Source organism: Macrotis lagotis, chromosome X (genome assembly GCF_037893015.1).
Source record: "Macrotis lagotis isolate mMagLag1 chromosome X, bilby.v1.9.chrom.fasta, whole genome shotgun sequence".
Classification (NCBI taxonomy): Eukaryota; Metazoa; Chordata; class Mammalia; order Peramelemorphia; family Peramelidae; genus Macrotis; species Macrotis lagotis.
This window is the reverse complement of record NC_133666.1, coordinates 530899393-530971481: the sequence shown is the minus strand read 5'-3', so window position 1 is coordinate 530971481 and position 72089 is coordinate 530899393. Positions and strand designations below refer to the sequence as shown.

The 72089-nt window shown below is 35.8% G+C and overlaps 1 long non-coding RNA gene across 1 annotated transcript; it reads left to right on the top strand.

Moving 5' to 3' along the window:
- The first annotated feature begins 12035 nt into the window (after nt 1-12035).
- Nucleotides 12036-67406, top strand: LOC141497453 (uncharacterized). The gene is made up of 3 exons (XR_012471339.1): nt 12036-12318; nt 20874-20930; nt 67179-67406. It is a non-coding gene; the product is annotated as an uncharacterized LOC141497453 (long non-coding RNA).
- The last annotated feature ends 4683 nt before the right edge of the window (nt 67407-72089 follow it).

The following is a 72089-nucleotide window of genomic DNA, read 5'->3' as shown; positions in this document are numbered from 1 at the left end:
ATCTTTATTTGCAGGTGCAGGGCAGCTAGGTGGCACAATGGAAAGGACACTGGTTTTGGAGTCAGGCCCACAGGAATTTAAAACTGGCCTCAGGCACTTGACTCTTACTAGCTATGTGACCTTGGGCAAGTCACTTAACCCTGATTGACTCACATGCAGAACCATCTCCTAACACATATCTGGCCACTATACATAGCTGGCTCTGGAGGAGAAAGTGAGGCTGGTAACTTAGCATAGCCGCCCCCCCCCCCAACTCAAATTCAGTTCTCTTGTTTGTCATGGCATCACCTCCCTAATGTCATGGTCTTCTTTGAGAATGAGGACAAACATCATCGATTGCAGGTGCTCTGCCCAAAGTATTGTAAATTTTGATCAATGAAAACTGGCAAGGTATCAAGCCCAAATCCCTCTGGCTCTCCTTGATTAGTCAACAATAAGTCTCAGAGGGACTGCTAGGTGGTGCAGCAGATAGAACACCAACCTTGGAGTCAGGAGTACCTGAGTTCAAATCCAGCCTCAGACACTTAATAATTACTTGACTGTGTGGCCTTGGGCAAGCCACTTAACTCCATTGCCTTGCAAAAACCTTAAAAAAAAAATAGTCCTGATCTGTATCTGGCCACTGGATTCATATGACTCAGAGGAGAAAGTGTGGCTATTGACTTTGCACAGCACTCATCTAAATCTAAGTCCTTTGCATGTCATGGCATCACCTCTATGATGTCATGGTCCTCTTCAAGAAGGAAGGACGTATTTCACAGAATTGTAAAGGGAAAAAAACTCTTAAAGTGTTGAAGAAATGTGAGTTATAACAATTCATTGATAATGATCAAATGAGTAGTGCAGGAATGAGTTATTTACTAGGTGGCAGAATGGTCTGGAGATATTTTCTGGAAGAGAAGAAATAGATCTGGAGCTTGAGAGATGGGTAGGATTTGTGTAGAAGAAAAAAGAGAGAGGAGGTTATACAGGAGGGCTCTGGATGAAATGCTAGAAAACCTCAAGCCTCAATGTAGACCATTACTCTCAGACAAGGATTTGGTCAAGAAATACAGCTGGCTTAGGAAGGGAGGAAGAGACAGGTTTTTAAGTATCTCATTTCTTCCATTGTATTTTCAGTCCGAAATTGAAATATTGGTTTTTTTCCTTTTTTTTTAGTAATTTACTTATATAGATAGCTTTGAATTCAAAAGGTAATTATTAGGGACTCAAAAAAGGTATATGTGTGTGTGTATGTGTGTATGTGTATAAATATATATAATACATATATTATATATAATACATATACATATATAATATATGCATTACATATTACCTACAGAATCCCCTCAGGGATAAATCTCCAAAAGAGTGGGAGTCTACACTCCTAAAATTATGGCTTAATAACCTCTACTGATTAGTTAACTTTCAATGGTTAGATTGTTGGTTTAGTTAACTCAAAGCAAAGACCTTGACTGAAATGGCATAGCATGACTATAGAAACAAAATATTCAGCCTTAAACCTGAGGCAGAATCTCCCACAAATACACCCAAGTGAGAATGCATGTAGAAATACACATATAGGGAATAAACATGATCAATTTAACTCAAAATTCTAGTACTTCAGTGTCTGATATCTTTTCTTGTAGTCTCCTTTTTTTTTTTCCTGTTCCACCTAAGACATAGTAGAATCATTCCTGGACAGGTCATTCATCTGGACTCTCTGAGTCTGTTCCTTTCCACAACTCAATTCAAACTCCACATCAAGTCATCCCTGTATTCTCCAGACCTGCTCTTGCCCCTTCCCCAACTCTTTGCAAGAAGCATAATATGTGAAATTATTTTTTCTCTACTAAACCCTTGGAAATGACCATTTAGGCTAACCGTTCCTACAAAACTGGAGAGTTTGCTATTTAAAGATTACCAGTACAACCTCAATGAAATTAAAAGACAGAAGGAAAAAACCTATATTTAGGTCCTAAATATTTATAGTAGTATTTTCTGAATATGACAAAGAACAAAAAATAAAATAGGTACCATCAATAGAGAATGACTGAATAAAGTACGATAAATGACAGTAAAGAAATATTATCTTCCCATAAGAAATGATGAAAGGGTCAAAAAAATGTGGAAAACTTAAGAAATTATACCAAATGAAGTGAGAGCAGGAAAAGAATTTATATAAGAACTATAATATTATAATGGAAAACAGCTTTGAAAGGTTTAAGAACCCAATTCATAAATCCAGAAAACTGATAATGAATTATGTTTTTACCTCTTGACAGAAAGGTGCATGATGAGATTTACATTTTCTTATATAATCAAAGTATGAATTTGTTTTGCTTCTTGCAAGAGTTACTTATTTGCTGATGGAAAGAGCTATGTGGAAAAGGAAAAGAGTTAAAGAAGAAATGAGTGTCAATAAAATATTTTAAATTATACAGAAGAGAACAGAAGAAAGTTTAGGAGAACACATAAACTCATAGCGAAGGAATGATTCTGTTACGCAAAAGTAAATATAGGGGCAGCTAAGTGGCACAGCAGATAGAGCACAGGCCCTGGAGTAAGGAGGACCTGAGTTCAAATCCAGCCTCAGGCAATAATTACCTGACTGTTTGACTTTGAGCAAGTCACTTATCTCCCCATTATCTTGCCAAAAAAGTTAATATAAACTTCAAAAAAAAAAAAGCTATACAATGCCATAGAGCTCAGAGGGAAAGGAAAATGATTCATATGTACAAAAATATTTAGATAGAGGATCTCCTTTTTAGTGGCATAGAACTAGAATCAAAAATATCCCCTTCAATTGGAGAATGGTTGAATATAAATCACATTACATGAATGTGGTGGAATATTATGTATCATAAGAAACTTTGAAAAGAATAGTCTCAAAGAAGTCTGGAAAGACTTGTATGAAATGATGTAGATCAAAATGAGCAGAAGTGGAACAATTTATATAATAACACAAAGTTTAACAACTTCAAAAGTTTTAAAACAGTATCAAGGGGGTGGCTAGGCGGCTAGGTGGCACAGTGGATAGAACACTGGCCCTGGAGTCGGGAGTAACTGAGTTCAAATATGACCTCAGACACTTAATAATTACCTAGCTGTGAGGCCTTGGGCAAGCCACTTAACCCCATTTGCCTTGCAGAAACCTAAAACAAACAAAAAAACAAAACAATATTAAGACTTTTTTAAATAAAACAAACAAACAAACAAAACAATATTAAGACTTTTTTTAAAGGTATTTTGCAAGGCAATGAGGTTAAGTGGCTTGCCCAAGGCCTCACAGCTAGGTAATTATTAAGTGTCTGAGGTCATATTTGAAGTCAGGTACTCCCGACTCCAGGGCCAGTGTTCTATCCACTCACTGCACCATCTAACTGCCCCAATATTAAGACTTCTGATCAATGTAATGACTAACCATAATTCTAGAGAACTGATGATGAAACATGCTATCCATTTCCAGAGAAGTGAGAAGCACTCCCTAGAGAACATTTTTATTCATAATCAATTATGTTGAAACAAAGTTACCAAATTTGGGGAGTTGGAGGGTGGGGTGGGGAAGGAACCCAAGGTTAAGAACTTAGATCAATATACACCATGGAAACAATGTAAAGACTAACAGACTGCCTTCTGTGGGGGGTGGGGGAGGGAAGCAAGATTAGGGGGGAAATTGTAAAATTCAAAATAAATAAAAATATTTCTTTTATTAAAAAAACAAAGAACATGTGCTAGATGTAGCCTGACCAAAGCAGAACTTAACAAGTCTCTTATATATCCCATGTTCTGGATGCTGTGACCAATACAGTCTAAGATAGAATTAGCTTTGTCTGCTGTGTACCATTTTATATTCTTTTTGAGTTTGCAGTCTATTAAACTCCAAGATTTTTTTTTACTTGAATGACTATCTCTTTTCCATCTTGTCTCATGATATTACTTTTCAAATCTTTATCTTTTGTTTTTATCACACTGTCTTCAAAATATATTCCTCTTTATACCCTATTCTGAGTCATTCTTTATGACAAATAATAATAATAAAAAGAGGGTAAAAAAATCACTTCAGCAAAACCAACCAAACATTAACAAAATTTGGTAGCATTTACAAAATCCCATACCCATAAGTCCTCTAACTCTGAAAACAAGGGGAGGGAAGCATACATTTTATCAACCCATGAAGTAGACTTTTTGAACCCAGGTGGGATTTTACATCTCTCTCTATATCAAATTAATTTCAGCCCATTATTCTAGCCTGTCAATATCTTTTTTTGGACTCTGATTCTGTTATCTAATATTTTGAATCTATCTCTTCTAGTTTTGTGTCAGTTAGAAATTTGATAAGTATACTATTTCTGCCATTAATTAAAAATGTTAAGCATGGAATACTACCATGCTATAGAAGTAAAGATGAGCTGGTTGATTTTAGAAAAATGTGGAAATACTGGAATGAAATAATGAAGAGTGAAATGAGCATAACCATGAATGTTGAATATAGTCACAGCTATATTGTTTATAGTGCAACATAGTACAATTATGAATGACTAAGTTATTCTGAGTATTAGAAATACTATGCACCTCCAGAAAAAGAACTGATAAATACAAGTATGGTTTTATGTGTGTATGTGTAATTAATATATATATTAATTACACATACACACACATATTAATTACACATACACACACATAAATACAAGTATGGTTTTATGTGTGTGTATGTGTAATTAATATATATATATATATATATATACATATATATATATGTCAAATGGTGATTTTTCTCTAGTGTGGGATAAGGGATAGAGGAAAGAAGACAATTCAGAACTTAAAATGTAATAAAAAAAATTGAAAAGCACAAGCTTAAAGCAAACATTCCTGAAGTACAACATTAGGGACCTCCCTTCAATCTGATATCAACTCATTAAGGAGTATTCCTCCAGTCCTTTTATTCAATCTGTACTCACCCAAGGTCTTCTTGGCTCCAAGGACAGACCTCTCTACTATACCATGGGGCTCCTTTTGTTTTTACAAAGAGTAGTGTTTAAAAGGATAAACAGAAGCTTGGATCCCACTTTTCAAATCTCCATTCTGGGATTGTTATTTCTATGTAACTAAAAACAAATTTGTTAATTGTTAATTCTGCAGTGTTACTGTTGAAAATATGATACCTTCTTCCCAGGGTTGTTGTGAGAACAGGGCTTTGAAAATCTTATGGTGCCATATAAGGGTTAGATATTATTATTAATATTAGGAATATCTCCTTTCTGAATTCATGTGGTGGGTAACTGCTGTCAAATATATATTTACCACATTGTAGAAATTATGGCAGGTTTTACTATTATTATGCACAGGAAAAGGTTCAGACCTCAGAGGAAACCTGAACAACAATAAGTATTCTGACAAGGTTCCTTATAGGTAAAATTATGTCAGAGTAACTGAGAAATAATTCATTTACATACTGCAATCTTGTACATTCCTCTTAGGCCACAAATATTTAAAAAGAAAAAAAAGAAATAGATCAATCCCAAACTTTCTTCAATGTCATAAAATTTGATCAAACTTAATTAAACAGAGTCATAAGCTCAAAATATCCCCTAAAGAAACTAGTCATCAACAAACTATATGAGTAAACTAAGTCAGGTTACAGATTAAATTATATTTAGAGTATTTACATATAACATGAGGAGGAGAAGGATTTATGTCACCCAGTAGAAATGATTATGATTCTTCCTCAGACTTCTTATCTGAGGGTTGCTCATTAAGCCTCAAGTAAAATTTTGCATCTCATAGGAAAGTTTTTGGTGAAGTGAGGTAAACATTAACCAAAGGTTTAAGAGGAAGAAAGGGAAATTTAAATTTCCTATAAAAAATTCAAGAGGAAGGGAGTAAGTTTTTAACACAGTTGATTTCACTTGATTTCCTAAGTTCACTGCTAAATCTTAGCTTGTTTCTTCCATTAAGTCTTGGGATAATGTATTTTAATGTGATGGTTTCCATTATTGGTGTTTTTAACCATTGAAATGGTGGTTGGTTGTTGTCCTTCATTGTCAAAGAAGACCAAAATGATATCACTGTGTTTCAGACAAAGTACAGTATGTCTGACTGTGGCTGATCAGACCAATATGAGCTTGGAATGCTCTACCACAAGTTGGGCACAAATAGTCCATGTGAACACCTCAGGTGGGTAATCTAAAATTATGAATGTCACATTTCTTTTGAGCTGTTTCAATTCTACCTTCCTCCTAGAGTACAGCACCCTCACTGATGAGAGCACACCATGCTGGGAGGTCCTGTGGTCCCATGCTGTACAATCAATTCTAAAGTTTTTCAATGAGACCTTCAGGGTGTCTCAGTATCACTTCTTCTGACTTCCTTGTGAGGATTTGCCAATTGTGTGAGTTCTCCATGAAATAGTTTTTTTGACGAGCATCTGGCATTCTAACAATATGTCCTGCTCATCATAGTTGTAGTAATGTTGGAATGCTAGGCAGTTTAACTCAAGAAAGGACCTCAGGGTCTCCTGCCTGGTGATCTTTAGAATCTTCCTAAGACAATTTAAATGGAAGTGATTCATTTTCCTGACATGGCACTGGTAAACTGTCCAGGTATCACAGGCATATAGCAATGAGGTCAGCACAACAGCTCTCTAGACCTTCAGTTTGGGAGTCAGGCTAATACATCTTTTCTCCCACACTTTTTTTTCAGAGCCTCCCAAATACTGAGCTAGTTCTGGCAATGCAAGTGTCAACCTCATTGTCAATGTGTACCTCCCTGAAAAGATAAGTGAACTTGCCAAGATAAGTGAACTTGTCCACAGTGCTCAAAACTTCTCCATTTACTATAATCGATGGTTTCACATATGGATAGTGTGGTGCTGGCTAATGGAGCACCAATGTTTTCTTGGTGTTAGTTGTTAGACCAAAATAAGTACAAGTAGCAGAGAATCAATCCATACTTTGTTGCATCTCAGCTTCAGAGGCTGCATTGAGTGCAGTCATCTGCAAACAAAAGATCATGCACTAACATTGCTTCCACTTTGGTCTCAGCTTGTAGCCTTTTCAAGTTGAAGAATCTGTCATCAGTGTGGTAGCTGACCTTGAGGCCATGCTCATCCTCAGTGAAGGTGTTTGATAATTTGACTGAAAACATCAAGCTAAAAAGTATGGAAGCAAGGATACATCTTTGTTTCACTCCACTGGCAACTGAGAAATTTCAAGAGCATCGCCCACTATCCAGAACTTGGGCATGCACACCATCATGGAACCGATGTACAATACTGATGGACTTCTCTGGGCAACCAAATTTTGACATAATTTTCCAAAAATCCTCATGACTGATGGTTAAAAATGCTTTCTGTTCCTGGCATTTTTCCTGAAGTCATCAGGCAGCAAACACCATATCAACTGTTACTCAACCCTTTCTGAAACCTCACTGGCTCTCCAGGAGGTGACCATCTTCTAGGTGAAGGATTAGTCTACTGAGAAAGACTGGCAAAAATCTTACCAGCAATGACTAAAAGAGAAAAAATACCTGTGATTGTCACAGGACAATCTATTCTCTTTACCTTTGTAGAGATGGAGGATGGAGGCATCCTTTAATTCTTGAGGAATAAACTCATACCATATAACCTGGAAATTTTGCAACAATCGGGAACAATTTTGGGCTGTCTGCAAAGGAGAGCGCCATCTGCATCCAGATAAAAAACCGTGAAGTTTAAACAAAGTTCAAGGACTGTTTCCTTTAATTTAGGGGGAAAAAAACAGATATCTTATTGTCTGATCTTGTTACCTCTTAGACTTCTTGTCTCTTCCTTAAGGATATGATTTCTCTCTCATCACACTCAATTTGGATCAATGTACAACATGGAAACAAAGTAAAGACTGACAGATTGCTTTCCGTCGGTGGGGAGCAAAGTAAGATTGGGGGGAAAATTGAAAAACTCAAATAATATCTCTAATAAAAAAAAAGAAATGTATGAACTGCTGATAAATCCTGTGGAGTTCTTGTTTTTCATTTAGCAGCTTCTGGCCCAGATAAGCAAATGAAGTACTGTCCACCAGATCTCTGAAAGCTGTCTGCTTTTGCTAACTGTGTTGGCTCAGTTTTCCCTCCAAGTTAGCAACAAACTATAATCTCTAACCATTGATTCTTCTAGTATCCATTTTGCCTTGGGGCCACTGCTTTGGTTGAATGCATTTAGCTTAGAGAGGATGAGTCTCTGATCATTCCAGCACTCTGCACCATACATTGCCTTTGTCACTCTCACATCCTGTCTGTCTCTTCTCCTTATAATCACAGAGTCAGTTAGATGCCAATGTTTGCTATGAGGTGCATCCAGGAAGTTTTATTGTGTTTAGGTAAATAGAAGACAATGTTTATAATGAGAAGGTCATGAGATGTGCAAGTCTTCAGTAGGACCATTGCTGTTGGTGTTTCCAGCTTCATTCTTCCCAAGAACTCCCTGCCATATGTGGTAATCTGAGACTATTGTAGCATTAAAGTCACCCAGAATTATAAGCTTGACCTCTTATGGTACATTGATGATAAGGGTCTCCAGGCCTTCATAAAAATTTTTCTTTGACTTCATTAGCATTCATCATGGTGAAAGCATAAGCACTGATGATCTCAGTATGGCGTTTTCCTGGAAGTAGCAATCTCATTGTCATGAGTCTGTCATTCACTCCTTTTTGGTAGGCATTCGAGAATGTTGACTAGATTAGTTTTGATTGCAAAACCTTCCCAAGCTTCATGGTGTTCCCCTTTGCTGTGACCACTCCAGAAAAATGTGTATCCAGCCCCAGCTTCAGTAAACTGGTCTTCATTTGCCTTGTTTCACCTTTGAAATAGCCAGTCACTTCTTTTCACTCTCCAGGCTTTCTTTCCTGATGGAAAAGAGTACCTACAGAAAGTTTAACAAAATGTCCTTTTTTAAATTTTAATATTTTATTTCTTCCAATTACATGTAAAAATAATTTTCAGCATTCAATTTATTTTTTAGGTTTTTGCAAGGCAAAAAGGGTTAAGTGGCTTGCCCAAGGCCACACAGCTAGGTAATTATTAAGTGTCTAAGACTAGATTTGACTCCAGGGCCAGTGCTTTATCCACTATGCCACCTAGCCACCCCCAGCATTCAATTTTTGAAAGATTTTGAGTTCCAAATTTTTTCTCTCTCTTCTTCCCACCCCAAGAAGGCAAGCAATCTGATAAAGGTTATACAGGTGCAATCATTTTAAACATATTTCTACATTAGCCATGTCATGAAAGAAGAAACAGAACAAAAAAAACCATAAAAAGCATAAAAAGGTGAAAATAGAATGCTTCAATCTATTCAGATTCTATCAGTTCTTTCTCTGAATGTGGTTAGTATTTTCCATCATGAGTCTTTTGGAATTGTCTTGTATCATTGTATTACTGAAAAGAGTTATATCAATTGTAGCTGATCATTGTGCAGTATACAATGTTCTCCTGATTATGCTAACTTTACTCAATATCAGTTCTTGTAAATCCAGGTTTTTCTAAAATCTGCCTGCTCGTCATTTTTTTTTAAAGAAAGATTTTATTTATTTTGAGTTTTACAATTTTTCCCCCATTCTTGCTTCCCTCCCCCCACCCCCCCCACAGAAGGCATTCTGTTAGTGTTTACATGGGTTCCATGTTATACATTGATCTCAGTTGAATGTGATAACAGAGAAATCATATCCTTAAGGAAGAAAAATAAAGTATGACATAGTAAAATTACATAATAATATAATCGTTTCTTTTTCTAATTTCACAGTAATAGTCTTTGGTCTTTTTTTTCAAATTCCGTAATTCTTTCTCTGGATACGGATAGCATTCTCCATTGTAGATAGCTCAAAATTGTTCCTGCTTGTTCCACTGAAGGGATGAGAAAGTCCATCAGGGTTGATCATCACCCCCATGTTGCTGTTAGGATGTACAATGTTTTTCTGGTTCTGCTCATCTTGCTCAGCATCAGTTCATGGAAATGCTTGGAAAGAAACCTCCTGGTTTCTAATAGAACAATAGTGTTCCATGACATACATATACCACAGTTTGTTAAGCCATTCCCCAATTGATGGACATTCACTTAATTTCCGAATTTTTGGTACCACAAACAGGGCTGCTATGAATATTTTTGTACAAGTGATACTTTTATCCTTTTTTATCATCTTTTCAGGGTATAGACCCAGTAGTGGTATTGCTGGGTCAAAGGATATGCACATTTTTGCTGCCCTTTGGGCATAATTCCAAATTACTCTCCAGAAAGGTTGGATGAGTTCACAGCTCCTCCAACAATGTATTAGTGTCCCAGATTTCCCACATCCCTTCCAACATTGTTCATTGTCCTTTCTGGTCATATTGGTCAGTCTGAGAGGTGTGAGGTGGTATCTCAGAGATGTTTTAATTTGCATTTCTCTAATAAGTAATGATTTGAAGCAATTTTTCATGAGTATGGATTGCTTTGATTTCCTCAGCTGTAAATTGCCTTTGCATATCCTTTGACCATTTGTCAATTGGGGAATGGCTTGTTTTTTTGAAAATTTGACTCAGTTCTTTGTATATTTTAGAAATGAGTCCTTTGTCAGAAATACTAGTCTGTTGATCATTTTTTTTTAGGTTTTTGCAAGGCAAATGGGGTTAAGTGGCTTGCCCAAGGCCACACAACTAGATAATTATTAAGTGTCTGAGGCCAGATTTGAACCCAGGTACTCCTGACTCCAAGGCCGGTGCTTTATACACTGCACCACCTAGCCACCCCTGTTCATCATTTCTTAAAGCACAACAGTATACCACAATTTATTTAGCCATTCACCAATTGATAGTTATCATCTCAATTTCCAAGTTTTGCTACCACAAAAAAAACTCACTATAAATATTTTTGTTCATGTGCATCCTTTTCCTTTTTTAATGATCTCTTTGAAATTCAGACCTAGTAATGATCTTGCTGGAGGAAAGGGTTTACACAGTTTTATTGCCCTTTGAGCATATGAACATAATGTCTTAAGCATTATAAATTACAGAGCTTCATCTCAAATTAGACTTTAACTAATTCCTTCTTGGTGATCCCCAGGTTATTTTATACCAAATTAATCCTTATTAGTGATTTGTTGAAGGGAGAAACCATGATATAGAAAAATCACTGAGTCTGAAATCAGAGAATCTTATTCCATAGTACTATATGTTTAATAGGGTGAAGGGAAATCTTAGAGATCATTTGGTTAAATCCCTGCATTTTAAAAATAACATTTTATTAATTTTTTGTTTTTTACATTAATTTCTCAGTTTATTTCCTCCCTATTCTCTGTCATCTCTTATATTAAAGTATTTCTAAAAGAGCCAGAGAGTCAACAAAACTAAACAAAATACAAAAAAAAATCTTGCTTCATATGTAGTATCACATACCCATAGTTTCCAATTTCTGCAAATAAAAAGATATGTCTTCTCACATCTTTTCCTAGGAACTTATCTTAGTCATTATAATTACAGAGTGTTTTGTTTCTCTTGTTTTGCTGCTATTTCCATTTAAACTATTGTAGTCAATGTGCATATATTGTTTTCCTGGTTCTGCTTTCCTGCTTTTGTGTAAGTTCATGGAAGTGTTAACCTGCTTCACAGTATATCATTGTCTCTGGGACCAATCTGTCCAACTATGCACTCACACTTGCTAAGCAGCTGACTATTACTCTTCTCAGGGTCCTAGAAATAACCATCAAACTTTGGGATTCTAGTACTATTGTTCCTAATTCCCCATCCATGTGCTCCCCATCAAGATTCAATCAGTTTACTGAATTGACTTTTAGAAAAAAAAAATTACTAAGAAAGTATCATAAGAATAGATGGTTTAAAAAATTACTCACCAAAACTAGAATATACTTTCCCTGAAATGCACTCAATGTTTTTGAGGAAAGTAAGCTCACACTTAAAGTACAATGTTAATGAGGCACATGTGTAGAGAATATATGTCACAAAGGGGTGCCTCTTCACTCCTGGTTCTAGAAGTTCTTTTTTTCCCTTTATTGAAACCTTCCTGAAGTTCAGTGTAGGGTATTATGTCAGAGATGGATGAATCATTCACCTCAATTGGTTTCTTGTAGGGTGATCCCTGATAGACCAGTCAATTCAATGTAAGGGTGGAGTAATCTGCTGCTTGGTCAAGTCGTCACTTCCACTACTAGAACTATCTCCCATTCTTCTCTGTGGATTATAGGGAAGGAAAAGATGCCTTTCTGTAATCTCTCCAGATCTTCAGTGCTCACAAAGACACTTCATGAGCTTTTCCATCCTGTAATATACATTTGATGAAGACAGAGACAATCATATGTTCATGACCACCACAACCAGGTAGGAAACAGAATAGCTCCTCTTCTTTCTAAGTGATTCTTGGTGGCAGCTCAAAGTAGTCTTACTTCTTCTTAGCCACAAAGGAAAGACTGATATGATAGGGAGATGGAGGAAGAAGTTTGTCCCTTGTGTATACATACTTAGTTTTAGCTCAGCAACCAATGAGTCATCAGTTTTCCTTATTCAGCAGTCAATTAGAAGACATTGCTTCAATACTTAACCATCAACTCCTGATTCATCAATGAAGTCACTTGGACTGAAACCAGGTCGAGAATTTCTGCACATGCTTCAAGAACTAGTTCTCGTTAGTCAGTACACTCCCATGACATCTGTAGTCATCATATTCATCATTTCTTAAAGCACAGTAATACTCTATTAGAGTCATATACCACCAATTTTTAGTCATTGTCTGATCAGTGGGCACTGCTTTGTTTCAATTCTTTACAATTTGTTATTTATTTCAATGAAATATATTATTTCTGGTTTTTTTTACAATTTTTTTCTTTTTTTAAGCCATCAGGACTAAGTGACTTGCCCAGAGTCACACAATTAATAAATTTCAACTATCTGAGGTTAGATTTAAACTCAGGGCCTTCTGATTCTAGAATCAGCTTTATCCAATGCACCACCTACCTGCTTCAGTTCTTTACAACTCTTACAAAAATATCATGTAAATAGTTTTTTATATATATTAGGCCTTCTTTTTATCATCAAACTCCTTGAGATGTATAATTAATAGTAAAATCTTTGGATGGGGGAGGAAGAAGGGAATAAGCTTTTATATGATATTACTATTATCCCATTTCACCAGAAGACCTTTAGATCAACAAGAATAGACATTTAGATAACTTTTTAAGCATAATTCCAAATTGTTTTTCAAAATGGCTGGACTGATTCTTAGTTCCTCTAATAATGCATTTATATTTCCAAAGTTTTATAACTCCCTCAAGTTAACTATATGTATTTTTTGTCATTTTTACTAGTTTTCTGGGTATGAAGTGTGTATATATTGTAAGTTTAACAATGGAAGGGATCTTCACATCATATAGTTTAATAAATTGAGAAATGGAGGTTCAGATATGTTAAATAACTTCCCTAAGATAGTAAGTGGAAGATTAAAGATTCAGACTCAAATCATCTGCTTCTAAATATCGCATTCTTTCTACTATCCTACATTACGTTCATCAGGAAAGCTCATATCACTTTTCCTGACCTCTCTATTGCACTAATCATATACATATACTATGACATTATATCATAGTTCTTTATATATATATGTATTATCCTTTTCCACCAACATCATCATTCATACTAAATTACAAAGTCCTTAAGGTCAGGGTTTTTGCCTTATTTACTCTTTATATTCCCAGAATCTAACGCAATGTCTAATACATTTTAAGTATTTAATAATCATCTCTGATCAAACTCTTCATTTTGTTTGGAAATGAAAGGAAAGTGGTTCAGAGAAAGTATATTTTGTTTTGAACTCATCAAATGTAATGATCATTTCCATTTACATGGTAGAGCAGAAGGAAACAATTTATATAAAAGGGGGAAATCTTTCATTAGAGTTTGCTTTTCTTTTTAAATATATAATAAATATATCATGTAACTTTCAAAGCTATCCAGTTTATCTTTGATTCCTCCTGATCTTCCTTCTGTGCTCTGTTTAGGATTTTTTTAAACCTCATCCTACCTTCTCTCTTCCACCTTAATCCAATTGAAAGGAAAAACAAAAGACAAAAACTCTTATAACAAATATGTATATTCAAGCAAAACAAAATCCCACAGAGTCTATCTAAAAATGTGCACGTCTTACTACATATTGAGTCCATACCATTTCTCTCAGGAGGTGAGTAGCTTGCTTCATCATCAGCACAACAAAATGACGGTTGGTCATTGCTTTCTTAAGTCTTTTAAAGTCAACCCCTTAATTTTACAGAGAAGGAATCTGGGGCTTTGATCAGTGAAACAACCTGCCCAAGATCAAAGCTAGTATCAGAACATAAGTATTCTAATTCCATAAATGTTCCAATATCTCTTCATCTCCCATCTAGATGTACACATTTTCCTTCCTTCTTGCCAGTCTTGATTTTCACTTTTCTTTTGTGTGTCATAGTTACTTATTAGATTGGAAGCTTCTTGAGGGCATGATTTTATATATGTTTGAACCCCCAGCAGTTAGCACAGAGTCTGGCACATAATAAGCAGTTAATAAACATTTGTTGCCTATGACTATGATCAATGGGCACTGCTTTCTTTCAGTTCTTTACAATTTATTATCTATTTCGATGAAATATATTATTTCTGGTTTTTTATAATTTTTTTCTTTTTTTAAGAAATTAGGACTAAGTGACTTGTGTCACTTTAGTTGTGTAACCTTCATCCATTCATTTAAACTCTCTGGACTTCATAGGCAAAATGAAAAAGGGATTGAACTAGATGATTTAATCTAGTCCAGTAAAGGCCCTTACCCAAACTGAGAGCCATTCCTGGCAGGGTATCTTACAATAAATCACCTACTATATAGCCCTTATTACCAATTCACTTTCTTCCTCCTTCTCCATCTCCTCCATATCTTCCTATCATCTACCTATCCACCTCTCTATCTCTGTGTACATATATGTGTGTAAACATATTACTCTTTATATTCCCAGAATCTAATTCAATGTCTAATATATTAAGTATTTAATAATCATTTCAGACCAATATAATATATATGCACATATATATATATAAAACTCTATAAAATAAACATTAAGAACAACCCATAAGGAGGGAATAACAAAAGGATATTTCACAAAAGGACAACAGACAATTTAAGCAAAAAAAGTAAATGGAATGAATGGGCAGAGTTGGACACTGTTACTGGGTAGCCAGTTCCAGTACTCCTTAGAACCAATCTTTTATATAATTGATTACACAGATATTTTTTTCAGTTTTTACTAACCAGTACTTTTTCCTACAACAAAAGTTTACTAACTTTTTTTAGTCATTTAGTTTGAAAAAGAGAAGGAAGGAAGGAAGAAAAGGAGGAAAGAAGAAAGGAAGGAAAGAAGGAAGGGAACCTTTGCATATCATATGGTATAATAAATAATTTAATATATTGAGAAACTGAGGTCCAGATATGTTAAATGACTTGCCCAGGGTAGTAAAAGAATTCAAGTCTAAATCATCTGATTTCAAATACAACATTCTTGCCACTACACAACATGATATATCATTTTCCCTGGACCTCTTTATTGTACCTATTATATACTATATTATATCATAGTTATTTTTATATATCTATCATCCTTCCCTGCCACTCACAGACAAACTCGTTAAGGTCAGGATCCATGCCATCCCCAAAACCTAACTTAATGTCTAATATATAAACATTTAAGTACTTAATAAATGTTTGTGAGATAGAACTTGGGGTGGGAAATGGGATGAAATAGAAGATAGTTATGACTTTCCTACAAAGAACAGAGACCATTGTAGGAATAACAAAACAAATTTACCCAGTCACTTTCTGGTTTTCTTCTTTTCTCCCTTTATCATGCCTGACATTCTAGTATTAGGCCATGAGAAAATGTTTAGATGGCTAAATAACAATATATTAGAGAAATAGAAGTTTAAAGTATTAGAAACAAGAGGAGTGAGTCTTTGACTCATTCAATTATTCAACACATATTTACTGAGCATCAACCATGAACAAAGGGCTAAGGGAGGAAACAAAGATATTCAAGGTATGGTCCTTGATACTTTAAGATTTATAAAAATACATAAAGGTAGTATTTATATTTATGATATGTATAATGTGAATAACTATATACACAGATTTTTTTCTGAAATAAGTGCAATAGCTTTTGCCACTGATGGAAAAGATCACTAATTCCATCTTTTCCACTTGGCCCTTTTCTGACTTGTTTATAAGATGATTTGTATGACAACTAGTAGCATTTTGGGGGGAGGCAAGGGAAGAAGTGAAAGTCACTCAATTGCTCACCCCAGTTCCACCAGTTTCTTTGCAATTTTGCTTAGTTTAGAAGATGGCAAAGGATATGGAAGGAATAAAAATTACTTTCATACCATAATTCAAATGAGTTTAATTTGAAAGATCCCCATGTAGCAACTGGGAAAAAAGGAATTCTGAATTTCCGAAGGAAGCAGAGACAAGCAGGACAATTTTGAAAGTAATACATAGCATTTATTATACAAATCTACATACATGTAGATTTATGTATATGTGTGTGTAAATATATATATATATATATATATATATATATATATATATATATATATATATATATTGAGAAAGAGAGAGAGAGAGAGTAAACTAAGCAACATAAAATCTTTTTTTTATATTTGGTTGGGTAGATGAAAATGGTCTTTTTTTGGTGTTTAAGTTCAAAATAAAATTACCTCTCCCATTCAACCCTTGCCCTTGCCAAAATAGAGAGCAAGAGATAGAAAGACTGAGGTACTCAGGAGAAAAAAACTTATTAGCAGAGAACTCTAGCTAGGTTGATGACTTCATCAGAGGACATCAATGGTTCTGAAATATCAAAGGCACAAGTTGATTCATTCATGCCTCTCTGCAAGCCACACATTTTCCCCAGAATATCCCCCCCCAGTTGTATAATCTGACTAAAAATGATGTTTTACCCATGCATTCATCTATACATGTTACTTGGTCACAAACATTCCCTTTGTGCATTTTATCTCCTACTAATAGTATAATGACCTATTGGAGTGTGAACCCCAATAAGTAACAAGAATCTTTTTTTTACTTATTTTGTTATGCTTTTTCATTTAATAAATGTGGTTGATTTTGAATTAATGTGACCTCTGGTTGGTTTAGTAAAGAAACAAACACTATTTGCAATGCTTATCAGCTGTGGTTTTGAGTGAATGCTGATCTTAAGGCACCTTGTTCCTTGAATCTTGGGGGAACTTTCTGGTTGCCCAAATGTTAATAGGGGCTCTTGGTGCTATATCTAATTTGATATTCATGACAAATGTGAATTAGATTATAATCTCTTCTTAGTGGATAAGGAAACTGAGGCAAATTTGATTTGCCTATATTCACATAGCTAGAAAATGTCCAAGTTGAAATTTGAACTTAGGAATTGCCTCTCTCCAGATCTACCTTTCTTTTTACTGTCACATATAATTAATTACTTAATGTTTCAGTAGTTCTAGTAGTTTCTAATAGTATGAATATTTATTCCATCATTGATACCTACAACCTTTCTATACTTTCATCTATGTACCCTAATAGCTAGAGGTCATTGAATCTCCTCTGGTTCTTTTTAATATATCAAAGATATCAGTTTTACCACTCTGACTCTCTCTCTTGCTATATCCAGTCCAATATTTATTAAGTTTCTACTGTGGACCAGGCACTATGCTAAACCTTGGGGATACAATTAATAAAAAAAGAAAGATGGAGCAGCTAGGTGGCACAGTAGATAGAGCACCAATCCTGGAGTCAGGAGGACCTGAGTTCAAATTCAGCCTCAGACACTTAATAATTACCTAGCTGTGTGACCTTGGCGAAGTCACTTATCCCAATTGCCTTGCAAAAAATGAAAAAAGAAAGAAAGTCCCTGCCCTCAAGGAGCTTACAATCTAATAATGGAAGACAATGCTCAAAAAAAAAAAAGACAGCAGAGTTGAGGGGTGAAGGGGAGGAGGTAACGGTGCTCCTGGCACAGGGGAATCTTGTTTCACAGAGTTGATACCAGGCAGAGAAGCAAACCCAGAGTGGAGTTCAGTTGAAAAGTCCAGTTTTTGCCCTCTATAAAGACATTGGGAGGAGTTTGTTTCTTCACTCTCTAGCACTTCAAACACAGAAATGAGGAAGCTGTGAGAGGTGGTGTCAGAAGAGGTTTGAGTTAGCAATGATGAGATTAGAATCATAGTTAGAAATATATATATGGGGTGGCTAAGTGGTACAGTGGATAAAGCACCTGCCCTGGAGTCAGGAGTACCTGGGTTCAAATCCGGTCTCACACACTTAATAATTACCTACCTGTGTGGCCTTGGGCAAGCCACTTTACCCCATCTGCCTTGCAAAAAAAAAAATCCTAAAAAGAAAAAAAAGAAATATATATACATAAATATATACATTTTATATGCAATCTTTATGTGATAACTATATGAAGCCTCTATATGACTGATCCCCCTCCTTTTCTAGTCATACATGTTTTGGAATGCCTTTTGTACCACGTACTTAATGCCATATTATCACTGATAATATGCTTTAGCTTATTTGCATTCACCTTTTTTCTTTTTATTACTCCTGGAGTCACCTGAAATTTTGATTCTTCAAAGTCTGTGATGGTTCATGACTCATAACCATAGTAAATCTCTAGGAGAATATTGGTGTTAATAAGGTGAATTTATTGCAGGAGTAAATTACTTAGGATCACTGAAAATGAGATGCAGTTTCATCAGGAGAATTCTGTCCTATCTGCTCTTACTTTTTACCCTGGGATCAGCTCATTGTCCATCTGGAGCATCCATCCAAGATATTTTCTCTCTCTGTCTTTGTCTCTTTTTCTCTTCCTTTCTCTCTTTCATCCTCTTTTTTATCCCTTTCTCTTTTGTTCTCTACAGATATCTATATTATATATGTGTGTATGTATATATATAGATATATATTTATGTATATGTGTAGATTAATTCAATATGTTATTCATCTGGCTGCTTGCCACAGACTGGGAAATATACATTTTTCATCATAAATATATATGTATAAAATGACAATAATACAAAATAAAACATGAGTAAATAACAGAGATATGAGAATTCTGAAAAGAATCTAGCAAGAAAGATAAGAAATGAACTCAAGGAGAAGATAAAATGTGATTTAAGCTTGAGGGATGAAAAAAATTTATCAGATGAAAAAGAAGATGTGGGGAGATATCCAAACATAAGGAATGGATTGATCAAAGAAGAAGCAGAGGATGAAAGGAGGTGTGGTACAGTGGAAAGTATCCTGGATGTGTGATCTTAAGCAGAGCCTCTGGACCTCAGTTTTCTCACTTGTAAAATGAAGAGGTTGAACTAGTGACCTCTAAGATCCATTCCAAATATAAATCTTGGATCCCACAAAAAGTGGGATGTTTTCACCATTGTTCATTGTCAGATTTGACTACATTGTGACATAAATGAAAGAGGAGTCCTACAAAATATTTTGGATTCAGATTGTGAACTGCCTTAAATGCCAGATTAAGAAATTTGGTCTACTTAGTTATTGGGAAGTTATCAAAGATTCCTAATCCAAGAGATGGCTAATTTCAATGGAGAATGAGGATGACTCATCTAATAGAGATGTTGTAAGAGTGACTGGAGTAGGTAGAGAATGGAGGCAGAAGACAGGTTAAGTGACTAATGCAATAGTCCAGGCAATATGTTTATGACGTTCAGAACTAGATCAGAAGTATTGAGAATTTTAAGAGGATGAATAGCAGTTACTCCCTGGAAGCTACATGAGTCAGCCCAGCCCACTGTTTTAGTTTTCTCTTTTGTCAGCTTTTCATTTCTTCCATCTTGCTATTAGTCGACTTTACTGACAATGCAATCTTTTTATGAGGATTGAAACATGTATTCACACAAACCTTTTTTATTGAAGGAACGAAAAATCAGCTTTTCTTCTTTGCCTATTGTGCAAATGTGGGTCAAATATAACACCAGGTAAACTTGCCAAGTTGACTTGTTGACAAAATAATGCACAGAAAATCCACAAGTCTGTAGTCAAGAAGCTATGAAAAAAAGCCTCCTGACATTGAATAAAATCAAACCACTGGGGAAACCAATAAAATAAACTGGGAGCCTGTTTTGTCTTTTAAAGAATTGGAATTAAAAATGCCTATGCTATAGCACAAATAATAGGAGTATAATATACTCATTTCTATTGCACTTCCTCCACCAAAGTGCTACTCTAATGCCTCATCACACTGTGAAGGTAACCCTGGGTCTCAAAGATAGAATCCCATGAAATATGATTTCTCACAGACCTTCCCAACCTTTGAACGTGGTATGGAAGAGACTCATTATCAGATTAGCCAGCAATCAATATCTTTTTCTTCCTCTATTAGATTGTAAACTCCCTAAAGGCAAGGACTATCTTTTTCATATTTGTATCCTCATCACTTAGCACAGGGCTTATTTATTAAACACATAGTAAATGTTTAATAAATGCTTTTTGACCATTGAACCCTACTTGTGTCAAGGGAAGAAGTTCCCATAATACTAAAGTGCTAAGCTCTTTCTACCAGAATTTATTAACCTTTTTTGGGTCATGAACTCCTTTGGCCATCTGGTGAAGCCTATGAATCAGAGTAATGTATTTAAATGCATAGAGCAAAATACACACAAAGGAAACTAACTATTAAAATTCATTATTAAAATATTTTTTAAAAACAAATGCATGAAACCCAATTTAAGAATTCACTTTAAATATTTATATATCACTATATTGCATTATACTTAAGTGAAAGCAACCAGACAGTCCGATTTGACTAAGACAGCCTTTGTTTTGTTTTGGGTTTTTTTGAAACTAGTGCCCCAGGGAATATCTTAGTCATACTGTGTGTGAAGACAATCCATAGCAGCTCTAGGTAAGTGATATTTTGGAACAGGTTCGGGAATTAACAGGTAAAAACAATTTAAATTTCAAATTCCTTACTTGGCATCTTCTATGTGCAGAATCCTGCACTTGCAAAGATTAGATTAGACATACAGGCCCCATCTTCATGTGGTTTTCAGGTGCAACAGGAGCAACAGAGTTAGGTATGTGTACCCTGTATCTGTTGGATAGAAGTGTTCTGGGGTTCAGACTTGAAGGTTTTGGTGCTTTGGAGATGACACCACAATGGTCCCTGTGTGTAGGACAGTGTTGAATATAATTTGGGAATGAGTCCAGAAGAACCACTCCCTCAGAAGGGTACATAAGAAATGAAGGGGGAAAAGTTCTTCTGTTTGAATGCATCACTTTAGAATTCAGGTAGCTTCTTCCTTAGATTTCCAACTGGTATGGGGAAGAAGATTCCCCTTCCTCTATTTATCCCCTCACCAGGTTCCATGACAGCTATGAGTACACAGAAGTGAAAACATGCTTTTACTTAGGCAAACCTGAGACTATACACCAAGAGCTCTCCTATTTTGTGTTTCTTGAGTACAAAAAACCAAAGAGTGATCCTGAAATATGGACACTTCCAGTGTTGGCAAATACCCCATGACTTTAAAAGTTCCTGAGTCAGCATCAGATTATCCAACAGGAAGTGATTTATGAAAGAGTTTTTTAAAGGAAAGGGTACCCCATCAATTCAAGAGAATTCTGTGGTTGAAAGGATTTGAGACCTATGTCTGACTGGCAAGATGATCAAGACTTTGTGAATTACTGAGATAGTACAGATACAAGGTGAATGTGAAATCCTATAGAGTTGTCTTTATCTCCCAGGAGGTTATTTTTTTCCATGCTTTAAACATGTGTTTTACTTCTTTATGAATGTTCCTTGAAGCATTTCTGTTTTGGTGGAGGAAGTAAATGACTGTTCTATATTTGCTATCTATTTCTGTACATTGAGTATATCTTTTAGAATGGAAACTGTTAATCCACTTTAGGAGAGTCTCTAGACATAATATGAATAAAAAAAACAACCAAAAAATAAGGACCCTTGAATTCCTATAAATCATTAACTAAACCCCATTTCACACTCTCCACCACTTAATTCCTCATTCTCATCTCCCTCAATACTCCTATCTCAAAGTTTCTGTCTTATTCCACACAGACCTTCACTGTACCTTCTGGAATTCCAGTTCCATAAGCAACAAACTTCCCTTTGTCTTAAATCTTTTCCTCTCCCATTCCTTCCCTCTGCTGACTCTGAAACCTGTTTTTGCCCTAGTAACAGTCTCCCTCACCACCCTTTCCTAGGCAGGTTGCACCTTTACTCATTCTTCTCACTTCATTGCTTGAACGGGGGAAGTTGGAATTCTTGCTCCCTACTTTTCTTCTAAGTTCTTCACCTTCTTCCATCACTCAGTAATCTTTCTTTCTTTGACCTCTATGCTTTTCATATCTCTACCCAATCAAAATCCTGTAGCTGTTGTCTACAAACTCCCAGATCACTTTCCTTCCTTCCTCAATGAATTTGATACCTGACTCACAATTTTTCTATCTTCCCCGAATACTGCCCCATACTAGAGGACTTCAACATGCATATTGATTCTCCCTCAAATACTCTAGCTGGTCAGTTCCTTAACCTAATAACCTCCAATGAATAATTCCATCCCATCTCAGTCATACCAAAGATGATTATACCTTTTATCTTGCCATCACCTCTATGTTCAAAAATTCTGAAATCCCCTTATCCATTCATAATCTCTTAGCTTTTCATCTCTCCATTCACCTTTCTTTACAAAATTCTACTCTATATCACCACCATGATCTGACCCTTCAATTACCTCCCAGGCTATATCCTCTACACTATCCACTCACTTCTCTTCTCCCATCTTGATTCCTTGGTGAATCAATGTAACTCTACACTATATTTCTTGAATCCCTAGCCCACATCATATTGCCAATTATGTCCAGCCAAGCTTTAGCTTTGGATCACTCCCACCATTTGTCACCTTCACTCCTACACACACACACACACACACACACACACACACACAGAGACAGAGAGAGAGAGAGAGAGAGAGAGAGAGAGAGAGAGAGACAAAATGACAACAGTTTTGATTGGGTCCTAAATTTGTTATGTAACCTCAACTGGGCCCTCACTGATGCTAGACAATTCTATTATCTTGCCTTATTAGCTCACTATTCTACTCTCTAAGCAGCTCTTTTAAACCTTTTCATTTCTCCCCAAACCTTCCATGGCTCCCCTAACCCTTATTCTCTGAGCTGAGAACCTTGCCTCAAATTTTGAGGAAAAAGTTTCACAATGAGCTCCTACTTCTCCCCTCTTCATTTCCCATCAGTCATAAGACTCCTACCACTTTCTTCTCCTTCATCCCTGGATCACATGATGAAGTGGCATTATTCCTTATCTAGGCTAACCCTTCTTCTGTTCAAATGATTACATTCCATCCCATTTCCTCCAACAGATGTTCTCTCTATCATCCTCACTTTTTTCTTTTATTTTCAATTTCTCCCTTAGAAAATTGCCTTCTTTCCTACTGTCTACAAACAAACCCATAGTTCTCCTATCCTGAAAAAAACCCTCATTTGATCCTTCTATTCCTATTAACTATTGTCCTATATCTCTTCTGCTCTTTATAACTGATCTTTTCAAAAAGGCCATCTGAAATAGGTGCCTTCATATTCTATCCTCTTTCTCACTCTGTCCTTAACCCTTATAATCTGGTTTCTGACTTTATCATACCACTGAAGCTACTCTCTCTTAAAGTTATTGATATCTTAGCTGCCAAAATCCAAAGGTCTTTTCTCAATCTTCATTTTCCTTTCCTGGGCCTTCTTATCTTCTCCCTCTATACTACTTCACTTGGTGATCTCATAAGCTCCAAAAGATTGAATTACTATCTCTATGTTAATGATTCTTAAATCTACTTCTCCTGCACCAGTTTTTCTGATGAGCTCCAATCCTGCATTTCCAATCCCTAGAGAACTCAAACTGATGTCTAATAGATATCTTGAAGTCAATATATCCAAAATGAACAATTATCTTTCCCCCATTCCAAACATTTCCATTATTGTAGAGGATAACACAGTCTTCAGGCTCACAATCTAAAAATTTTCCTGGATTTCTCACTATTCCTCACCATTTTGAACTTGGAGAGATGTCAGAACTGACATAGTCCCCTCATGCCTTTTGATAGGACTCTAAGCCAAGATTTCAGGTAGCATTTATAAGAATCTTGAATAGAAAAAAGTTTGGGATTATCATTCCCAAATAGCAAGCACTCAGCTTCTACTGTCAATCACTCCAGCAAGTGGGGAGACAATGTTAAGTCTGCTTATCAATTTCATTGCAATTTAAAGAGACTTTTATTCTTCCTTAACTTTTGATCTTCCTACTTTCCCAAAGGGAAAAGTCTAGAAGGAAATTTTTTTAAGGTTAGTGAAATAATACTTCTTAATATTTCTAGAGAAATCAATTTTTTTATATTCTTTCATACACTGGATTTAGTGCTGGGCTTGGATTCAGGAAAATATAGGTTCAACTGTGCACACTAGATATAACCCTGAGCAAGTCTCTAAACCCCTATGTGCCTCAAGCAACTCCCTAGAACCTACATATTAACTCCTACACAAGGAATTCCCCAATTGTAAAGAAATGATAGATCCTTGCCTACTCCTGTCCTAGATTAGTAGTTAGGGGAATTATGTAGATTTCATTTATCCAGGTTTCTGTGAATCATATAACAGTCTGTCATGCTACTCTTGTGGAAAAGATAGAGATTCAGTATAAATAGAGTGAGAAACAATCACAAAATAACTAAAAATGTTGTATTATTATAAAGAACAAGTTTGGTCCCAAGAAAGAGATATGATCAAACATCTCCCCTACTCAGTTACAGAGGTATTGTATAAATGTGGAACATTACAGATGAGGTCAGATTTTTTTCCAATGAATTATTAGATTTTGCAGGTTTTTTCTTTTCTTTTTTAGATGTTTCTTATAAGAGAAGGTTTTAAGGGAAAGGGGGAGGATACAGAAGAAAATCTAGGAAGTATAAAAACAAAAGATGACCCCCAAAATTTATTCTTCAGAAAGAAAACAAAAATAAAGATAGAGAGATATGGACTAGGCAGTACTGTAGTACAGTTAGATATTTTCTAATCAAGTTGAATGGCTAAACCTGGAAAGCATAGTCATTAATATTTCATTGTCAATTTAGAAAGTCTATGGTATAATTTCCTTAGAATCTGTGTTTAGCTCTATGCTGTCTGACATTTTTTTATCTATGTCTTTCCTAAAGGCATAAATGACATGCTAATTAGATTTGTAGATGACAAAAATCTGTCAGGCTAGAACACTGGACAAAATCTAATAAGATAAATTTCATAAGAAAAATGTAAAGTCTTACCCTCAGGTTCAAAAAATTAACTTCAAAAGTATAAAATGTGAGATGTAAGACAAGAAAGCAGTTCATCTGAAAAAAAAAATGAGGGCCAAGTTAATGAATTGTAAATTCAATAGGAATCAAATATGAGATGGAAGTTGAAAACTAATGTAATCTTGATTGTACTAAGAGAGGTTAAAACCCATTGTATCCTGCCCAAGTCAGACCATATCTGGGCACCACATTTTAGAGTGCTCATAAACTAAAGAGCATCCTAAGTAGGGATTTCAGAATGTTGAAGGATCACATGAAGACTGGTTAAAAGAAATTTAACCTGGAGAAGAAAAAAAAACATAATGTCCAAAGTATATGAGAGCTATCTTCAAGTATTTAAAAGATTGTCATCATCCGCAAGAATAATTTGATTTTTTTGCTTCTGCTTGGCTCCACAGGGCAAAAGTAGGAGCAGTAGGCATTAATTGTATGGAAGCAGATTGAGAGTCAGGATATGAAGAAAGTCCTAACAGCTATTTAAAAAATGATTTCTTAAGTTGGGAGTTGTGAGGAATGTAGGGTGTTGGTCTTCACAGGGTTTGGAGGTGGGCCCTTAGGGAATCCATTTCAAAGGGGCAATGGCCCAGCCAATCACAAAACTGGGAAAGTTTTCCTAATCCCATTCCAGAGATGGCAAACCCAAGACCAATTCTCAAGAGTGACCTAGAGATCTTGACCTAATGCAACTGAGTTTGCGCAATTAGGTAATTGAATATTAACCCACACATATCAGTATATCATACATCATATGATGTGGGGGGATCATATTAGGGGCATGTCATGGGATGGGTGGACCTCTTAGATTGTAACTCAAATTCCGAGAGCCTATGAAAATCCAAGAGGGAAGGAAAAAAGTTTCTGAAGACTAAATTACCTGATGTTCCAATACCACCTCCTGCCTCACACCAGGTGAGGTACCTGTATCCTGCAGGCTTCATGAATAAAAATCCACAATTTTCTCTCAAAAAAATAGTTTATCACTAGAAGCCTTTGGGCAAAGAGTAGATGAGCAGGCTCTTGTTCAGATTCAAGGTGAACTCTTTAGCCTCTGAGATACCTTTCAATTCTCAAGTTCTATACATCTTAGTCATCTGATAGATTTGAAGATCAAGAAGGTTAGGAACTGTCACACAAAGTTTGTTCCTCTCCACATACCTATCATAGCAATTTGAGAGAGGAAAATCTTTCCAGGTGGAAGGTACCTTTGACCCTGTAGAACCCATAAATATAATATTACATAAATTTATTAATCATTTTTACTTTTCCTCTCTCCACCTCCAAAGAAAACAACTTGATTTCTCAGTGTCAAAATTCTCTTTTAGGCAGCAAAATAAACATGAATCACACTGAAGTATAAATTTCTCATGAACTTAATCATCAAAGGAAACTTTTTAAGAGGAGAATTTGTTGACTTAGATGAATCTTCTGTCTCTCATCCCTACTTCTCTCTACTTTCTTGGATGACCATACTGAGTTTCTCAGGTCTTTATCATCTTTTTTCTAGAACAGTACAATACATTGGTCTCTTCTGCTTCCATGCTCTTCCTACCTCCAAACAATTGCCCATTTTCTTCTTGTTGTTGTTCAATCATTTTCAATCGTGTATGACTCTCCATGGCACCACTTAGTTTTGAGGTTTGTTCATTAGCTGTTTGGCAAAGACACCTGAGTGGTTTACCATCTTCTTCTCTAGCTAATTTTACTGATGAGAAAGCTGAATTGAGGCAAATAGTATCAAGTAATTGCCCAGGGTCACACAGCTAGTAAGCATCTAAAGTTAGATTTTAACTCAGGAAGAGGAGTCTTCCTGACTCCAGGTCCAGTACCACCTAATCTCCATACAAGGTGCCTAAATAATCTTCTTGAAGTTACTGGTTTGACTATGTCACTTCCCAGCTCAAAAGTCCTCAGTAGTTCTCAAACATCTCTAGGATTAACATATAAATACCTACCTCCAATCTAACCTTCCAGACACATTTCCTGTTACCTACTCTACACATTCTGTATTGGAAACAAACAAATCTACAATTTATGAATGGACCTTAGTATTCTGTTTCCTTTCTCTGTGTCATTTCACTAGCTTTTCCTTCTTCCTGAAAATTTACTTCTACTCTTTTAAATCTTTGCTTCCTTCATACTCAATACTTACTTAGCTATGTGACTTGAGCAAGTCATTGCCTTGTAAAAATAAAAAAAAATCTTTGCTTCCTTCAAGGCTCAGCTTGGGTGCAACTTCCTAAAGGATATCTCTTCTGACCTCCTAAATTTTTAGCATTCCATCTCAGCTCAAATTCCTTTATATTTATTTATCTCTGAATACTTTATACTTGCCAGTAGAATGTAAACTCCTTGAGGTCAGGAAGTTTTAAATGTTTATCTCTGTGTTTCCAATTCATGTCAATCCCTAGCACAATGTCATCATAAATATTAAATTGAATCTAATTTCAAAGAAGCAAAATGTAAAAAGATTACAATTTTTGAGCAGAGGTGACTTTCTAATATACCTTGCCTACCTATATTAACTACTCCCCCCCAACCTATAGAAGTGAGCAATACAAGTGACCTATTTTGTAAATTATTTTAAAAATTTTTTATTGACATCTTTTGGGGAGAATTGCATATTTATTTCTAATCTATTCTTCTTCTCTCCCCTCTTCAGAGCGTCATCTCCTTTTAACAAAAAAATAAATGGAAGTTCAGAAAAATCAATTCATATATTAATCAAAGGCAATGGCATATTCAATATTCCATATCCATGCGCTTCTTCTTTCTTTCTTTCTTTTCTTTCTTTTCTTTCTTTCTTTCTTTCTTTCTTTCTTTCTTCTTTCTTTCCTCTTCTTCTTCTTCTTCTTCTTCTTCTTCTTCTGCTGCTGCTGCTGCTGCTGCTGCTTCTTTCTTCTTCTTTATCTTCTTCATCTTTTTTCTTCTTTCTTCTTCAGAACACACATAAAAATATATAGCATATCCAAGAACTATTGAATATCTTGGTCAGAATCTTCATCCCTCAAATCTGGAAATCATTGAGAAGCCCAGTTTCACCTGAAAAAAAATCAGATGGAAAAAAACCCACTCATAATCAAGCATTAATTAGATGGTACCTAGGTATTTTCATAAATCTGTGGAATAGATCTAATGTCATAAAACTTGAAGTACACCAGTCCAGAATGACCAACCTGCATATAAAATGAGTTGAAATACACAAATAGTAGTCCTATTCAGACAGATGAATATGACCAGAATATTAATTAGGTTGTATTAAGCTGCCAGACACAGAGTCACTCATCCCTGTATACAGTGCAATGTATGTTTCCAATTGAAAATTATATTTTTAAAACTTATAATAACTTATATGGGATTTTCCAAAGATAATCACTGAGAGTCTGTCCCCACAAAGGCTTCCACACTCTCAGAGTCAAAAGAAAATACACACCTGAATATTCACATGAACTATTAAAACCAAACTTGTCCCATTTATTGAATAATTGAAATTTGTCCACTTCTCTGAAGGCCAGAGAATGAATCGAATACAGGAGAGCAAAGAACCCAGGTCATGGGAGAGGGGAGGTAGTCAGACTAAATTTTTCCTGCTACTGGTCATGTTTATTTAGTAAGGAATTTAAGATGATTTGTGCTTTTTATTTATTATTTTTCAAAGAAAAAATGGGACAAACAAGGGAAATGTCCCTGAATAGCAAAGCCTCACCCTAAGGATCAAAGATCTGAGTATAACACTCTTGTTGTAGCCTTCCTAATTGCATCTGTTCTCTGAGACACTCTGAAAGGCAGGATAGACTAAAGACCAAACTGTTTAGGAGACAAAATTTTCTTATACTTTAATCCCCTGTCCTCTGGGTTCTCTAAAGCATTACACTCTAGTATCCTACCTAGTCTTCCCTTCTTAAGTATCTCTTTCATTGTCTGGACCATCTCACCCCCATCAAAGCTTACTTGGGCTAGGTTCTATTTAGAGTACAACAGTGCCTCAAGAAGTGGCAGTGAGAAGGAATGAGTTAGTCAAATACAATCATCATTGCTAATGCATAATATACATAGACCTTTAAAACTGAGACCTGGGCGGCTAGGTGGCACAGTGGATAAAGCGCCAGCCCTGGAGTCAGGAGTACCTGGGTTCAAATCCGGTCTGAGACACTTAATAATTACCTAGCTGTGTGGCCTTGGGCAAGCCACTTAACCCCGTTTGCCTTGCAAAAAAAAAAAAAAAAACAGAGACCTGAGATTTCAGTGTTATAGGGCAGGAGTGTCAAAAAGCCCTCAATGCATCTCAACCAGATTAAAATATAACTGGGAAATATTTAACAAAATAAATAAAAAAGTATAATAAAGTATAGATGATGCTAATTTGTGGTTTCATAAGTCAACCTGCACCAAGAAAGGATCCCTAGGTATTATAGTGTTCCTATCTGAGTATGGAAACCATCAGTGTAGGGAGCTCTCCTAAGTGGAAAACTTCTTTTTGGGGTTTGGTTTTTTTTGCAAGGCAAACGGGGTTAAGTGGCTTGCCCAAGGCCACACAGCTAGGTAATTATTAAGTGTCTGAGACCGGATTTGAACCCAGGTACTCCTGACTCCAGGGTCGGTGCTTTATCCATTGCACCACCTAGGTGCCCCTAATGCCACCTAGCCACCCCTGAAACTTCTTAAAACAATAACATCTATTCTGAATTTATGGTCTTTGAGTACAAATCCAAAAGCAAAAATTACTCCAAAATATCTACAAGCAAAACCTCAAAGAAAAACACAATGTAAGTGCAAATTTAACTAAAATTACTGGAAGAGATAAAGCAAAAGTCAAAATTTAGAAGACTGAAAGAGCTACAAGGAAAACAAAAGAAATAAAAACTATAGGAGAAAAAAATTTGAAGAAAATTAATAGCTTGGCAGAAGAGATAGAAAACCTTGTCTAAGAAATAAACTCCTTGAAAGATAGAATGGACCAAATAGAAGTCAGTAATTCCTTGGGACAACAAGAAATGTTGAAAACAGAATCAAAAGATTGAAAAATGGAAGTAAATGTATCATATCAAAATATATCCCATAATAAAAAACTAAAGAGAAAGAAAAGATTCAAGACAAAAAAAAATCACTGATCTACCTCAGCACAATAAACAAAACAAGAGCTTAGACATCATATTTTAAGAAATTACCAAACAAAAATTTACTGAACTGGAAAAAAAATAACAAAATGCAATCGGAAAAACAAGAAGTCAAAAATATAAAAGAAATAATGAGAAAATAAATGTAAAGGAAGGAGGTTTAGCTGTACCAGATATTAAACTACATTATAAGACAGTAATCATGAAAACTATCTGGTCCTGGCTAAGAAATAAAAAGTTAGATAAATGAAATAAAGTAGACAACAATTTAAAGATGCAAATAAACATAATAACCTTATATTCAAAAAGCATAAAGACTTAAAATTTTGAGTTGAGAATTCATTATTTGGTAAAATTTGTTGGGAAAACTGGATAGCAGTATAGCAAAAACTGGGTATAGTCCAATATCTTATACCTTTTACCAAGATATGGTCAAAATGAGCACAAGACCTAAATATAGAGATTTTACTAGAAAATTCGAAGAACATGGAGCATATTACTTATCTGACTATGGATAGGTGAACAATTTATGAATAAGCAAGAGCCTGAGAGCAAAGTTAGGTATAAAATGGATAATTTTGCTTTCATTAAATTTTTTCTTTTTTAAAATTATAGTTATTTTATTTTTGTACAAATGTTTTTTATATATTACTAAAATATTCTTGTTTAAGAATAAACATAATACCCCCTTCCCCCCCAAAAATATAGACCCTCATGACCAATAAAGGAAAGAGGAAAAAATTAAAGTTAAAATTAAAAAAAATAATAATAAAAGGGGCAGCTAGGTGGCCCAGTGGACAGAGCACTGGCCCTGGAGTCAGGAGCACCCAAGCTCAAATCCAGCCCCAGACACACAACAATCACCCAGCTGTGCAACCCTGGGCAAGCCACCCCAACCCCACTGCCCTGCAAAAACCAAAAACAAAACAAAATAAAATAACAACAATAATAATAATAATAATAATAATAATAGGGGCAGCCAGGTGACACAGGGGACAGAGTACAGACCCCCAGAGTCAGGAGCACCTGGATCAAATCCAGCCTCAGACACCCAACAATCACCCAGCTGTGCCACCCTGGGCAAGCCACCCAACCACATCCACACCACAACCCCCCCCCAAAATAATAATAAAATAATAATAGTAATAATAATAATAATAATAATAATAATAATGCTTCAGTCTGTGTTCCAACACCTACAGTTCTGTTGTGGGTGGATCACATTCTTTAGGATAAGTCCATCACAAAAACTACTTCCATATTTTTCTACTGTTGCCATTGCTGATCACAACTCCCTCCATTTGTACTTCCCCACTACCATACACCATATTTTCTCTCTCCTTTCACTCTTTTCTTAAATGTGCTGTAGGGTAGCTGAGTGGAACAGAAGACTGATCACTGGCCATGGGGCCAAGAGGCCCTGAGCTCACATACCACCCCTAAGGCCCAGCAACCTGTGGTCCTAGACAGGCTATCCAGTCCCAGCCCCTTGCAAGAAGTAAAAAAGAATGTGTTATATCTGACCACTCTCCCCCCACAGTCCACCCTCTCCTCCATCACTCACACCCCACCACCCTCCCACATGTCACCCTGCTCTCCTTCTTACTCTAGATGTCTATACCCCATTGAGTATATATGCTGTTTCCTCTCCTAGCCATCTCTGATGAGTTCTAAGGTTCCCTCATTCCCCCTTGCTTTCCCCCCTTCCATATCATTGCAATAGCTCATTGCAATAAAAAAAAAAATCTTATTATATGAAATATCTTTAGCCTATTCCACCTCTCCTTTCTCTCCCAGTACATTTCCCTTTTAGCCATTGACTCCATTTTTACAATATATCTTCAAATTCAGCTCTCTCCTGTGCTTCATCTATAAAAGCTCCTTCTACCTGTTCTATTAAATGAGAAGTTTCTTACGAGCATTATCAGTATCATTTTTCTATGCCGGAATACATGTAGTTCATCATCATTAAGTCCCTCATATTTTCCCCTTCTCCTCCACTCTCTATGCTTCACCTGAGTTCTGTATTTGAAGATCAAACCTTCTGTTCTACTCTGGCCATTTTAACAGGAATGTTTGAAATCCCCTGGTTCATTGAAAGTCCATCTTCTTCCCTGGAAGAGGACGTTCATTTTTGCTGGGTGGTTGATTGTATTCTGGTTGGTTGTATTCTAGTTGTCTGGTTGGTTGTATTCTGAGCTCTTTTGTCTTCTGGAATATAATTATATGTATATAGTTATATTCCAGGCCCTATGAACTTTTAATGTAGCTGCTGCTAGGTCCTATGTGATCCTGAATGCAGCTCCATGATATTTGAATTGTGTCCTTCTGGATGCTTATAATATTTTTCTCTTTGGATATTTTTCTGGGGAAGATCAGTGAATTCTCTCAATTTCTATTTTTCCCTCTGCTTCTACTATATCTAGGCAATTTTCCTGTAGGAATTCTTCAAAAATGATGTCAAGGTTCTTTTCCTGATCATGACTTTCAGGTATCCCAATAATTTTTAAATTATCTTTCCTAAATCTGTTTTCCAGATCAGTTTTGTTTTCAATGTTTCACAGTTTCTTCTAATTTTTCATTCTTTTGGTTTTGAAGTAGTGTGTCCTGACTTCTTGTAAAGTCAGTGGCTTCCTTCAGCTCCATTCTAGATCTGAAGGATTTGTTTTCCTCAGAGAGCTTTCTTATCTCTTTTTCCATGTGGCCAATTCTACTTTTTAAAGCATTCTTCTCCTCAGTAACTTTTTGCACTGTTTTATCCATTTGACCTAAACTGGTTTTTAACATGCTATTTTCTTTAGCATTTTTTCAGATCTCCTTGACTAAGCTGCTGACTTCTTTTTCATGTTTTTCCTGCATCTCTCTCATTTCTTTCCCCAATTTTTCTTCTATCTCCCTCACATGCTTTTCAAAATCTTTTTTGAGCTCACTCATAGCCTGAGCCCAATTTCCATTTTTCTTGCAATTTTTAGATGCAGGACCTTGTACTTTCTCATCTTCAGATTGAGTATTTTGATCCTTCTTGGGATCACAGATAATGTATTTCTCAATGGTGTTCCTCTTTTTTCTCTGTTTACTCATTTCCTCAGCCTGTGCCTGGTCTTGGGGTGCTTCCTGAGCTTTTGAATATTATTGGGACACCTCCCCCCACAAGAGTCTCAGTGTATGAAGCTCTGTCTTCTTTTCTGGTCTGTGAATGACCACAAGTGCACCCCTTTGCCATGGGGCTGAGGTGGGGGGGCCCTACTATTCTATGGGGGGCCTAGACTATGATCAGGATCTGAATGTGGTCAGTTCCCCAGAGTGCTGTTCCAGGTACAGAGGACAGACCTTGGAAGTCTCTCTCCACTCCTCTACCTTTGGTAGGCTGAATACTCAAGGCTCTATTGCCTCGGGACTCCTGCTTACAGCTCAGCCTGCTTTGGGTTCCTGCATGTGGGCTGCCTCAGCCACGCTGCTCACTGAGTGCCCTGAGTTTCATGGACTTGCTCCGGCAGAGGCCCCACCCCCACCCCCCACTGATCTTTTGTGCCTAGTGCTCCCTGGGGTGTAGGTCAGGAAATTGATCTTCACTCCGGCTGGCTACCCCTCTAACCCCATGGAGTGAAGCTTTTCTGCTATTTCCCAGGTTACCTTGGGCTAGAGAATTGCCTCACTGGGTCTTTCTGTAGATTCTGTCTCTTGAAAATTTAGTTAGAGTCCTTATTTTATAAGTTTTGAGAGAGAGCACCCAAGAGAGGCTCTTCTCCTGTCACCATCTTGGCTCTGCCCCACTTTCATTAAATTTTAAAAGTTTTTATACAAATAAAATAAATCCAATGGATATAAAAAGGAAAGCAAAAAAAATAGGGGAAGGGACAAAAATTTTACAGATAGCTTATCAGATAAAAGTCTCATATCTAAACTATTTAAAGAATTTTACCAAATCTATAGAATACAAGTCATTCCTCAAATGATAAATGACCAAAGGATATAAAGAAGTAGTTTTCCAATGAAGAAATCAAGACAATTCATAGTTTTATGAAAAAAACCTCTAATTCATTATTGATTAGAAAAATGAAAATTAAAACAACCTTGAGATATTATTTTATACCTACCAGTTTAGCTAAAAGGATAGAAGGGTAAAGTGACTAATGTTGGGGGGGACATGGAAAAATTAAGACACTAATTCATTATTGGTAGAATTGTGAACTGATCCATTTTGGAGAACAATCTTAAATTATACTCAGAGTTATTAAACCAGCTATACCTTTGACTTAGTAATACTACTGCTAGGCATATTTCCAAAGATGATTAGGGGAAAAGGAGAAGAATCTCTATATTTTAAAATGCAACTGTCTTTATAGGGGCAAAGAAATAGAAATTGCAGGGATGGTCATCAGTTGGGGAATGGTGTGGTATATGACTAACAGACTACTATTGTGCTATAAGAAAAGATGAGTTCAGGGTGGCTAGGTGGAACAGTGGATAGAGCACTGGCCCTGGAGTCAGGAGTACCTGAGTTCAAATCCGGCCTCAGACACTTAATAATTACCTAGCTGTGTGGCCTTGGGCAAGCCACTTAACCCCATTGCCTTGCAAAAAAAAACTAAAAGAAAAAGAAGAGTTCAATGATTTTGGGAAAACATTGAAAGATTTGCATGAAATAATGAAGAGTGAAATAAGCAGAACCAAGAGAAAATTGTATATGGTAACAACATTATTTTAAGAAGGACTTTGAATAAATAAGTTAATACCAAATTGACTATAAAAACTTATGAAGAAAGACAGTATCTTCATCCAGAGAAAGAACTGATAAAATATGTAAAGAATAATTTTACACACACACACACACACACACACACACACACACACACACACATTTGTGTCTAATGGTAGCTATCTCTAGGTCAGGGTAGGAAAGGGAAGGGAAGGAAAAAAATAAATTTACATGATAATTTTGTTGTATATTTGAAAGGAATTGAAAGTTGTGCATAACAGATTTGCAGTTTCATGTGCACTCATTTTTTATTGTACTGTGTTATGAAAAGGCTTGTTATATTTCATAAATTAGAAATAAAAATTTAAAAATAATTAAAAAAGAAATCTTAAAAGAATACTGCTCAGGGGAGGCTAGGTAGCACAATGGATAGAGCACTGGCCGTGGAGTCTGGACTACCTGAGTTCAAATTCAGCCTCAGACACTTAATAATTACCTAGCTGAGTGGTCTTGGGCAAGGCACTTAACCCCCTTTGCCTTGCAAAAACCTAAAAAGAAAAAAAAGAATACTGCTCAGACCTCCTAGAACCTGAGGGCAAAATAGAAATAGAAAAAGGCCACCAATCACTTCCTGGGTGGAAAAAAAATCCCAAAATGAAAATACTTGGAAGATTATAGCCAAAATTCAGAGCTTACAAGTTAAAAAAAAAATACTTCATACAGTCCAAAAGAAAGAATTCAGGTTCTCAGAAACCACAGTCAAGATCACACATGATTTAGCAGCCACCACTAGAAAGAAGTTGAAAGCTTGGAGTAGGATATTCCAGAAGTGAAAGGATATAGGCTTATAGCTAAGAATAATATACCTAGAAAAACTGAGTATAATATTACAGGCATATGAACCCCTTAGATAGACCTTTAATGAGTTACAAGACTGCTAAGCATTTCTGATGAGGTGTATAGAAAATTTTAAGTTCAACCACTGAAATAAGAAATAAAAATGGTAAATAGGAATGCACAATGATGAGTTGCTTTAAAAAAGGATACACTGCTTACATTCTAATATGCATTTTCTCTGAATCCTATCATCATTAATGGTCATTGAGGGTTTCTAATTAGACAAGGGATAGCTTCTGCTATTTCTTGATGATCCTAAGAGAAGAATGAAGGGGAAAGACTACATTGGATTGATGGGAGAAGAGGGTGAATAGGTAAAAGAAGATTAAGAAAATTATTTGACATGATCAAAAAGAGTCATTAGGGTGTAAACACATCCATTTATATAAATAAAAATGAATTTGTGATAGGGACCAGCTGACACTTGAAGCTTACTCTCCTCTGAAGTGTCAAAAAGAAGAAAGAATACAATTATATGCAGTTTGGTACAGAAAAACATTTCACTTAACAGGGAAATGGGGGAAAAGGGAAAAGGGAGGATAAAAGAAGAATAAACTAATGGAAGGATCAGTTCTAAACAAACTTTAAGAATTCACACCAATATCTATACCTCTTTTATGTGGCAAAGAATAAGAATTCCTATCAATTTGGAAATGGCTGAACAAGTTATGGTTTATAAATGAAATGGAATACTATTCTACCATAAGAAATGATGAAAGGATAGTTTCAAAGAATCTAGGAATACTTGTATGAACCAATGCAGAATGAGAACAATTTATATTTTATACAATGATAACAACAAGGAACTGACAAACAACTTTGAAAGAATAAAGAGCTCTGATCGGTGTAATAATTAAACCACCCAAAATTCCAGAGGACTAATGACTTGCTACTCATTTCCTGATAGACAGTCAAAGGACTCCAGAATGCTGGGAAATAATTAAATATATAATTTTCCCCAGCATTCTGGATAATAGCACCACATCACTGGAATACATATATATATATATATAAATTTATTCATTTATTTAGGACATGATCAAGGTGTTACTTTGTTTTGCTTGGCTACACAACTGCAATAGGGGCTTTGTTTTTCTTTCATTATAAATGGAGTTGAGGGAGAAACAAGGCAGATTTTTTTTGAAAAAAGAATATGTAATTTAAAAAAAATTCTTGACAACCTCTCTGATCTCTACAATATGCTTAATCATTTTCTGATTAGTAATCAGTATTCATTTTTGTACCTTTCATCCTTCCTTTCTAGATTTTAAGTTCCCTGACAATAAGAGCCATACTGTCTTCTATATGTATACTCTAGCACAGTGAATTCTATATAGTATATAATAAATGTTTGTTGAATTGATTTGAATTGAACACTCTCAAAGTAACAGTAAACCAGTTCTTTTACATAGAAAGGTATCTGAAAGCTAAATAGAAGATATAGATAAGGCACCAGAATTGTATCATCAAGAAGACACAAGATCAAATTCTTTCTCAGACACTTTCTAGCTGTGTGACCCAGAATATATTGCTTAACCATTTTCTGCCTCATTTTCTTCATCTAAAAATTTCAGGTTGAACTCAATGACCTCTGAGGTCCCTTCCAGCTCCAAATCCATCATCTTCATAAAGTTCTTGCATAGTTTTAAACTGTGAATACCCTTAACCACATGATCAATACTATCTAATGATGACATTGAACAATAAATTGATTTTTTTCTCTCAATATTCAGGCCTGATATCTGAGACTCAGGTTACCACCCTGTTTGTATTTGACATGTCTTCATTTGCCAGATGACCTGATATAAGAATAAATTATCTATAATTGGGTAATGCAGTTGTCCCAATCTCCTATAAACGTACTTTTTAATGTTATTTATGAAGAGTGTCTATCATATCTCTCACCTAAGGTATTAGAATTTTAAAGTACCCAGGGATTTAATAGGGTTTCTATATAAATGAGAATTAGGAAGGAGGTGAAAGAGAGACGGAAAAAGCTATCCATCACTAACCATCCACCTACTAAATGTAACAATCCCTTAGTAGAGGCTACCACCAAATTAATTTCAGAAAGGACTCCATGGTCCTCCTAGATAGATACAAGGAGGTAATTAGAAATGTTTGGCAGCAGGAAAGTAGAAACTCCTGATGGAGTCCAAACCGTATAGTTCAGCATTACAGTTCAGTGCAGTAAAATTGAAAAGAGAATGCGTTTGGAGTCAAAGAAATTTGAATTCTAATATCATATACTCTGCTTCCTACCCATGTAAGAGACAGCTAGATGGCTCAGTGGATAGACTTGAGTTCAAGTCTGGCCTCCAACACTTACTAACTATATAATCCTGGGCAAGTCACTTCATTTAAGTTTGACTCAGTTTACTTAACTATAAAATGGAGATAATAATAGCACCATATCACTGGATTATTGTACATTTGTAAAATACTTAGTATAGTACCTACCACATTATATGTATGTATGTCATGGAACAATATTGTTCTATTAGAAACAAGGAGGGACAGGAATTCAGGGAAGCCTGGAGCGATTTGCATGAACTGATGTTGAGTGAGATGAGCTGAACCAGAAAAACACTGTACACCCTAACAGCAACATGGGAGTGATGTTCAACCTTGATGGACTTGCTCGTTCCATCAGTACAACAACCAGGGACAATTTTGGGCTGTCTGCAATGGAGAATACCATCTGTATCCAGATAAAGAGCCATGGAGTTTGAACAAATTTCAAGGACTATTCCCTTTAATTTAGGGGAAAAAAACAGATATCTTATTATCTGATCTTGTTATCTCTTATACTTTTTCTTTCTTCCTTAAGGATGAGATTTCTCTCTCATCACACTCAATTTGGATCAATATACAACATGGAAACAAAATAAAGACTGACAGATTGCTTTCCGTGGGTGGGGGAAGTAAGATTGGGAGAAAAATTGTAAAACTCAAAAGTCAAATAAAATCTTTAAATAGTACCTACCACATAATAAACCATTAATAAATATTCATTTCCTTTTTCCCATGTGATGCTAAAAAAATAAATTCACATCTTTGTGCCTCTACAATATATGATTGAGCCAGATTACCTCTCTAGTCTCTTTTGGTTCTAAATTCAGTAACGCTGAACAGAATATATCATGAGAAAACTAAATATACACCCTGATGCAGTTTGATCTTTTGATCAAATGGAAATGGACATCCTTTAGCATTTGTATCTTTTTCAAATAAAGTTTTAGCAAGTTATACTATATAGTGCGGCATAATGAACAGAGAAGTCCCAGGAAGACCTGAATTCAAGGCTTAAATCTGGCACATTATTGCTGTGTTATCCCAAACAAGTTATTTAACTTCTCAGAGGTCCTCAAACAACTCTTAAGAGTATCAGTTATGGAGCCAGAGGGATATGCATTGAAAGCAGGAAATCCTCTCTGGGAACTCCCTGCACTGATGGAATTCAAAGTCTGATTGAAAAAAACAAAACTTCTTTTCTATACACAAACATTGGATTTATGAAGAATGTGGATTGGTCAGAAGGTGCATTTAGAGAGAGAGAGACTGATAGGGTGAAGGATCCAGGAAGGTACTTAGGTAGAATTGGAGATTAAAAAAATACTATTCTACTGTATTTACTATTTAAAACACAGAGATAAAAAATACTATTCTACTATAGGTATCTACTATTCAAAACATAGTACCTACTCTTTAAAACTCCAGATGACTTAAGATCATTGCAAGTCCCTAGGCACATTTCTTTATTTCAAACGCAACTGGGATGTTGATTTCAATTTCCTGGAAAATTGCATTCTGTCTCCTCAAATCCTCTTACCAGTTACGACCCCCTGTCCTAATTATGTAGTGTGGTTATGCACTTAGAAGCAAGGGGCTCGGTTGGGGTTCCAGAGAGCACACTTCATTTGTTGGTGAATTAATTCTTCTAAATACTCAACTGCATTAGTACTCTATCAAAGGAAAGAGATTACATAACCTGAAGTTATTTTTTGCTTCAGCAATGTCTTGTAACACAATACTTTAGCCATTCTAGGGACTCTAAGTGACTCAGGGGAAAAACAACATTTATTCACATATTCACTATATTTGAGAGTTCATCATATGTTACAAAGCTAGAGCTAGAGTATTTGGTCCAATTCATTCATTTTACAGATGAGTAAACAGGTTCAGAGAGGTTAAGCAAGGGTTCTATAGCTAGCCTTTGGCATAGCCAGGACTAGAACCCAAAGTATGGCAACTCCTAGAACTCTTTCCACATTACCCTCTTTCCTCTCCCTTTCTTTCTTTCCTTGGCAAAGATCATTCAGGTGGCTGGCCCTTCTGGAGCTTTGGCATAAGCCCATGATATATTTAGCATTGCAAACCTCCCTTTCCTTCTCCATTTCCCTGCCGCCCAAGGGAAGTAGAAGCCTACTGTTCTTGGTCTGCCCCTTTGAAAGGTGCAACACAATTCTGCTTGGACATTTATTCAGTACAAAGCTCTGAGTTAAGCCTACCCTGTGAGCCATCTAACCCCAAGGAATTGCTTTGATGAGATGATTTCAAGGCTCCAAACTTGGAGCGGTCTGCTACTCTCCCCTGGGCTACACCTCCCAGGCTCAGTCAGCTGGGGTAACCACACCAAGGTCACGATGTACTGTACTATGTATAGTACTCTGTTTTCTAATGTTGTTTTTGTTGCAATGAAAACATACTTTTAAAACAACACTACTACACTCTCAACCAACATCTGGACTCCTTACTGTCATTGCTGAATCAAACTCTGCTTTTTTCCCCATCATTTTCTTGAGATATGTATTTTAAAAATAAATTGTTCATATGAATGAATGAATATACAGGGTATCTTTTTAAGACAATTAACATATAAAAACAAGAAATACAATAAGGAAGCAAGAGTTTGAAGTTAAAAGGGAGGTGGAAGAAGTCAAAAAACATATCTTTGGCCTTTAAGACAAGATTAAAAAAAAAAAAGAAATGTGAAACAAAGATTGAATCTCCATCTTGTCTCTTTTCCTTGCCTTTACAAGGTAGTGATTTGTTCTTCATTGCAAATCATTTGCCCCAACCCCAACTTCTTTCCACAAGGAGACTTTGAAACCCTAGCTGCTCTCCATTCTTCTTTCTTTCAAAAAGAAACTATGGACTATGGGCATGAAATGAGGTACACTTTGTCAGATATGGTGTCTGTGCCCATTGATTTTGCTTAACTTTTTTCCTTCCTTACAAGAGAAAATTCACTGAGGATTGGGGGGGGGGTCAAGGAGGAAGAATATCTGTAAATGAATGATGTAAAAACAATAGGGATTTGTATTGTAACCCCAATCACAAAGCTCTTCCTTCTCATGAGTTACCTCACTCCCAAATGGGAGAGCTCCTTAACTCTGTGTTATCTGGTAAATACACACACACACACACACACACACACACACACACACACACACACACACACACACACACACACACACACACTCTTCAAACATTTTTTTAAAATTTAGCTCCTGTCAGAGATCACATGAAAGTCTGCCAGTCTTCTGCCTGGATTTCCAACTTTGGCACAAATGTCCAAATAGATCATGGTTATATTAAAGTGTTCTCACATGGACTAAATACTATGCACCTTGGGAAGTCTTTTGCTTAAGCAATTGTTGTCTTCAGCTTAATGAGAGTTAGGTGATATGAAAATATTAACCAGAGTAGAGAAACTATTTCTTTAGCAGTGAATTCAAAACTATAAACTTTAAAAGTGACTCTTAAAACTGATGCCAATGTCAGTTGAAGATAATCAGCCCTGTATGGGGTGATGTGAAAAGCAAACATCTCCCTCCAGTGCTTGGGTTGCTGCTGCCAACCTGAAGACAACCCTCCAAATCTGTTCCCTAGATGGTCAGCCTGCTATATAGTAAATGACTAATCTGAGCCTTTCAGAAGGTCCCACCTAGATTTTCCCTTGTAAGCTGAATAAACTGAATCCTCACTAAAGATCCTGACTTGGATTTTTTGTAGCCTATCACTGGCAATAGATATCTCCTCTAATACCAATCCTATGAATTACTTTGCCCACCTGGGATATAGACTTATATTTTCCACTATTCACTCCCCCACTTCTGCCTTCTACTCTCTCTCTCTGTCTCTCTGCCTCTCTGCCTCTCTGTCTCTCTCTCTCTCTCTCTCTCTCTCTCTCTCTCTCTCTCTCTCTCTGTCTCTCTAACTCTCTCTCTCTCTTTCTCTCTCTCTGTCTCTCTGTCTCTCTGTCTGCCTGTCTGTCTCTTTCTCTCTGTCTCTCACCCTGTTTCTCTCTCTCTTCAGTATTTTATTCCTAAACAAAAATGTGATTACTGTGAATGGACACTATATCTTTAATTTTAAAAAATATTTTTCTCTTCATTTTTTAAGATTTTGAGCTGCAAATTCTCTCTCACTGTAGTTCCCCACCCATTGAGAAGACAAGCAACATGATACCCATTACATGTGTGAAGTCATGCAAAACATATTTCCATATTAACCATGTTGCCAAAAAGAAAAAAGCAAGAAAAAATAAAGTTAAAAAGTATGTTTCAATTTGCACTCAGAGTTCATCAGTTCTCTCTCTGGAGGTGGATAGCATTTTTCACCCTGGGTCCTTTGGAGTCATCTTGGGTCATTGTATTGATCTGAATAGCTAGGTCTTCACAGTTGATTATTATTCCAATATTGTTGTTACTCTGTTGTTACTGTGAGGTCTGCTCAATTCCCTTTCATCAACTCATTTAAGTCTTCCAAGATTTTACTCAAACCATTTTATTTATTATTTCTTATAGCACAGTAGTATTCTATCACAATCATATCCCACAATTTATTCATTCCCTAATTACTGGACATTCTCTCAATTTCCAATTGTTTGCCTCCATAAAAAAAAGCTGCTATTAATATTTTTGAATATGCAGGTCCTTTGCCTTTTTCTGAACTCTAACTTTCAATTTATTTCTTGAGTAGATAATCTGGATGACCACACCACCAATGCCACAGTTGAAAAATCTAGTGTCTCAGGGCAAATTCAGCTTGTGAGAAGGAGGCAAGATAGGGACCATTGAACTGATGCCATGACTCTAGCTTTCAACAAATCCCCAGATGAGGCAGCAAGTAAGTATCTAATCCATTTGGTTATATTCATGCCAATGGACTTGGAAGGTTTCTTTTTTTTTGCAAGGCAAACAGGGTTAAGTGGCTTGCCCAAGGCCACACCGCTAGGTAATTATTAAGTGTCTGAGACTGGTTTTGAACCCAGGTACTCCTGACTCCAAGGCTGGTGCTTTATCCACTACGCCACCTAGCTGTCCCTTTGGAAGGTTTCTTAAACCAGAATCAATCTATTTTTAAAAGTATTTTTAATAACTGTATTTCAATATTTGTAATCCTTTGTATTTTTTCGTATGATTTTAAATTGTTATTCTGAGAAGAGAGCCATAGGTTTCTACACATCAAGATTACAAAAGAGGTCCATAACCAATAAAAGGTAAGAATCATGTGAAATAGAGAAAGATTTGCCCTAGGATGGTGTGAACAAGAAAAAATTTATTAAACATCTATGACATACAGATATTAAAAAAGAAAGGCAGTCCCTACCTTCAAGAAGTTTACAATCTAACGGGAAAAGACAACACACACACACAAAAGGAAAATGAAAAAGGTGGAATGGAGGGAATGTACTCAATGAGAATATGAGAGAAGTGCAAAGGAGTAGTTGGGTAGGAAATGAAGAGAAGGCTGACCTCAACACCTCCTTAAATGCAGGTTCTAGAAGGATCTCTTTATTCCACCTTCCAAACAGAAGTATACTAAGTATATTAAGGAGATATGAGTTCTAAAGTTGATGAAATCTTACTGGATAAAGAGACTCCTGAGTGGAACATAATAAAGTACAGTATGCAAATAGTTCCAAGGCCAGTCAAAATGGAAAAGATATGCTTCTTTCTTCCAGAGAAACAATATCCAAAGAAAAATGTGCGTATGAGGGAATGGATTTCTCCTCTGCAGTCTTCTGAGGGTCACACATAATCCAGAGCAAATGCTATGGCAAGAGATCACAGTCCACAACTGTTGGTGTTCTGAGACTAAGAAGCATGCCTCAGATTTCCACTTTCTCCACAAAGCCCCAGTTGACCCAAACTTGTTAGGTCTCTGAATACCCCTAGGTACACTGTCATGATGCTGGAATGAGTGAAAATGAAGGAAGTTGCCACAGACAGAATAGTTGCACATTGTTTTTATTCACTTTGAATGATTGGTAACAGAAAAGGTTTTTTCTTGCTAAAAATAAGTTCTTATAAAATTAGCACAAATTCTAATTATTTATCAAGAGTAATGTGTTGTTTCCAGTTTTTTGCTATAACAAAAAATTCTTCTATGGCATATGTGAAATACTTCTTTCTTATCCTGGATCTGCTTTCAGTATAGACTCAGTACAGCAATGCTAGATCAAGAACTATGAATAACATAGTCACATTTCTTGTGTAATTGCAAATTGTTTCCAAGAATGGTTGCACCTCACTAATCTATTGTTGTTGGAATTGTGAACTGATTCAAACATTTTGAAGAGCAATCTGGAATTATGCTCAGTTTTAAAACTACCCTTTGACCCAGTAATACTACTACTAGGTCTGTTTCCAAAGATGATTAGAGATAAAAGAGAAGAACCCATATCCTAAAATATTTATAGCAGCTCTCTTTGTGGTGGCAAGGAAGTGGAAATTTCAGGGATGACCATCAGTTGCAGAATGGCTGAACAAGTTATGGTAGGTGATTGTGGTGGAACACCAATGTTCCATAAGAAATGATGAACTCAATGTTCTCAGAAAAGCATGGAAAGATTTGTCTGAAATAATGAAGAGTGAAATGAGAAAAACCAAGAGAATAGTGTATATAGTAATAGCAATAATGTTTTAAGAATGGCTTTGGGCGGGGTGGCTAGGTGGTGTAGTGGATAAAGCACCGGCCCTGGAGTCAGGAGTACCTGGGTTCAAATCTGGTCTCAGACACTTAATAATTACCTAGCTGTGTGGCCTTGGGCAAGCCACTTAAACCCATTGCCTTGTAAAAAACAAAAATGATTTTTGGTTGAATAAGCTATTTTTACTATTATAAACAACCAAATTAACTATAAATATCTAATGAAGAAAGATGTTAGAGAAAAACTGATAAATAGAAGTATATAAAGAATAATTTTACACATTTATATGTGTGTGTACATGTGTGAGTGTTCTTATTTGTATCCAATAGTAGCCATCTCTGGGGTAGAGAGGAAAAAAGGGAGAAAGAAAGGAGAAAAAAAGAAAATTACATGATAATTTTGTTGTATATTTGACAGTAACAAGGAATAATAGACGAAAAAATAAAGGAATAACAAGTTGTGTATTTGCAGTTTCAAGAGCAATCTTTTTTATTGTATTATGTCATGAAAATGCATAGCTAAAAATAATTTTTTTAAAAATGATTTAACCAATCCATCTCTTGACTAACATTTAATTATTATTAATTTCTCCAATATTGACAATTTCTACTTTATCATTTTGACCATTAACTCTATCATTTCCCTTTTTTGAGATTTGGAGCATTTTTCTTATAGTTATTGATCATTTCCATTTTCTCATATGTTAATATCCTTTAGCTACTACTCAGGGAAGAATCCTTAGTCATATAGTATTCCAACTGAAATGTTGGATTTTTATCAGAGATATCTGATGATAAAAATTTCCCCAATTAATAATTTTTCTTCTTTTCAAAATGAAATAATATTTGGAAAATGTGTGCCCATAAGAGCTAAATGGTAGTTGTCATTATTACTATTGTTAATATTATCCTAGTTATATTAATGGTGATAAACTCATAAACTTTGTATAAATTAAACTATGTAGTTGGTCTATTCTTTTCCTTATTTAGTTATGGATTCCCCCCAGATAAAATCAGAAAAGGTACTTCCTTCTATTAAATTTTTTATAATATGATCTTTTAGATATATTACTTATTTATTTGGAGTTTATTATAGGATATGGTACAAGTTATTGGTCTAAACCTCTTTTCTGCCAAATTGTCCTCTGGTTTTCCAAGAAGTCTTTTTTGAACTTCATCCATTAATTTGTTTGGATTTTTAAACTTCTTCCATTAGTTCATATTCTTGGTCTTTTGTGTATGGAGAGTTCAAGGAGGTCTTATACCTCTGGTATGAGGACTTTTCAGGGTTACTCATCCACCTTGGATATCTAACTGGCACTTAAATCTCACCTGTGACTCTAAGTAACATGTACAGTAGCCACACCCTAGTAAACAATCTGGGCAAACGAGCTAAACCAGGTTGAGAGTAACCAACAGACCTCAAACCAGTCAGTGAATTAGGAGGATAGTTCTTCCAAGCATATGAAGATTTCCATTAGCAGAATAAGCAGATAAGAACAATTTGTTCCAATGGCCATGAAGGCAATTGTGCAGGCATTGTGGTCAGACATTGAAGACAACAAGGTCATCTACTTCATCACCACTTTGTTTTACCTCTGAACTTCAATGACTCTCGTAAAGAGAATGAGACTGATAACTTTTGTGCACCTCTGCCACACTTACATCAAATTCATGACTGAGTCAAGACATTGCAAGGCAATTGCAATGATGCAATTGGTCCTCTTCAAAAACAAAGGAGAAACAACAGTAACAACATTCTTGGGTTATTAAACATTAGATTATTGTGATGAGTTATTTCTTTAATCTCTTCTACTTATATACTTTAATATTTTTAAACAAATATCAGAGTTTTGAAAGTTTTTTGATTATTATTTCAGACCTTGAAGAGCTATGCTCTGCCCCCTTGACTCTTAATTTTTCCTTTATTATTCTAGATCTTTAATACACCAGATTTTGTCTAATTCTATTAAGATACCCCTTTGTAGTTTATTTTTCATAGTGGTAAATCTGTAAGTCATTTTAGGTAGTATCATCATTTTTATTGACTTGATGTGGCCCAATCATGAGAAATGTTTTTCTCATGATTTGAGACTTTATTTCTATAGAGTATTTTGTAGTTGTATCTCTCTATAAGTCATGAGGGTATCTCAACAGGTTAACTCCCAAGAATTTTAAGCAATTTTATAGCTATTTTAATGGAATTTCTCTCACCTAGGTGGCACAGAGGATAAAGCACTTTGGAGTCAGGAGGATACTTACAAGCTGTGTGATCTTGGGCAAGTCACTTAACCTTGATTGCCTCACATCCAGGGCTATCTCCAGTTTTCCTGATTCATATCTGGTCACTGGATCCAGATGACTCTGGAGGAGAAAGTGAAGCTGGTAACTTAGCACAGCACCCCCCCCACTCTAATCCAATTCATGTGCTTGTCATAGTATCACCTCCCTGATGTCATGGTCTTCTTTGAGAACAAAGGAAAATATCATAGCAATTCGGGTAATTTTTAAGAATTTATATTGTTTTCTATTGCTTCATTAAATTTATTAATCCCCTTGAATATTTTCTTCAGTGACTCTCTGAGGGGGGTGTTATATAAATCCTCGTATAATCTATAAATACTGATTATTTTGTTTCCTCTTTGCAGATGTTTATAATTTTAATTTCTCTTTTGTCCTATTGCTATCTCTTCTTGTTATATTGCTAGAACTGGGTAAGGCTTGAAGAAACTTTTGAAAATATCATTTCATTTGACTTACAGCATACAATTGAAATATTTTTAACATTTTAAACTCCAAATAATTAAAATATGGCAAAAAAATGGGCTAAAAGTTTGCTAATTTATTAGCTGTTTTTTCCACTTATAACTAAATTAAGATTGAATCTTTAAGGAATTTTTACTACTGACTTCAATTTGTAAAATAAAATTGGTGTATTGAAGGAAAAAATAAAAAATGTGTTTGAAATAATTGTCTCCCTTTATTACCGGAATTCTCAGATGTGCTAAGGCTGAATATACTAAGCTTGACAAATATTATCTGTGAACAGTAGAGAACATTTTCTCATGGGTAGAGGACCTGAGTTTGAATCTTAACTTTGTTTCTTATCATTTGTAGGACCTTGGGCTATTTACTGAGTCTCTGATTCTTCATCTATAAAATCATTTTAAAGGGTTTTATGAAACATAAAGTCTGTGAATCAGCAATAACTCCTTGCTATCAGAAAGGGGAGAGATATCTTTGAGTTACTCAAACAACAGTTTCATATTTAATTAAATTTTTTCAACTGCAAGCATTTATTATCTCTTTCTCCCACCTCCTCCCATATGCTTTGAGAAAGTAAAAAAGAAAAAAATTAACAAAGCCTTTGTAACAGATACACTTAGTTAAGCAAAACAAATTCCTATATCAGCTCCTGAATCTTGAGTTCTTCAGTTCTCTAAAAAAGAAGAAAAGTAGGCATTATTCATCATCAGTCCTCTGGAACACAGAGTCGATCATTGGATTGATCAAAGTCATTAAGTCTTTCAGAGTTTTTGGTTGTTTTTGTCTTGCTTTGTTTTTTATAGTATTGTTGATAGTATAAAAAAATTGTTCTCTTTGTTCTGTTCACTTTACTCTATACTGGTTTAAAAAAAGTCTTCCCATGTTTCCGAAACCATCCCTTTCATCCCTTTTTGACATATAATATCATTCCACTACATTCATAAACCATAATTTATTCAACCATTTACTAATTCATTGACACTTTCTTAGTTTTCAGTTCTTTGCCACTCCAGAAAAAAAAAAGAGTTGTTACAAATATTTTTGCTCCTATGGGAACTGTTTCTCTTTATCTTTGGGGGCTATAGTTCTAGTAGTGATATTTATGGGTCAAGGGGTATGCAAAGTCTAAGAACTTTGCAGTATAGTTTCGAATTGCTTTCCAGGTTGATTGGACCAATTCACTCTCTTGTAGATGCTGAAAAAGAAAATCCTAGGAAATTATCTTTAGATTTAGAATTATGATAAATACTTATTCCAATGACTTTGCAGTTTAGCATAAATGCAAAGACATGATATTTACTTCACCATGAAAATGTTATTATGAAAATGAAATTTTCATTGTTTTTTCCAAATATGGTATATATAAAGCAATATTTTCAGCTCTGACAATAATAAAGGAACTAGATGGTATCTGTCCCTTCTTGACAGCTTGCTGTCACATCTTTAGTTTCAAGGACCAAAAAATCAATGATAACAAAACTTATAATAATTATTTTAAATTTTATATTTTCATTCTATATTTTAGTAATATTATTTAATCTAGGTGTCTTGATGGATAGGGTGTTAAACTTGGAGCCAAGAAGACCTGAGTTTAAATCCTACCACAGATATTTATTCATTGTGTGACCCTTAGCAAGTTATTTCACCATTTTGTGCCTCAGTTTGCTCATCAGTAAAATATGGGAGTTGGATTCTACAGCCTCTAAGATCCTGTTTGTCTCCAACATTTTTTTAGAGATACTTTTACAGCAGAAAGAGCTCTGATTTAGGAGTCAGAGAAACGAGGTTCTAATCCTACCTTTGACCAATATGATCCTGGACAAATCACTAAACCTCAGTCCCAGTTTTCTCCTCTGCAAACTGGGAGTTGGATTAGATGACCTCTAGAGTTGCTCTGTGTCTATAAACCTATAAATTTTTTACATGAAGTCTTCATGTTACTTTGCATTTTATTTTAGAGAAGATGGGCACTTCCAATGAGTAAATGGGAAGGAAAAGGAAGTGAGGGGAGAAAGAACTAATTAAGTACCTACTAGATGCCAGGCAATGTAACCCCCTTTCAAGAATCCTGGGACATAGATTCTAATGCCCTGTACTAATGCAGATGTGCAAATCTTCTGCAAGTCATAATTTTAGGGTTACCTGGGATCACTGAAGTGACTTCCATAAGGTCAAACAGCCAGCATGTCAAGAGGCAGCACTCAAAACCATATCTGAGGCCAGTTCTCTATTCATTGTTCCAGGTCTGTCCAACCTTAGTTTTTATTGAAACAAAAGATAATATTTTTGATTTGTCATTTTAGTGAGAGCTCTGCAATAGCTCAGCTTTAGACAGCCCTGTACTATTCCATACTGAAAAAAAATCAATAGACTATTTTAATTTTTAAAGTTACTATGTGGTTAGAACATAATAATACTAATAATTGGCATTGATATAACACTTTAAATTTTATAAAGGGTTTTGATGTACTGCATACATGATCTCATTTGAGTTAGTGAAATAGGCACAATAATGCTATGAAAGAAGCATGTTAGATATTATTATCCCCTTTTTTATAAGTAAGGAAACTGAGTCTCAGGAAGGTTAAATTACTTGTCCAGTAAGTATCAGAGGCAAGACTTAAAGTTCCTTATGCAAAGTCCATTGTTCTATTCATTATAATCCTCCTCACTCCAACTTCACATTCCTTTCTCCCCCCCCAACACATGTACACACATGTCTATGGCAGTTTTTTCCATCCAGGAACAGAGAATTTAAATATCTCACTAGTCTGCAGTATAATTTAGGTTGGGAAATACTCCCCTGGATAAAAACATGTTAGGTCCCACAGTGGAATTTTACATACATCTTTCCATTGCCAAAAAGGAGTGTGGACATCTTTCAGCTGAGCCAATGGGAGACCACCCAATGACAATTCACCAGCTGGCTCTTTCGATGCATGACCCATCTTATTAAATACAGAAAACATCCATAGCATCTACCCCTAAACTGTCCCCTAGGAATATTCAGATGAATCATACCAGCACAGTGAAAAGCCATAGAAACAGACAGTGCACTAATGTCATATTAGAATTAAAAGGGCAATTTTCACAATCCTTCGTACTTCAAGATATTTGTGGAGAATAATTAAAGAGAAGATGGGAAAAAAGGAAGCAGAGACAAAGAAATGCATCAATCTGACTTAAAACAATCTTTGAAGCATTTTCACCTGTTTGATTTTATTTGCATAGCTCAGCATAGTAAGTAGAAACTGAACTCAGAGTCAAAAAATACCTGAGTTCAAATCTAGTCTCATAGACTATTTCAATTCTCTTTTAGTCTCAGACCCATCTTTAAAAAGGGGACAACTGCACCTGCTTCTCGGGCTTTGATCCTGAGGATTAAAGAAGATCATAGGTGAGGCACTTTTTATGCCTTAAAGAGGGTTATATTCACTATTACTATTGAGTACTTATGCTTTACAGAAGAAACAAGCTCAATGAGGATAAAAAAGGTTGTCTGTAGTCATGAGAGGCAGAATCCAGGTCTCTCAACTTCTGGTCCAATATTCTTCCTACTAAATATATCATACTGTAGGCTCAGACGAGATGAAAATGACCCAGGGGGATGAAGGCAACAGCTAACTTCAGTCTCTCCAAATCCTAGAAACTAATTCACAATCTACCAGAGTTCTTCTTAGGCCAAGGTGAGATAGTAGGGCTTGGTTTGCTCTTCTCACCCATCAGTCTCTTTGAAAGCATCCTCAAGATCATCTACTATGTCATTGGGAACACTGACTTTGTTTTTTTGTTGTTATTGTTCAGTTGCTTCAGTTATATATCTGACTCCGCAACTCCATTTGAGGATTTCTTGGCAAAGATGCTAGAGCGGTTTGCTATTTCCTTCTCATCTTTATAAATAAGAAAACAGAGGCAGACAGTGCCTTGCACAGGGTCACATGGTTAGTAAGGCTGGATTTGAACTCAGGTTTTTCTGATCCAAGCCTATGTTTAAAACTCCTTAAAACACCCAGGTTAGAAAAGCAGTCCTATCTAACTTTAAGTAGATAGAGAATTCCCTTTCAAAGCAGTTTTATGATTTCTAAAATATATCAATTGATTTGATGGGGAAGAGAAGCACAGCAGTTCTGGCCCTTTGACATTAGCGTCAACACCATAGAAATGGTTTAGAATATTAAAGAAATTTTAAATCTGGTCATAACTCCAGAAATCTCCAGAGTCTAATTTGCAACCCTACAAGGTGATTTAATTGAAAAACATTTCTCAATTATGGTTCCCATTTTCTGCTCTTCACCTGAGCTGAGTGAACACAGTGAATGTGATTGTAAACTAAAGGCTTCTCCAGAGGAGCCACCCCCCCCCATGTCATCCTTAAACAGCAAAAAACAACAGGAATTTTCAATTTGATCACTTAAAGATCATTAAAGACCACTTAAAGGAATTTTGACCACTTAAAGAGGATTTTATTCCTCTATGCTCTATGACAAAAGCATTCAAAATGTTTCTTTCCAGATTGATCAGAAGGCAGGGATGGAGGGAGGGAGGAAAGAAGGACGGATGGGAAGGAGGGGGAGGGAGGGTAGAAGGAAAGGAGGGAGGAAGGGAGGAAGATAAAGCATTAACAAAATGCCCCCCCAAAAGTTTTTTTAGGTATTTTTTAAAGTTGTATTTATTTAGGGCAATGGGGTTAAGTGACTTGCCCAAGGTCACCCAGCTAGACAATTACTAAGTGTCTGAGGCTGTATTTGAATTCAGATACTCCTGACTCCAGGGTTGGTGTTTTATCCACTGCACCACCTAGCTGCCCTCAAAAAAAATTTTTTAAAGAAATTAAAAAGACCATTGACATGGAAGTCAGGAAGTTGAAGCTTTTATTTCAACTCTGCTACTAACTAGCAATGTAATCCTGAACAAGTCACTTGGCCTTTATGGGCCCTAGATTGCTGATCTGGAAAAGGAGGAAATTGGCCAAGATATTCTCTTAAGTCCATTAGAGTTCTGATATTCCATTATAAAAACTTTGATGATTGAGAACCCTCAATTAATTACCTTTTATTTTTTATTTATTTTCCCTCTCATACTCTATTTTGAAGAGAAAAAGACAAATTACAGCAAATTAATCAAGATGATATGTGTTTCTCTGTGTGTGTGTGTGTCACACAGATATTTCTCAGGATGAGTTTTGTGATCAGTTTATTCTTTTTTTCTTTTTTTCTTTTCTTAAAATTTTTTCCCAATTACTTGTAAAGATAATTTTCAACATTTATTTTTTGTAAGATTCTGAGTTCCATCTTTTTTCTCCTTCTATCCCCTCTCTTTCATAGCAAGTAATCTGATATAGGTGATGCATGTGCAACTATATTAAACATGTTTCCATATTAGACATGTTGTAAAAGAAATGGAACATGAGAAGGAAAAAACATAAAATAAATTGTAAAAAAGTGAAACTAGTATGCTTTGGTCTACATTCAAACTCCATAGGTTTTCTATGAATATGGATGGTATTTTTCATTATAAATCTTTTTAGAATTAATATACATTATGGAACACTGTTGTTCTATTAGAAACAAGAAGCCTGGAAGGATTTCATGAACTGATGCTGAGCAAGATGAGCAGAACCAGAACATTGTACATCCTAACAGCAACATGGGGGTGATGATCAACCTTAATGGATTTGCTCATTCCATCAGTGTAATAATCAGGGACAGTTTTAGGGTATCTGCAACAGAGAATACCATTTGTCTCCAGAGAAAGAACTGTGGAGTTTAAACAGAGACCAAAGTCTATTACCTTCAATTTAAAAAAAAAATTGTCTTATGTATCTCATAATTTTGCTCTCTCTTATATTTTATTTTTTCCTTAAGGATATGATTTTTCTCTCAACACGTTCAGTTTTTCTTTAGATTTTTTGCAAGGCAATGGGGTCAAGTGGCTTGCCCAAGGTCACACAGCTAGGTAATTATTAGGTGTCTGAAGCCGGATTTGAACTCAGCTCCTCCTGCCTCCAGGGCCGGTACTCTATCCATTGAACCACCTAGCCGCCCCAACACATTCAGTTTTGATGAATTTATAGCATGGAAACAATGTAAAGACTCTCACACTGCCTTCTGGGGGGGGGGCAGGGGGGAGGGAAGCAAGGTGGGGGGGTGTAATTGTAAAATGCAAAATATTACAAAAAAGATAGGTAGAAACTACTATTCTAAATAATTGGAAAACAAATAAAATATTTCTATTAAAAATCTTTTAGAATTGTCTTGGTATTCAATATATTCTTAGCCTAATTTCATACACTTTCTAGCTGTGTCACCATGGTAAGCCACTTAATCTCTGTCTGACTCAATTTCTTTATTGTAAAATGTGGATAATAAGAGCACCTACCTCCCAGGGTTGTTGTGAGGACAAAATGAGATATTTGTAAAACACCTTGCAAACTGAAAGATGCTGTTTGTAAAATCTAATTATTAATCTCATTGCTGCTGCAACTACACTACCACCATCACTTGCAACTATTAGACCAGCACCACAATACTGAACCTTTACTGGTGTCCTGAATCATGACAGTGATGTTTCATATTACCTTGAATTGTCAAAGAAAGATTCAATTAGTTTCAATAATCTCTAATTAAGATAGCAAAGAAGACTAAGATATTTTAGAAAGAACTACAATAAGTAAAGGTTGAAATTTCCATTTAATCAAATGATTCTATCAACCCAGGTGTTCCACTAATTATTATTTATTAAGGTTTTCTTATAATGTCATAAGATCTAGTTAAAAGTCTCATTGCTATCAAAACAAAAATCAGGTATTGAGTATTTATTGAACATCACTGAGTGATATATTATATTAAGAATACTGCCTATGGGGTGGCTAGGTGGTGCACTGGATAGATAGAGCACCAGCCCTGGAGTCAGGAGTACCTGAGTTCAAATCCGGCCTCAGACACCTAATAATTACCTAGCTGTGTGACCTTGGGCAAGCCACTTAACCCCATTGCCTTGCAAACAGTAAAAAATAAAAAAAGAAAAAGAATACTGCCTAGACAGACAGAGCTGCCACCATATAGGGCAGGGAATACCCAATTGAGGCAAAATGCAATAAGCAGAGCATAGCAATCAGTTTCCATGATAATCAAAATAATGTAAAGAAAACAATGAAAGATTTCAGATTTCTGAATAACAAAGTGATCTGTCCTGATTTCAGAAGACCGATGAAGTATGTCTCCTGCCAATGAGGCATCTATTTTTATTTAGCTTTTTTAAATATAATAATTTAGTAGTTGTTGATTTACTTTGCTTAACTGTACAGAGGATTCTACTGAGGGAGAACAGTCATTGGGAAGTAACTGTGATGTTAAAAACACAAATTGGCAAAGATGGAAAAAATATGAAGAACTGAGGTATTGTAGAAAGAAGCATACAGTTGGTGTACACAGGAGTCAAAATATTGCTTATCTATATAGGTGTGTGTATATACATGTATACATATATACATATTATACTACAATAATGTAAATGCAACTTTTAAAGGAACAACCATTAAAACTGTGATAGATAGCTAGATTGCTAGATAGATGGATAGATGATAGATAAATGATAGATAGATAGGTATAGATATATACATGCCTAAAACAACCATATAAATGGAATTTTAAAGGACAACCCTTGATTGTATGATTATATTGAACAAATTTGCCCTGAAGAAGTTGCTGTTTTAGTTAGTTTTGCTGAAATATTTTTTCTTTTATTTTTCTTGCTATGAAAAACAACTCACAGCATAAGAGAAGGAAAGATATATTTGATAACTAAAGTGATAAAAGCAAAAAACAAAATGGATAAATAAAAATATCAGATCAAATATGAATAATACTATTAACATCAAAGAGAGAGAGAGAGAGAGAGGGGTGTGTGTGTGTGTGTGTGTGTGTGTGTGTGTGTGTGTGTGTGTGTGTGTGTGTGTGTGTGTATTCTTGACTTCCTTCTGATCAATAACCTGAAACTGGTTTCTGAAATATAAAATGAATATGTCCATGATTGTTCTATCATAGAATTTGAGATAGAAGAAAACTGGGAAATCTGTTGTGTACACTTTAGGGAGGAAAAATAAGAGGCAGTTTTCAAAGGTTTCAGAAAAGATTTTTCTCCCCATGAATCTGCACAAATAGGCACTGCCTTTCTGGAAGTTCTTGTAACATCTAAGATATCTTGCCCAAAAGAAACTGACTCTTCCTCCTCTTACACCACATTCTTTTATCTAACCTGTTTTGTTTAATAAGGCATATTAATAAGTCAGCTAGGTAGTGTGATGGATAGAACACTGACCTTAGAGTCAAGAGAACAGGAGTTCAAATGCAGCCTCAGATACGTGACACTTACTAGCTGTGTAACCTTAGGCAAGTCTCTAACCCTAATTGCCTTGCATCCAAGGGCCATCTCCAGTTGTCCTGATCCATATCTGACTACTGGACTCAGATGGCTCTGGAGGAGAAAGTGAAATTGGTGATTTAACCCTCACTCAAATCCAATGTGCTCATCATGGCATTGCCTCCCTTGTGCCATGGTCTTCCTCAAGAATGAAGGACAAACATCATCATCATCATCATCTTCCTTTCTAGAAACATATTCCACTCAAGAATCTGTCCAAATCTCATTGATATCTTTATTGGGATCCCTAGTTCATCCTCCTTACTTTGTGAATCTCTATTAAAAAATCAAAGGGTTGGGGAGTTTGCTTCTGACTCCTTTCTTAGACTTGCTCTCCTGTGAATTCCATCTACTGCTCTTTTTCTTCCTATAATGGGAATTCTATTTGCTTGCATCTTGAAAATTTCACTCTTGAGAACTTTTCATTTCTGTTCAGTTGATGTCGCCTTTAGAATCTGCTTATCTTCTTTCTGGACTTTTGAAATCTGCCCTCCAGATGTATCACTATGGAGAGGACATCTGGCTATGCAGCTTTCCTTTTCCCATATCACAAATTCTAAGATAGGGTGATCACTTCCACCATAAAGTTACTGACACATATAGTTCAGGATTCAGTTTCTCTTTGTTGATTAGAATTAGATTGAAGGAGCAGATAGATGGCATAATGGATAGAGCAGCAGGCCTGGAGTCAGGAGTACCTGAGTTCAAATTCAGTCTCAGACAATTAAAATTTCCTAGCTGTGTAACCTTGGACAAGTCACTTAACTCCATTGACTCAAATAAGTGAAATTAAAAAAATAATTAGATTGAAAATAGTAATACTCCTTGTTGGCTTGCTTACTTTCAAAGAATCAAATCTTCATTTTTTGCAGCTTTTACTATATTTTTTCATAATTAAATTTTATTTTATTTTATTTTCAACTCTGAGTTTTCACCCTTTCCCTCTCTCCTTTCCCTACATTGAGAAGGCTAGAAAAACAAAATTTGTCACAAATGTGTATAGCTATGGAAAACTAAGGTCTAAATTATTCACGTCCATAAAAGAAAATATACTACAAACTGCTCTCTGAATTAATTGATTCACTCTGGGGATAGATAATATATTTCTAAATGAATTCCTTAAAACAACAGTTTGTTATTGTTAGTCAGTTACTAAGTCTTTGAAAGGTAGTTATCTTTACAATATCTTTATAACATTGTTCTCCTGGTTTTACTCCCTTCTCTTTGCATCAATTCATATAAGTCTTTCCAGGTTAAAAAGAAATTATCACTAAGGTAAGTCAAAAAATGATCAGTTGTCCATAGTTGAGGTCTTCTGTTAGTTTTATAGCATATCTCAAAATCAGAATTGTCATCTTTTTCTTGAACTATTAATCTAATTCCTCTTTTTGTAGGTGACTTTGGGTGTATTTCCATATGATATATGATGTATTTCTCTCTCCATTGATCTTCTCCAAAAACCTGCTACCATGTTTTCTTTTTTAGATTCCTAGATTTCCTAAAAAAAATCAGTATATCTTCTTTACATACTATCTAATTCTGCCAACCCTTTCATCTATTTTATTCTTTTTCAATGTGCACCATTTTATCACATCTCAATAATAAGCTACTAGGTAGAATATGTCTCTTCTTTTTTTTAGAATCTCTAGTTCAGGCAGAGCCAAGATGGCGACAAGAAAGGAACTTCTCTTAGAAGCTCTCTCATAAAACTACGAAACTAAGGACTCTAACTAAACTTTCGAGAGACAGAACCCACAGAGGGACCCAATGAGGCAGTTCTCCTAATCAAGGTAACCTGGAAAAGTGCAGAAAGGCTCTGCTCACTGGGTCAGAGGGGCGGCCCACCAGAGGGGCGGCCCACCAGAGGGGTGGCCCCCAGAGAGCGAAAGAATTCCAGCCTCTTGGAGGCAGCCCCAGGGCGCTGGGAGCTGCAGCTCACAGCAGCAGGGGAGTTTCCTGAGCTACACCCCGGGGAACACCAGGCACAAATTGGGGGGACAGCAGGGACCTCTGCCAGAGCGAGCACATGGAGCCCAGCCCTCAGGGCACACAGCAAGCAACCTGGTCTTTCCACAGCCCAGATCCAGGAACAAAAGCAGGTGGAGCTCATAAGCAGGAGCCCCCAGGGCATGAGCCCATTGAACCTAGGGAGAGAGAGAGAGAGAGAGAGAGAGAGAGAGAGAGAGACAGACTGACTACAGAGCTCTGTCCTCTGCCCCTGGAACAGGACTCTGGGGCTTTGAACACATTCAGATCCTGATCCCAGTCTAGGCCCCCCCCATAGAACAGCACGCCCCCCCCCCACCTCAGCCCCGTGGCAGAGGGGGGGTGCATATGGTCATTCACAGAGCAAGAGGGAGGACAGAGCCTCTCACACTGAGACCCTTGTGGGAGTGTCCCAAAAGCTCAGGAAGCACCCCAAAATAGGCTTAGGCTGGGAAAATGAGCAAGCAGAGAAAAAAGAGGAACACCATTGAGAAATACATTATCTATGATCCCAAGAAGGATCAAAATACTCAGTCTGAAGATGAGGAAACACAAGCTCCTTCATCTAAAGACTCCAAGAAAAACAGAAATTGGGATCAGGTTATGACAGAGCTCAAAAAAGACTTTGAAAATCAAATGAGGGAGTTAGAAGAAAAACTGGGAAAAGAAAGGAGAGAGAGAGAGAGATGCAGGAAAAACATGAAAATGAAGTCAGCAGCCTAGTCAAGGAAATCCAAAAAAATGGTGAAGAAAATAGCATGCTAAAAACCAGCTTAGGTCAAATGGATAAAACAGTTCAAAAAGTTATTGAGGAGAAGAATGCTTTAAAAAGCAAAGCTGGCCAGATGGAAAAAGAGATAAGAAAACTCTCTGAGGAAAACAAATCCTTCAGACAAAGAATAGAACTCAGAGAGAGAATGATGAATTTACAAGAAACCAGGATTCATTACTTCAAAACCAAAAAAATGAAAAATTAGAAGAAAATGTGAAACATCTCATTGAAAAAACAACTGATATGGAAAACAGACTTAGGAAAGATAATTTAAAAATTATTGGAATACCTGAAAGTCATGATCAGGAAAAGAGCCTTGACATCATTTTCAAAGAATTACTACAGGAAAATTGCCCTGATATTCTAGAAGCAGAGGGCAAAATAGAAATGGAGAGAATCCACCGATCCCCCCGAGAAAGAGATCCCAAAAACACCAACCCCTAGAAATATTATAGCCAAGTTCCAGAACTCCCAAGTCAAAGAGAAAATATTACAAGGAGTCAGAAGGACACAGTTCAAATATCGTGGAGCTGCAGTCAGGATCACACAGGATTTAGCAGCAACTATATTAAAGGCTTGTAAGGATTGGAATATAATATACCAGAAGGCAAAAGAGCTTAGAATGCAACCGAGAATCAACTACCCAGCAAGGCTGAATGTCCTCTTCCAGGGAAAAAGATGGACTTTCAATGAACCAGGGGAATTTCAAATGTTCCTTTTGGAATGGCCAGAGCTGAACAGAAGGTTTGATCTTCAGATACAGGACTCAGGTGAAGCATGGAGATTGAAGGAGAGGGGGGAAAATATGAGGGCCTTAATGATGATGAACTGCATGTATTCTTACATAGAAAAATGACACTGATAATACTCATATGAACCATCTCAGTTAATAGAGCAGGTAGAGGGAGCTTTTATAGTTGAAGCACAGGAGAAGTCAATAGAAAAAAGGGAAATGTAATGGGAGAAAGAAAAAGGAGAGGGGGAATAGACCAAGATATTTCATATAATAAGTTTTTTCTTTATTATAATGAGCTATTGCAATGATATGGAAGGGGGGAAGGCAAGGGGGAATGAGGGAATCTGTGCTCTCATCAGAGGTGGCTAGGAGAGGAAACAGCATATATACTCAATGGGGTATAGGCATTATGAGTAAGGAGGAGCGGGAGGGACAGGGGGAAGGGGGGGATGTGAGTGATGGAGGAGAGGATGGACTATGAGGGGGAGTGGTCAGATATAACACATTTTCCTTTTTACTTCTTGCAAGGGGCTGGGATTGGATGGCCTGCCCAGGACCACAGGGCCAGGTGGATGCTGGGCCTAAGGGGTGATAGGGGGGCTCGGGGCCTCTTGGCCCCAGGACCAGGGACCTGTCTGCTGAGCTACTCAGCTACCCCACAGCAGAGTCAGAGTGAAAGGAGAGAGAAAATATAGTACATGGTAGTGGAGAAATACAAAAGGAAGGTGTTGCGATCAGCAATGGCAATGGTGGAAAAAATATGGAAGCAACTTTTGCGATGGACTTACCATAAAGAATGTGATCCACCCGTGACAGAGTTGTTGGTGTTGGAACAAAGACTGAAGCACATTTTTCATTATTATTGTTTGGGGGGGTGCAGGGCAAATGGAGCTGAGTGGCCTGCCTGGAGCTGCATGGCAGGGTGATCGTTGGGTGTCTGAGGCCAGATTTGGACCCAGGTGCTCCTGGCTCAAGGGCCAATGCTCTCTCCACCACCCAGCCACACCTACTATTATTACTATTTTATTTTATTTTGGGTCTTTTTTTTCTTCTTTTGGATTTTGCAGGGCAGTGGGGTTGGGGTGGCTTGCATGTCACACGGCTGGGTGATTGTTGGGTGTATGGGGCCAGATATGGGCTCAGGTGCTCCTGGCTCCAGGGCTGGGGCTCCATCCATTGCACCACCTGGACATACCTACAATTATTACTATTATTTTTTAATTTTAATTTTTTCTCTCCCCTTTACTTTATAGCTCAAGCGAGTCTATATTTTGTGGGGGAAGGGGGTATTCTGTTTACTCTTAAACAAGAATATTTTATTAATGTATAAAAAAATATTTGTACAAAAAGAGATAAATAAATATTTTTAAAAAAGAATCTCTAGTTCACCCTGTTCATTATCCATAATTTATGCATTGACATATAGGCATCTGAAACCAAATGTCATATTGTTGAATCTGTCCTTGGATTTTGCTCCCCTGTGAATTACTAGGATTCTCTACTGCTGTTTTCCCATGTGATAGCTGCTACTCTCAATGGTATCTGACTTAGCAGTTTTATTCTTCCCCTTCCATTTTCAATTTAAGACCTCCTTAATCAAATACTTCAAACTCTAAACAAGTATGTTTCACCAGTCTTTTGGAGCTATACCCACACCCTTTCAAGGAGCCCATTCCTTCATTTTAAATTATGGTTCAGAAATCCAAATACCATTATAGACATTATTGCCATAACCTGCTGGGCAACTTTTGGGAAATCAAAGACTTTGGGCTCTGGGGGAAGTGTAGTAGCACAGTTGAGTAGAACAATTCAATCACCTACTGATGATTAGAACACTGAGAAACAGGTTAGCTATACCAGAAAAACTGCAAAAGTTCAGATTAGACCATTGAGAGACCAGCTGATTGTACATGGTGCTGCAAAGATGTCGCCAAAAATCACCCAGTATTACTAGAGCATCCTGGTGCCTTGTTGATATGGGAGGGAAACCACATCCAAAAGATCAAGAACTTCCAGAACTCCCACACATCTAGACATCACAAGTCCTGTTTCCTATCAAATCAGATCAAAGGGTACAAGGGTTCTGGAAAAGGCAGGGAAAAAGATGTCTCTGTACAACACTCCCCTCACTATAATAAACATAATGTGCAGGTACTACAATCCCCTTCAACCCAGGCAACTACTCTTAACAACCTGTTTACCTCCAACATCTTCCCTTCGTCTTCTGAAACTTCTACCATTAATTTATTTTAATTTTTTTAGGGTTTTTTTATTTTGCAAGGCAATAGGGATAAGTGGCTTGCCCAAGGCCACAAAGCTAGGTAATTATTAAGTGTCTGAGGCCGGATTTGAACTCAGGTACTCCTGACTCCAGGGCTAGTGCTCTATCCACTGCGCCACCTAGCCATCCCTCTACCATTAATTATATACCATTAATTTATAAGTGATAAGGAAGTGGAAGGAGCATGATCTTTGAAGGTGGAGGACCTAAATTCAAATCCTACCCCTCAAGTTTGGGATCACGGGTAGGCCACTGAATCTACTTAGACTTCAATTTCCTTAAGTGTAAAAAGAGTTTGGACTACATTGTCCATTCTCAATTTATCATCCTGTCATCCTTTGTGCCCCTAAGATCTTAATTTTCTTCTTCCCAACAATGCTTCTTAGATTCTTTCTGGTGACATCTTTTGTTACCACATAAATCACCAGAAGTAGATAGTGATTCTCATGTCAACTGTCTTTGGAGCCTCTTTGAAACATCACAGTTCAAAACCCAAGAAAGTCATTTACTATCTGAATGACCCTCAAGTTCTCTGGCACTCAGTTTCCTTAAATGTAAAAATTCTTTAAGATCTCCAGCTCTAAATCTCTGATCTTATAATAAGAACTTGTAATAACTAATTTCTCTATTATTTATGACAAGTCAACATGTAATTGTTTTGGAGTTAGTATTGAGTTGACAAATGACATTATTCCTTGTTAATTGAAACCTTTCCGGATGACAATCTCCTCTAACCCCCTTTGAATTCATATTCTCACTCTTTGAGACACAAACGTTTCCTTCCTCCTGACTCCCCTTGCTACAAGGAATCTTCTCTGTATCACCTTCTTCTACCCTCTACTTTTCTGGTGTTTTTTTTTATCATTTATTAATATTATTTGAACCTAGATTGATGTGGCTAGAAATTGTCTAATCCAAAAACTACTATTGAACTCTGGGAAGCCAGATGGTTTCAGGGAATATTTGGATTCTACCCATGTCTTGGGTCCACTTTGGGTTCCACAAATTTGAATATTTATGCTTACATCTAGATCAACCTTAATTTAAATATTTATGCTTACTGATCATCTTGTGGTCTGAACCCTATATAAAGTAAACCTCCAAGAGACTGGAGTGGGAGCCTTCTTCCGTCTGGCTTGGTCCTCTACCAATTAACTTAATAATTTTTTTTTCTTAAACTATTTCAGATTCTGGGCTCATTCTCATGACTAATATTGACATAATTCAAGATTTTCCTTTGTCTCCAGAACTTTTTTCTTCTTTGTTCTTTATCTCAACAAACTTCTTCAGTTTTTTCAAGGAATAATACATTACCTTTTCCTTATAAACTTGGAGTGGAGAGCCACTCTTCTAATCTCTTCACCTTCTCTTGAAGGGAGACTGTACTATATTTTGTGGAATATGGCTTTTTGGTGGAAACATATGTCCTTGCAAAATTCCCTTTATCCTTCATGCTTGCTGCAATATGAACAACAGTTCTCTGATACTTCTCATTGAGAGCTCTCAGTTGCCAATTCTCATAGTAAGCTGCCTAATTGCTTTGCTGGAGCAGAGGAATGGAAAATTCTTTCCAAAGATTTCCTTTTCCCAGTGTTTTTTAAAAAGTCTTTTATTTTACTGAGGAAAGAGCTTCACTTTAGTAGCTTAGAGCTTCTGATTATTCATTCAAAGAATTTCATTCAAAAGAGTTTTATTATATGCCTGCCATCTGTTAAGACCATAAAAGCAAAGGTTGTCTTTGTTTTTTATTTTGTTTTGGTCAGGATCAATGGTTTCAATGCAGTTAGATAGTGTAGTGGATACAGTCCAAGACTCAAAGACATCTTCATGAGTTCAAATCTGTCCTCAGATAATTACTAGCTGTGTAACCCTGGGCAAGTCATTTAATCTCCTTTGCCTCAGTTCCTCATATGTAAAATGAGCTGGAGAAGAAATGGCAAACCATTCCAATATCTTTGCCAAGAAAATCCCAAGTGGATCACCAAGAGACAGATACAACTGAAACAGCAACAGCAATAACAGTATCATGATTTGCCACAAAGGAATTCCAATTTAAAAAAAATTCTCTACCAATACAGATGGGCATAAGTTCTACAACTTATGGTATTAGGAAGTTGTCTAGGGCATTGAGGGGTTCGGTGACTTGGACTGTGTCACTGTGACAGTATGTGGAAAAGGTAGAAGTTGAGACCATTTCTTTTTTTGTACAAAGATAAAAAAGAAATTGCTCATGCCCTTAAGGAGTTTGCATTCTACTGGGAAGAGGAATCACATACACAGGCAAGTAAATTCAAAATATGTACAGAATGTTTTAGGGGGATTAGGTTGGAATCCACTATTTGAAGCATACTAAATGATGATCCTACATGGTCCATCAATAAATTTCTCTACCTTTACTCCACTATCTTGGCTTCATCCCCCCAATCCCCACAAAAAAATTTTCTGTCTCCAAAAAGGCTCAGAGGATACTATAAACTCAATCCTGGGTGGTGCTGAGCCTATACACCTTGGCCTGCTTTGGTGAGACAGGGTCTTTGGCTTCTAAATATAGGGCATGCTCTACCAAAGACTTTTAACTAGTCCACCCATGGTGGTGGATTAAATGACTGATCACTGAAAAGGAAGAGCCTCAAATTCAATGGACAAGGAAAAGATAAATCCAACTCCTGATCTTACCTGTCTTATTCTCTCTTCTAAACATATACTCTAAAATTTCAATAGTTCTCTCTTAGATTTCCTATAAGATGAGGGTGAAATTTCTTCTTCCCTTGACCCCTTCAAAGGAACAACAACTGTCTATACAGGACAGCAAGTTCAAGTATTTCCTTAAATGAATGTTAATAATCAATCATCAGTGCCTTTTCTCCTTTTCCACTGAGCACAGATAACTAAACATAAATCCTGAGGTGGATGTTTCTTTCTTTAGGGGACATCATGTGAGGTTGAGAGGTTGAGAGAGAGCACCTGAGTTCCCTCAGGGCTGATAAGTTATAAGAGAAAGCACTATATGGAAATCAAAAAAGGGCTAGTGCAAGAAGTAGCATTTGAGCTTCCTTTTGAAAGAAGCTAGGGATTCTAAGAGATGGAGCTCAGAAAGAGATGTTTTTTAGACATAGAGCATATCCTGTATAAAGATACACCAATAGGAGACAGGATGTAGTATTTGGGAAGCAGCAAGGAAATCAAATTGGAGAGAAGAAATTTGAAATCATTGTGAAAAAAAATAAGTTGCAGAGAGATCTTAAAGGGCTTTAAATGCCAAAGGAATTTATACTTTATCATAAAGGTAACAGGGAGTTTCTGACACTTCTTGAGTAGGATGGACAGTTAAACTCCCTTTAAAAAAGATTTATCTTGGTATTGAAGGGGAATGGTATACAAAGAACAACAATCAGTGGGGGTAACCTGAAGTTAGAGGTGAAACTGCTATATCCAAGAAAGAGGTATATCTGAAACCAGTGGATAAAGCACTGGTTCTAGAGTCAGAAAGACAGAAGTTCGAATTGACACTAGCTGTGTGACCTTGGGAAAGTCACTTCACCCTAATTGCCTCACATCCAGAGCCATCTCTGGATTGGATCCAGATGACTCTGGAGGAGGAATCTGGTAACTTAGCACAGCAGCTCCCCACTCAAATCCAATTCATGCACTTGTTATGGATTACCCCCTGATGTCGTGGTCTTCTTCAAGAACGAAAGACAAACATTATTATCAGTGTACAGATACAAAGAATTCAAAATTATAGTCAGCATCTGAATCTTACAATATTTCTATATAACCTAATTAATAGGTTATTTGTTTCTTTTGCTATTGCTTATTTGTTTAGTCATGTCTGACTCTTTGTGGCCCCTTTTAGGGTTTTGTTGGCAAAGATATTGGAATAATTAGTCTCCTTTTTCTTCTATTTTATAGATAAGGAAACTGAGGAAGAGTTAAGTGATTTGCTCATGGTCATATGGCAAGCCAGTGTCTGGGGCTGGATTTGAATTCAGGTTTTCCTGACTCTAGATCCAGCTATCCATGGCACCACCTGATTGCCCCATTTTGTGCCTCTAAAGATATATATATATATATATATATACATATATATATATATATATATAATATATATGTGTGTATGCATATATGTATAATTAGTATATAATTTACATTTATATGTACATACATTTTCACTCACTCATATATTTTATATGGATATGGATATATAAATACTAAAATATACCTAGTATTATGTATATTACATATATGTTCACATGCTATATATACACAGTTATGTATTTATATACATAAATATATACTCATAATGAAATTTAGAACTATTTGTCCAGAGATTCTCCTTTGTCCTTCCTCATAGTGTGTTCCATTTATTTATAGTAAACATTCATATCAGCTTATTTTTATCTAGAGACAAAGCCTATTATAAAAGCACAGACACAACTAAAAAAGATTTAAGGGAAAGCAATGACAGTTCATTAGGCCAGATATGTCAGGGTAGGGGGGCAGCACTGAAAAGGAAATAAAGGCTTAAGGTCCTAGTACTGACAAAATAGTAAAATCCTATCCTGGGGGATCACTTTTTAAGCAGGTCAGTGAGCCAGAGAAGGCTCCAACTGCTCGTGAATATATTAAATTCATAGTACTAGTATCCTTCACTTCCAATCTATAAAATAATTGCTGACCATTGGATCAGGCATAAATCAGCTTCTTCTCTTTCTCTCTGAAGAGGCCCCACATTCAGGGGTTTCCCTCTATTTCAGCTTTCTTCTAATTGGGAAAAACTACACTTCCCATCAGCTCACTTGCCAATAATAGGCTAAATTAAAAACAAATAAATCATACAAATAGAAGGGTTAGAAGAGGCTTTTAAAAGTGATGCCTAAATGTTTATTTTTCAATGGTTATGAACTCTTTGAAGAGAGGAACCAGATCCAGTTTCTTGAATAAGTCACTCATAGCTTAATAAGATTATAAATTCCTTGAAGGAATGGCTCATTATTTCATTTTTTATCTCCAATACTGAGTACACAGTGAGCATCTATTATTTATTGATTTGAATTATTAAATTAATTTCTGAGTCTCAGTTTCCTCACCTGTAAAATGCAGGATATGGATGAGATGAACTCTATGATCTCCCCTAATTCTAACATTGTGATTATTGGGATTTTCAGGACACCATGAATACTTGATCTTAAAGGAAAACCACTACAGTTATTTTTGACTTGAAGTCATTGTGAAGTAATTTAATACCTTTCTCTACCTTTCCTATAAGGAAAAGTCAATGACTGGGTTGATTGACAAAATCTTCTCAAGGAAGAAATTTGATGAAGACCAACTTTGCTAGGGCCATCTTTGCCACAGAGGCTGCAACACATCTCACCTAATGGAAGTTCCAAACAATGAAACCATCATTTTCTAAATTAAAATAATCTTTATTCTAAATGTGTATTATATTATGTACCTGAGTACCAAACTATAGGTAAGTCTTATTAGTAATAAAAGCTAGCATTTATATATTGCTTTCAGGTTTGCAAAGTTCTTTAAAAATCTCTCATAATAGTAGCTAGAGGATGATGTATTTTTATAAGTGGTTCCCTAGACTAAGCCTAAGTGAACCATCACACTCAAATTCCATTGTATCCAGGCTTCTGGGTTGCTCCTGGCAACCAAAAAGAATTCAGAGCATCAAGGATCCCACACCTTCTACCTAGCAAGTGAGCATACAAAGAACACAATCAGGAACAGAAATAATGTGTTGAGGAGCCTTATAAAGAGATAACCAAAATGAAAGCTATCAAGAATTTAGTAAGGAAGTCTTTTGTACCAAGCTACAAGTAAAGAAAAACCCTAAAAACTGAAAGAAATTCTTTCTCATGGTAAATTTCTTCCACTAAAGATATGTTGCTAGTCTTAAAAATCATTCTTTAGAAAATCATCCATGTTGGTTAAGCTTCTCTTAATTCATTCCATCCTTTTTGATGGGTGTTTATAATCTTTGCAAGATAGTATTACCTTAAAAGAATTAAAAGTTACTATGGCTATGTTGATCCCAAAAAAGGGGGGAAATGTATTTGTTTAGAATATCTGTGAAGGGAAAAACAGGAAATTAAAACAGTTTTAAATGACAAGAATTGGATCTTGTAAGTAACATGAAAGCACATTTTGAATTCTATTTTTAAAGTAAATGATAGCTATATAATCCTCAAAAAATTTTAAATGAGGAATAAAATGTATATAAAATAATTGTTGTTTTTCAATGAATCTACCAGATCTTATAAAACTAAATTATGTGTATCTATAGGTAGATAGGTATGTGTATAGATCTATGCAGTGTTTTATATTGTATATGTATTTGAAAAAAACAATTTTTTTCAAATATGCATATAATATATACATATAATATACTGCAAAGATCTATACAAATATCTATCTACCTATTACAATAGGTTCAGTCTACCTATACAACATATATATATATACATATATATATATATATTTGAAAAAACAAAGAACAATTTTTTCCATATATAACACTGCATACATATATACATACGTTTAATGTTGTCATCTGGGAAGATTCTGTGTTCCATTAACACTGGAAATTCTCTTCTGGGACTGCCAAATAAAGGCTGTACTTACTGTTAAAAGCAAAGGGGAACTATGCAAAATTGGTGACTTGGGGAGTGACATAGAATATTATGATCGATTCTTATATAACCCCATATTTAAAAGATTAGGATATTAAACCTCATATCAGTAAAATGACTTACTAAAGGTAATATAGTAAATTAGTGCCATATACAAAATTAGATTCCAGATCTATGCTGGTTCTTTCAATTTCCAGGATGCCTCTATGATCAAAATAATGTTTTATTAAGAATAATCTGGCAGCAACATCTTGTATGGACTTCATGAAGGGAGAAACAAGAATTGAGAGAACTAGTCAAAAAATTATGATAATTGCCCAGGCATGGGAAGATAAAAGTCTAAAACTATACAGGAAATAATGAGAGGATAAGAAAAAGGAAGAATTAACAGGACTTTGGAACTGATTGAAAAAAAAAGTCAAAGATGATCCCAAGAATTTGGGCCTAGATATTTAAGAGAAGACATCATCAACAGAAGTAATGACAATAATAATAACTAATGTCTTTTTAGTACCTGTAAGGTTTGCATAGCATTTTCATGCATTTTCTCATTTGGACATTACAAAAAAACCCTATTTAGCTGATGGGAAAACTGAGGATGACAAAGATTGAGCTACTCATATTCACTTAGCTACTACATTTTTGAGGCAGAATTTAAACTCAGATTTTCTTAATACCAAGTTACCTCTCAGTAATACAGAAATCAGGATTGAAAAAATAGGAATATGGTGATGAGCTTGTATATGTTAAGAGAACAATGAAACATTCAATTGAATATATTCAGCAGGCAATTGAAGTTGTGATCTGGAACTTGGTTAGAATTAGAAATATAGATCGGAGGGTAATTTACATAGCTATAAGAGTTAAAGTCATACAAATAAATTAGATCTCCAAATGTCAAGATAAGACTAAAAATTAAACCTTTGGAAATATCCATATTTAAGGAATAGGAAGAGAAAGTGAATGGGAAGAAAAAAGGATCGGTCATAATGTTAGTTGGAAAAACAGAATAGGACAATATAATGGAAATCAAGGCAGGCAAAAATTTCAAGAAAGAAACTTATCTAAAAAAGAAAAAAGAGAGACTTTTAAGAGAAATCAAAATGTTATCTATTATTGTTATAGGAGCTTCAGGGGTTGAAAGAAAAACCAAGGTAACAAATCTACCCATTCACTTGCCAATTTTCTTTGCTTAATCTCTTCTTGCACAGACATGAAAAAAGGTTCACCATCCTCCTCTTTCAAATGTGAAAGATTATATTCTAAACTAGTGTTGTACTTGGTAAGTCTCTCTACTGCTACCTAAAATATATTGTGGGCTCTTTTGACCTCTTCATTGTAGTGATTTCATTTCATCAATTAAAGTTCAGCAGGAAATTGCAATGGTTCTAATTAATCTTTATTAATTTATTTATTTCTCATTTTTCAGTGTCAATGAATTTTTAGAATAATTGAGGCTGAATCTGAACCTGCCATATCTTCTCTCTTTTATACATTTTTCTTTCTGTTTTCTGATGAATAGCCTAGCTAAGGAGGCAAAACCATTATCAGAATATTGGATAACTAAATAGTTAATTCTTTGGGTAAGGTAACTGATGAAATAAGAAATTACAAAATGAAATGCAAGCTTTTATCACTGCTTTCAATTTCTGCAGTGAAGTGACAGAGTAACAGAAAAGGAGACAAAAGTTGCTTTAAATGGCCAGCTGCAAATCACTAATAAATATTCATTTAACTGTTAAATGTTATAACCTTCTCCAATTGCCAAAAAGCTCACATTCTTCTGGTCAAATTGAACAATATCAATATTAACATTCTCAGTATAAATAAAATCAAAAGACAAAAGAAAGTCATGGCTAAATGGAAGGGATGGCTCAAATTTTCCTTGGAAAAGTAAATAAAGGAGTTGGCAGAATTAGTTTTATTATTTACTCAAAGAAATAAGAAATATTATTTAATGTGACATAACCATCTCACCTTGCAAATGCTCATGAAGCACATAAACAAATTAAAAAGTCTCCATAATAATAATAATAATTGGCATATGCATTAATATTTCATAAAATGAAGAGAGAAACTCTTCAAAAAATTCAATAAAATATTCCCGAACTGTCAACATTCACTTTATTATCTGGTAAAGTCAATGTAAATGTGGGCATAAGGGAAAACAATGGGAAAATCTATCAAAACATAATGGTTCAGGGGTAAGAAAACTAGTTGCTTAATAATAGTTATTAAATCCCCACAGTATGATTTTTGGGGGTATCCCAATGAGGCAAGCTTAGAAGATTCCAGAGTGTTTGCAATAACTGTTTATTAATTAAATTTGATCGGGGAACTAGAATGCCATTCTTTATTCATAACTATCCTATCCTAAACTATAGAATGTTTGGTTAGCATATTTAGCTAAACATTTAGCATGTTGAAATACTGGTTGGAAGTCTTGGTTACCTCTGTGTAAGCTAACTTGGTTATCCTAGAAATTTGACAAATTTATATGCTACTAGATTAATCTGGAAGGGAGAAAAACGTGATCCATATATGTTTATTATTGATATGTTTTCAAGGTTAAATTCAGTTCATCTGTACTTTCAACACATAAGTGATATGTATAGTCATTTGCAATCATTCTTGTGTTGACAACAACCTCTTAGCTATCTTCTTAATATGGCATAGGCTTATAGGTTGGGTCTTCAAGGGTCAGTCATCCCATTGAGCTCCCTACCTCTCTTCCACTTTGCAACTCAATCCCCAAAAGTTAGTTTCCTCTTGAATCCATAATCATTAGAGAAATACCTTCACACTTTTTAAAAGTTCAACAGTAGATTCATTTGTGTATTTCATTTTCACACATTAACACTTCATCTTTTTATTAATCTGTTATTTCATCAACCAGCATAAAGGAGAAATCAATTAGTTAAAGACCAATTTCCTCATTAAATATTATTTTGCTTCTTTATATTGGGGAATGACATAGGGGAGAGAGAGGGAGGAAGAAAAGTTGTTTGTTTATTTTGTTTAAACAAGGGTAGTTTGTCCTTCCATTCCTATGAAGATAGAAATTAGCTTCATTATATTCCTTAGATATTTAAAATAAGATACATGCAGAGAGCAATGGTTGGATATGCTGGCATACCCAAAAGGAGAATTCCTCCTATTGGACCTTAGGGCTAGGGTCTCTGGCAATGTTCCCTAGGGTCTGTCTGACTACCCAATACTCACTCTATGAATGTGTATGTCATTAGAATCAGAGGGAATTTTGAATTCATTAGGACAACTTCAACATACATTAGGTACCTCCTAAGCACAGAGCATTATAATTAGCTTTGAGAGAATTCCAAAGATGAAATATCACATCATCCTCTCCCTCATAGAGTTCCTAATCTAGTAGAAAGCAAACAGTATATTCAAAAACAATTAAAGTGTTTTAAAATC